Source organism: Triturus cristatus, chromosome 10, assembly GCF_964204655.1.
Source record: "Triturus cristatus chromosome 10, aTriCri1.1, whole genome shotgun sequence".
In the NCBI taxonomy this organism is placed as follows: domain Eukaryota; kingdom Metazoa; phylum Chordata; class Amphibia; order Caudata; family Salamandridae; genus Triturus; species Triturus cristatus.
This window is the reverse complement of record NC_140593.1, coordinates 104257271-104328998: the sequence shown is the minus strand read 5'-3', so window position 1 is coordinate 104328998 and position 71728 is coordinate 104257271. Positions and strand designations below refer to the sequence as shown.

Here is a 71728-nt window from a genome sequence, read left to right as displayed (position 1 = left end):
AGCACATGGAGTCCCAGGGAATTGGGACATCGATACGGCAGCGTATGACTTCTTGGCGAGAATTTACATTGAGGAACACACAAATTGCCCTCTGATTGTGCTCGAGGCTCCAATTATCGAGGAACATGTATGTTCATTTACTTTGTTAGACTGAATAGCGGACACTTTTACCGAACATTATAATGACTTCCTCTTGGAGGCTGTCGCTACTTATTGTGCTTACACGTTGATGAATTAACTTGGAATTCGACCCACTTCCGTTATTTAAACTGCACTTTTTGAGGTTTTTTTTTCTTTTCTTTCTCTTTTTTGACTCGCTGTTTAGGCTGTGCTGAGCCTTTGCGAGATATTACATCACTCGTTTTTTCCTTTATTCTTTTTTCCATTTTTACGCTGATTTTTCAAATTTTCACTGCCATTTATATGGATTTACAATACAGGCACTTGGTTCTGTCACTGTCGAACTTGAACTCTGTGTTCCTAAATTATATCCTTATTTGTTCGTGGTCCGATCAAGGGGGGGTGTAGTGGAGACGGAGGTCCAGGTACACACATTGCTATGTTAGCATAAGCGTCTTAGAAGTTAAAACGCCATCTTGCCGCCTTTGCTGCTTTTGCACACGACACTGCAGATAGATGTTATAATATGAAAACTGCTTGCTTGCCTTTCATGCCACTGGAGTCAAGCTATCCTGGCTGACGAGGGCTGAAAGCCCGAAACCGGTCCTAGGATGCTTGTTTCCAGTCCAGGGAGGACCTGGCTTGGCAGTTCGGGCTGGACTGTTCCCATGGGGCACAGGGTCAAGACTGATTTGCATATGGCTGGGTTCAAACTGGAATGGCATGGTGAGCAAAAAAACGATGGATTTAGGCCCAGATCTCTGTACTGGGGTGAATGTATGACATTGTTCTGCATTCTGTCCATCAATTGTTATTTTTGCATTTGTCACCCCGAGTGGGAAGGGTATGCTCAGACGTGAGTCCCTTGCTCTCCATGCCACTGGAGTCAAGCTATCCTGGCTGACGAGGGCTGAAAGCCCGAAACCGGTCCTAGGATGCTTGTTTCCAGTCCAGGGAGGACCTGGCTTGGCAGTTCGGGCTGGACTGTTCCCATGGGGCACAGGGTCAAGACTGATTTGCATATGGCTGGGTTCAAACTGGAATGGCATGGTGAGCAAAAAAACGATGGATTTAGGCCCAGATCTCTGTACTGGGGTGAATGTATGACATTGTTCTGCATTCTGTCCATCAATTGTTATTTTTGCTTTTGCACACGACACTGCAGATTGATGTTATGATATGAAAACTGCTTGCTTGCCTTTTCTTCACATGGGAACGGTCTATTGTTCACATCCCTAGATGTGCACCGCGACATTGGTCTGAACATTGTGTGCAGACACAGTCAGGGCCAACAAACAATGTATGCTTTTGAATTCAGGTTGATCGGCCCACGTTCTAGGCATAACACGCACACAGATGCAAATATCTGAAATTCGAGCGCCTTGAATAATGCAGTTTGTATGCATGAGACACTCACTTTGGAGAAGATTTTTTCCAGACACAGAGCAAAGCTGATCCTGTGATGTGATTCACCTAAGCTGATATTTATGGTATGGGGTTCCCCATTCAAACCTAGAGACCTTCTATTAGTTTAATAATACTAGCTTACTAGCGAAGGGAGGGTGGTTGTATTCCACTATCATTTGTAACATGATTTCTCCCTTCATTTTCTGTGGTATTGTAACAATGCTGATGGTTTTATTTTCAATCATTTGTCTGCTTATGTTAGCCAAAGTACTGCATCTTAGGACACGTAGTTTATAAAATAAGCATTTTAAACTTTACTGTGTCTCTGATTACTCTTGTTGTGGACTGATATGAGAATAATAACGAACAGGTATTTCTGATTCCCACCATTCCTGAGAGTACTCTAAGTCGCATGTTCTGGGTTGTCTTATCATTGGTAGCTTCGAGATGATACGGAGCGTGAATGAGACACTGATGCTAGTCGGATAGGGGTTCTGGGTACTGAGGTGAGTTTTTGGTACACCGCAATTCACTGAGGTCCTGGTTTCCTGCGCATAGTTCTGTGCATGAGCAGAATCCCTGCAACAATGGTGGTGGAAATAATTGGCATTTTTTAAACGTTCCTTTCATATGATAGCGATAGCTATTCAAGACAGAATCTGTCTATGTGTGAAATATTAATATTTTGGGATCAAGTTTTTATTTAGAAAATAAAAAAACAGTCTTTCAGAGCAAAATAGTGTTTTTCCATAAAAATGGCATGCTGTTTTAGATATGTGAGTTTATTCATTCCAAATACAAACTTACATTGATAGCCAGGTGTACGCACTTCCAGAAACAGACAAGCTGATGATTGAGGGCAAAAATATTTCAATGTATTTCTGAGTGTTGGGTACTAAGTTCTGATGTTATTTCCTCCATGTTATCCCTTTTATTTCATGGATTGTGGAAGTATTTGTTTAAATATGGTGGTTACGTTTTAATAGTATTATGACTATTGCTGCTCGAGTCCGGAGCCTGTCTGATTTGTGCTGCTAGCTCTTCTATGTGACTCTTCAAGACCAGTCTATGTTTGCTATCTTTTCTGTAACTTTTAATTTTTCCACACCGTCATTACAATGCTGATTGTTCGTCACAGTATTTGACTGACTAACTGCTTCTATGGTGCAGGATAAAAACATTTGAAGGAAGCGGAATTTAGAACTACAAGAGCCTTTTGCCTCTTTACTTCTGTGTATAAAACATGACACTTAATAGATAGGCTTCCCTAACGCCCTGAAGAAAGCTGATGACCTGTATGAGCAAAGAAGACAGCCGAAACATGTCGACAAGAGATTAATGGATAGGAGCAAACAATGGGGAATAGAGCACCCAACTATTAATGAGTCCGTAATCATGAATATCTTGAGATTTTATTTTATTGAATTCTTTATTTCATCAGAACAGCCAGACAACACGTTTCGTTCAAAACACCTGAACTTCCTCAGGGCTCTTTGTGATAACATGTAAGTATTTTTATATAATAATTTAATGCAACGATCCAATTGTCTCGTAAGTCATGATCAGGTGGTATAATCTTCCCAAATTCCAAAGGAGGGGATTCTACCCCATTAGAGACATGTAAATTCGTGTCAATCACCACCAGTTGTACGAAAGGTAAAGGTAAAGATCAAAAAAGATGTATGAAAAATGATTGCTCACCAAACAACCTAGATTGTATGTATTTTAATGATATCCAGGGTACCTCTTCAACAATAGAGACATCTTAGTGGCATACCCTGAGGTATTTTACCTAACTGTATCCCTGTTTCTATTCAAATGGCAATATTTTATAGCAAACATCCAGTATTGGTTTAGACTATCCTTGTGGTATTTCCTCCTCTCATGTGGCAAGGTCACCAGTTATGGAGCACACCACTGTGAAATCGTGGGTGAGTGTCTTCTCCGATATCTTTTGATATCTGTGATGCACTAGGAGTCCTGGGAAAAGTTAGAACCTTTTATCCAAACCCATGCACGTCTTTGTAGATGTGACTGTGTGTTTTATCCCATATATATTTCCTAATCAATATGTACTTATTTTTATGTACTTTGAACAGGTGAAATGCGAAGTCAGCTTAGTGTATTTGAACTTGGATCTCAATGAAGGGACACAGAGACTCAATTAGCTATTTCATCAGCAGTATGTCAGAAAATGATGTTGCTTTTCACTGGATGCTATAGTTGAACTGCACTCATTTAAGTAAATGCCATCCCCGAATAATGTGAGAGATTACAATTTATGGGGGGAAATTGGAAAACATTACTTTTTGTATTTTTTGTATTAAACATCCAGTTTAAGATGAATATTTTAAAAATAACTCCTTTTAATTTAGCTAATTTGCATGAGTAATTTGTTAGGAACGTAATATAGTGCATACTGCGCCTATGACCAGCGCGAACCTCGGTGAGCGCGCCCTTAGGGCCCGGCCCCCCAGGCCCCAAGCCACAACCCCCCCCTTTGTCCGCGCCAGTAGACCGATGGGCTACTGCACGAAGGAAGTACTTCCGGATCAGGCCGTGACGAATGTCCAGCGGGTGCCTGGCCCGGAAGGGGTGGAGCCGGGGTGGGGGCTATTTAGGCCCCGGGCTCTCCTTAGAGCCTTCTCTTTCACCTGCAACCTTGGGATCTCGGACGTCTTCTATCTCCCACCCACCCGTCCCTAAGATTAGTGGTTTAGGGACAGGATAGGGGAAGGGCTTGGCGGAAAAGAGACCACACAACATTGATTTCCAGAGTTAACGGGAGGCCTGCTTACATACTCCCGAGGCCAGCACTGAGGGCAGAGACGGTAAGCTACCCACAGAGAGAATGGGGACACCGGCTGGGGAGGCAAAGGCGCCAGGTCACAAGCGCCTCCTTGGCAGCCTGGTGATAGAGGGGTGGGCCCCGGAAAGGACGGACAAGGACCGAGGGCTGGGGGCTCACCGCTCAAGGACGCAGGTGGATTGCGCCTTGCGTGGTTCTCAGATAGGAGGGGCGAGCCAGAGGGCCCCTTGGTGCTGGAGTAAGTAGATAGTTCATAACCGGTGGTTATGATCAATGATAACACTTGTAAATATTAAAAATGTAAATATTGAACTTATAAATGTGAATTTAAAATGTTTTGTCATGTTTATGAATATGTGATAGTTATTAAACATGGCCAATTTTCTACCTACACCCATGGACTGTCAAATATTGATTGTGGGAGTACATGGGTTGGGGGCGGGGGACTACTTGGGGGGTCCGGGCTCTAAACGCCTCTATGGACTTGGACTTGGTAAATATTAATTGTTGTTAATCACTAGCTCAATGGCACTCCATTTAGTGCCCTCAGAAGGATGGGTGGCTGGCTGGCCCCTCCTGGCCTTTGAGCCTGTGGCGTGCATGTTACACATATGCATAGATCTCTGCAGCAGGCGCTCAACCCCCTGATTTGTAATAGCTTATTTGTGCTCGTAAACATTATGTATGTAACTGACTACATTCTCATATCCGTTACAATTACAGATTACAATCAGGGGGTCTGTATTTTTCAGAGTAGTGCATTTACTTTCTCAAAGTAAACTCGAACATTCTGCCAGGCTTCACAGTGAGGGGGTCTCAAGAATGCACACTTTTCTCTCACACAGCTGCGTCTGGTTCAAATGTGTAGGTCACTTAATTTGTGCTGTTTCCAAGGCCAGTCTGCAGTGGTCGTGGAACATGTCTGCTTCCTCCTTCACATTGCAGGTGCTTGTGTATTGGGAACACGTGAAGTACATCTCGTTTCAGAAAACATTTGTACGGGGCGGGGTATCAGATTTATTTCCCAAAATGAGGTGTAAAGGGACTCCGCATGAGGTGTGAAGTTGTGAACTCTATGTGTAGCCCTTACACGGGGAAACTCCGCAGGTCTTGAAATTCATTTTCAATGTGCGTTGAGTTTCCTCACAGTCACTTTCACTCTCTGCCTCTGCACCGCCCAAGGGGCGCCTGCTGTGAGGAAGGGCGGCCCCTAGCGGGCATTAGGTGTCATTGCAGTGCGCAAAGACTGCTGAAAAAACATTAAAACAAACTGCTGGGGTCCCCTCCCCCTCCTCCTCCCCCCCCCCCCCCCCCCGCACACACACACATGCCAGCTGATCCCCAGAGCGGTGCACTAGTTAGTAGTGAATGTGATATCTTCACGAGTGTTCGAGAACAGGTCTGTAGATGCGCGCGTCTATTCTGGGATAGGCGGCGTGTCCTATTAATATCTGGATTGTGACCACGTGGTTGTAAAGGGAAGTTTGCGCGCTCCCCTCTTCCTGTCCACGTCATCTTCCAGTTATCTCTCAAATGAGTAGAACGAGCGAGAAAACTTAGAATATGTGTTTTTTTCACCTCCTGGGTTGCTCTCTGAGCGGGAAGTTGTGCTGTTAGTGTACCTGTGGATGCCTGCTGTGTCTCGAGCCTGTCCATAGGACACATGTAGGGTACCCTGGAGGGTTTCCCCCTTTCCCAGAGAAAAATACCGCCATCGGTCCACATTTTAAAGATTCTGCAAAGGCCCAGGGACCTGCTTCCTAGGTACGGCTTTATATGAAATCATCTGTATTCATTTTTAACATGTCTTTTCTCGGTTTACTTTCATTATCACCCAGGGGTCACGAAGGTGGCTGTAGATCACACTTAAAGTGTTTTGTGTAACATTTACTGTTCAAAGTATGTCCTGATAAGTGGAAACAAAATACTAGATTTAAGTGACATTTCTCATTTTCGTACCGGTAGGGACATTAAAATACTGGTTGTGGTGGTATATAATATAACTGGCCAGGTAGCTCGCTAACACCGGGTAAGGGAGGGGAAGCCCAAAGGGCAGCGCTTTTTTTTTCAACATCTACCACCCGTCTGGCCCCCCAAAAATCAGCCCAAATCTGGTGGATTTGAGAATAACAGATCTCAGGCCCTATTTAAGAACATTCTGCATATACATATCATTTTCATCATTAGGCAAAGTCAATTACAAAATCTAGACTAGCTGTTCTTGACCTGTGGTCCTTGGACCCCCGAGGGACTGCAAATCCTACTCAGGGGGTCTACATCTGCTTAGAAAATGAACTAATATTAACAGAAAAATAAAGTGCATGTAAATAGAGAAGCAAAATGTAAAATCGAAAAATGTAAACGTTCTGTAAATATGAAGGAATTGAAAAATGAATTTGGACTCCTCCGGGTGGTCTGTGGGACTGTCCAAGACTCTCAAACGGCATCTGCTGTGGACCATGAGCTGCTTCAGTGGGATTTAGAAAAACTCCAAACTTCCCATTGAAATCAAATTTGTGATTTCAAAAAAAGAAATCGTGAGAAAAATACTATATTTCATCATGTATGTTTTGTTTTGTAGTTCAACTCATCGAAATTGCTTAGGCCGGATTCCCCAGCTTCCAGTAATGACTCAGTGGGGGTCCACGGATTCCAATAATTATTCATTGGGGGTCGCTGAATTCTAGTAATTATTAAGTGTGGGTACACCGAAGTTAGGAACCGCTGATCTAGACATTGTATCTCCAAACCACCAGTTTCCTAGAGTCTTGGGCGACCTTCCCGCTGGCCCTCTAGCTTTAGATAATTGAATTGGGACCACCAAGACAGGGCCAGACTGGCCGTACCTGGCAGCCGGCATTTCCCTGGGAGGCTGGAAGGGTGGGGGCCGGTTTTGCAGCGGTGTTGCAATAATGGGCCCCGTAAAAAAAGCAGCAAGCAAGCATTTCCAGCCTCCCGGAGCCATGCCGTGCTTCCCCAGGAGCTGGCCCACGGAAATTGCCGAAGCTGCTTTGGGTTCCCAGTCGGACACTGCACTAGGCCTTCTCTTGAGGCCCCTGGGGGTGTCTTCTCATATAACAAGCTCACCTGCTTCCTAATACCAAGAGAGCCTGGGCTCTCTGGCAGGCTAGGTCCTCCATAAAACCATGCCAGAGCCATCCAAAAGAGGGATCCTCACTGGCGCCATTTGGGCTGTGAGCCTAGTCAATCGGGCATAACCTGCTCTACCAGTGCAGTCACCATCTCCCCAGCTTCCCCATGGCAGTGTTTTTGAGCACCCACAAAGGGCTAGGGGCAGTTGTTGTGGTGTCCACTCTCACCCCTTGTTTGTGGTGCCCTTGCTTGGAGTAAAATTTCCTACCCACCCGCAAAACTTTTCAAACAATAATGAGGACAGCGGCCGCTGAGAATCCCCCTCTCCCCCATGTTGTCCAAAGTGATGTATAATCTGTAGCACGCGTGGGACGGGTATGCCCAGATGTGGGTCCTGGTCTCACCGTGCCACTGGAATCAAGCTATCCTGGCTGAAGAGGAGTGAAACCCTGAAACCGGTCGTAGGATGCTTGTTTCCAGTCCAGAGAGGACCTGGCCTGGCAGTTCGGGCTGCACTGTTCCCATTGGGCACAGGGTCAAGACTGATTTGCATGTGGCTGGGTTCAAACTGGAATGGCATGGGGGCAAAAAAACGATGGATTTAGGCCCAGATCTCTGTACTGGTGTGAATGTTTGACATTGTTCTGCATTCTGTCCATCACCTGTTGTTTTTGCATTAATCTGCAGCAAGAGCATAAGATATCTGCAGAAAAAAACAGTGAAAAATCATATTAATGTGTCTCAGATCAGTGGCAAAAAATTACAAGAATAGCTGTTCACACTACACTCACCCCATTTATTTCAGCTTTCATTGACAGTTTGGAAAAACTAGATCATTTAAATATGTTGTGCATCTGTCCTTCCAGCACGGGGGGCCACGCGCTCATGGCAGGCAGTGCCGGCATCAACGGCGGCCATTGCTCTGGGGGTCACAGGGTTTGCAACCCAAAGCAGAGGCCATTTTGGCTTCCCTGATCCTCACCTTCCCCAGCCACCACTGCCATTGGGCACCTTGGAAGCGCCCTCTCTCTCTCCCTTGTGGGGTTCTACTCACAGCGGGCAAGCTGCTTTTTCCACCCGCCCTTCCCAGTTTTAGATAGTAAAGATTGGGCATATTTTTAAGATTAGGTTGATTCAGTGGTGTCGTAACCATAGCAGCTTAAGCGGGGGTGCTGTTGACATTAGAAGCATGGATTAGGTACTTATGAGCTTGTTCTGTTTGCACCTCTGCAGGTAAGGTCTTAAAAACAGAGTAAGATGCAAGGGTAAAGTGTTTGATGGATGGAAGGGTAAGACAGAATTTGCATGGCTGGGTGAAAGCGGGAACGTATGGAATGATGAAAGGCTGAATGAGTGGGTGGAAGGATGAATTGAAACCTGGACTGAAGAGTCAAAGGATGGATTGATGTACTGATAAACAGAAGGTGAAATGCTGGGTGGATGAAACAGAATGGAAGGAAGGTTGGAAGAATGGGTGGAGGACTGCAATGATGAAAGGTTGGGCATATAGACTGGTAGAAGAAGGATGCAATGGTGAAAGGATGTTTGGAAGTGTGAAAAATGGATGAATGGATGGATAAAAGGCTTAAATGATAAAGAGGGGTATGGACAGAAGGATGAATGAATGGAGCTCTTCTAGGGTGGGTCGGGCTTACTCGCTCTTTCTCACCTGATGACATTTGAGGTGTAGATCAAAGTGGGGGCGGTATTTTAATATTCTGGCTACTCCCCTCGGTTGCTTTGTGTCCATAGTTGCGGGTGTTTCTAGTTTACTCTTGTAGCTGGTGTTATCTGTTTCCCACACAGGTTAGACAGTTCTCGGTCTAGTTTTGGTCACACCATGCATTGGCACAGTGTAGGCTCATGATTGGCACTGGTCCGGATGTCTATCGCCACTTGCATTCTGATTCACACTCGCTTCATTGTCTTCCCTGGGTTGGAGAGGGGGGATGAATGCAGTTGGTCACAAGCTACACACAATGTTCCATCCACAGCCATCAGGGCTGGGGGAGATGGGTCTGGGCCAGAGGTCAGACACTGGCCCATTTGCCCAGGTTCATGCCCAAGTTCATCGCCCAAAAGGTTGGCAGGAAGTGGGACTCCCGTGGGCACCTGTGCCACCGTTTGATGGCCCATGGTTATCCGCGGACTGTGTGTCCCAGTTTTGGATTGCAATATTATAGATTTGGTTGTTTCTCCTAAACGAAATTTGATTTGGGTAGTTCCAGTGGCATTATAGGTGATGGCGAGGCAGTCCAAATGAGTGTGAAATAATGCCTCATTTTGACTCAAAAGTTATTATATAATTTTACAGTGAAAGCTCACAATGTTTCTGTTGACAACTGTATTCAAATTAAAAAATGTTTTTATAATGAATCTGACCCTGTGATGTTTATCTGGTTGTGTGCTGGGACAGTTCGTGCTTGCACTGTCCTCTTGTGCTCGGGTCTGCTCCTAAGGGTGAGTCAGATATGGCCAAGGTGGCTGGAGAGGCCGGTCATTGAGGCCAAGAGGATGGAGGAGGGAGGGACCCCACACATTCTCAGCCATTGGCAGCATTATCACCCATGGTCATCACTGCCGCCCACTGCTTTGGTCTGCAGTCTTGCATGTGTTGTCGCCTCGTGCTAGCACCGTCTTCCAGTAGTAGCATTGCCATTCGTTGCCTCTGGCCCACATTAACATCTATTGCCAGCATAATCCCTCATTGCCAGGGTTGCTACCTGCACTTTTGCGCCTGCATTTTCAAGTATTTGCAGTACGGACATTGTTGCTTTTTAGGCTTCACCTCCACAGCGCTTGCGCTGTGCTTATGAAATATTTTGTTGTTAACATAAACTTAAAAGGGGCTTACATCCCGCCTCCTCTCTCTCCAGGCTTTTCATTGGTTCCTGTGCATGCCACATACTTTTTCTCCATTTCAACTGGCTGTAGCATACTTTCCTGCATTTACCAATGCTTGTTCCTCATCTGCTTCTCTTATCAGTATTCCGTAGCCAAAATACTGTTAATATCCGCTTTGATGGAACTATTTTTAATAAAGTTTTGCCTGTTTTTGCTTTAGCGTCTTGCAGCAGATTTATATAACAATTTATGGCGAGATTAAGTGATTTGCTCAGAATCACAAGATGTTGCACCACCGAGACTCAAACCAGGCTCCTCAGTGCTTGAGTCAGCAGCTCTGGCCACTGCACCACACCCTCTTATTTATTTATTTATTTTATAGTTTTATAGAGCGCGAACCAGACCCGTGAGGGTATCAGAGCGCTTTACCGGATTGAGGGGGAGGAATATAAGGCGTAAGGATGGGAGGGATCAAATTGGGAGAGATAGGGATACATTATACGAGAGGAGCACGCAGTCCAAAGTCTAAGCTACATGTGGGATAGAAATGAAGGCAGGTAGATATAATATACAAAAAAGCTACATTATACAGGAGGAGCACGCCGCCTGAGGTCCAAGCTACTACATGTGGGATAAAAATTAAAAGCAGGTAGGTATAATATACAAGAAGGCACGCAGTCTCAGCTCTTGGGGGGTGCCCAGGAGTGCAGAAAAATGTATCATCCGTGGAGGCCGTGGATAATGCCGCGGTGTCGATGAGGTGATTGTAAAGTATTCATTAGATTTGGTATTTTCCCATTAAGAACGTTTTGGTCTCCTTCTTAAAGTGTGCCAAGGATGGAAGTCTTCTGATGGAGGGTGGGAGAGAGTTCCAGATTCTTGGTGCGGCCCCAGAGAAGGCCCGATTGTAGTTTTTTTTCTTCCGGAAGCGTGCTGGTTGCAGCAGCAGGTCTTTAGCAGATCGGGAGTTTCTGGCTCCTCCGGATATCACGAGTTTTTGTGCGAGAAATGTAGGGGAATTCGAGTACAGAGCTTTGTGAGTAATGCAGGCCAGTTTAAATTGTATTCTGGCCTCTAGGGGAAGCCAGTTCAGAGCTTTGAGGTGGGGAGAGATGTGGTCAAATTTGTTTGAACCCGTTAGGAGTCTGGCGGCGGTGTTGAGGCAGGCTTTCAATGGGGCCAGAGAGTTCTTGGGTAGCCCTGCAAGAGTAGAGCATCCATATTCAAGTCTGGAGATGACTAGAGCTTGGGTTGCCGTTTTAAGGATGGACACATCGAGGAAGGGTTTTAGGTTTCTTAGGTAGCTCAGGTGGAAGCTAGCCATTTTGGCTATCGAGTTTATATGGCCACGCATATTCAGGCTGCCGTCAAGGGTTATTCCAAGGGATTTCGCAGAGTCAACAACGGTAGGAGGGCAGTTTAGTGCAGTGATGGTCTTGATCCATTCCTGGATGTCTGGATTGGGTTTGGGTGGGGAGATCAGAAGAAATTCAGTTTTATTTGCGTTGAGTTTAAGCTGGTTGGCGGTGAGCCAATGGACTGTCAGCTTCAGGGCCTCGTTTAAGGAGAGAATGTCCTCGGGGGAAGAGATTTTTATGTAGACCTGTGTATCTTCGGCGTACATAAGGTAGGAGATTTTGGCGGCACGAAGCACCTCGGTGAGAGGTTCGAGGTAAAGGTTGAAGAGGGTGGGCGAGAGGGTTGATCCTTGGGGGACTCCAATAGAGACCAGAGAGGGGGCGGATAGATCACCGTTGATGAGGACTCTCTGTGAGCGGTTTTGGAGGAAGGATCTAAACCATTCAAGGACGGCGCCATCCAACCCCATCCTGAGTTTGAGACGTTCTAGGAGAATTTCGTGGTTAACCGTATCAAAGACGGAGGAAAGGTCTAGAAGGATTAGGAGACAGGTTTTGCCTAGCTCTAGGGCTTGGAGGGTGTCATCCACAATGTAGAGAAGGGTGGTTTCCGTGCTGTGTCCAGGTCTGAAATCTGATTGGAAGTCATCTAGCAGGTGAAAGTTGTTGATGTGTAGGCTTAGCTGCTGTTGCACACATTTTTCCAGAACTTTGGCAAGGAGTGGGATGTTGGATAAGGGTCTATAGTTCTCAGCGGAGGCAGGGTCTAGCGTGTTTTTTTTTAGGATGGGGACAACTGGCCAGCCTTGAGCGAATCGGGAATTAAGCCCTGTAGGAGGGAGGCGTTGGTTATTGAGGTCCAGGAAGGGATGATAGCCTGAGAGGCCGCAGCTAGGCAGTTAGAGGGGAGAGGATCATTAAAGTGATTGTTCGGTTTTAAGGAGGCATGAATTCTCGAGATAGAGTGATCGTCATAGATTTTAAAGTTGGACCAGTGCGCTAGGTTCTTGGGTGAGGTTTGGGAGGACAACGCGGAGAGAAGAGGTGGAGCTGGCTGATTTTGATTTTGGTGGTGGGTTGCAACCCTTCTGATTGGCACAGAAAATGAATATCAGTGACTTGGGTAGAACCAACAGGGGTGATATAAGTGCCATTTAAATGCTCAAGCTGGTTGTTCTGATCACTTCTCACTTGGCAAGCTCCTACCTCTTCGCCGAAGTGCTGGAAACCCTTTTTGGGTAGATATGCGCTATGGAAGATCTTATAATAATAAGCTGTGAGTCACGCTGCTTAATGCAATTATTGCTGTGAATGTGTCCATTTCCTCATTTTACACCTATAATACACCCACCACGGAGTTGAGATTGTGGGGAGCCCTATACAATTGATCAATAGCATTAAAGCATTATTTTTGATGCCAATGTGTTTAGTCATTTCACTTTTCTAGCAGCCACAGGCATGTTTTGTCAAATCAAATCAATTGTGATTTGTATATTGTGGCTAATCATCAGTGGGGGTATCCAGGAGCTGGAAATCCTGCTTCGGTCAGTTGAAAAGCCAAGCCTTGAGTCCCTTTCTGAATTCCGTGAGAGAGGAAGCTGTTCGGAGGTGGATGGGAAGGTCGTTCCAAGACTTGGCGGCGACGTAGGAGAAGGAGTGACCTCCGATTTATCTTCAACGGTTGTGGAGAGTGTGTGCATGGGGGAGGTGGAGTGCACTTGTCTGGGGGGTTAGTGGTGGTTCAGAAGGCGGTTGAGGTATGCAGATCCTATGTTGTGGAGGGTTTTGTAGGCATGTATCAGCCTCTTGAATTGGCATCTTTTCTGGACAGGGAGCCAGTGGAGGCTGCTGAGTTGGGGGGTGATGTGGGTCCATTTGGAAAGGTTATGGATGAGTCTGGCCACTGAGTTCTGAACCATCTGGAGTCTCTACAGAAGTTGGGTAGTGATTCTTACATAAAGTGTGTTGCCGTAGTCGAGTCAGCTGGTGACTAGGGCTCGGGTGACAGTTTTCCTGGTGCCGATTGGGAGCCATCTGAAGATCTTTTTAGAACATGCGAAGGGTGTGGAAGCGGGTGGAGATGACTGTGTTGATCTGGCGTTTCATGATGAGTGTGCTGTCCAGGAAGATGCCATGGTTGTGGGTGTGGTATGTCGATATGGGTGTGGGTCAGAGTACGGAGGGCCAGCAGGTGTCGCTCCATGGGGAGGTGTTGTTTCCGAAGATCAGCACTTCAGTCTTGTCCATGTTGAACTTTAAACAGTTGGTCTTCATCCAGTCGACGATGCTCATCCTGCAGTTGTGGAAGTTGGTCCTGGTGGTGGAGGGGGTCTTCTGAGAGCAAGTGGATGAGCTGGGTGTCGTTTGCATAGGAAATGATGTTGATGCCGTGGGTTCGGACAATTTTGGCCAGGGGAATCATGTAGGTGTTGAACAGGTTAGGGCTGAGGGATGAACCTTACGCAATGCTGCAGATGATGGTCTTGGGTTCCGACGTGAAGGGAGGTAGGCTTATTCTCTGGGTACATCTCGTGAGTAAAGATGAAATCCATTTGAGGGCATCTCCCTGGATCCCTGGATGTGGCGAAGTCTTGTGATGAGGGTGAGGTGGGATACCATGTCAAACGCTGCGGAGAAGTCAAGGAGCATCAGGGCCACTGTATCTCCCCGGTCAAGGAGGGTTATTATGTCATCAGTTGCAGTGATCAGGGAAGTCACGGTGCTGTGGTCAGCGTAGAAGCCAGTCTGGAAGGTGGCAAGCAGGTTGTTGTCTCCAGGTGTTCGGTAAGTTGTCGGTTGATAGCTTTCTTGAGGACTTTGGCAGGGAAGGGGAGAAGAGAGATGAGTCAGTAGTTCTTGAGGTCACTGGGGTCGGCAGGGGGTTTCTTGAGGAGGGATCTGACCTCTGTGTGTTGCCATTGATTGGGGAAGGTTGCCGGATGATGGATGCTTTGAGGATGGAAGTGAGTTGAATGCTGATTTCCTTGCTCCCGAGGTTGAAGAAGTGGTGGGGGCAGGGGTCCGTGGGTGCTCCAGACTGGATGGAGTTCATGATGACTGCGGTGCTCTGTGAGGTGAGCTATTCCCATGCGGTGAGTGAAGTGTTGTGGATGGCCTCAGTAGGTGTGAGGAGGCCTGTAGAGGTCTGTGGGTTTGAAGTTACGGTAGATGGTGGATATCTTGTGGTAGAAGTAGTCTGCCAGGGTATTTCAGACTTGACTTCCTGGGATGGGAGGGATGTGTTTTCGGTGGCTGATGAGAAGGCGAACTCTCCAACCATGTTGAAGAGTTCCTTGCTGTAGTTGGAGCTGGCTTCGATGTGGTCTGCCACGATCTGCATTTCAAGGTGACTGAATGCACGACAATGCTTTATGTTTCTAGCTTCTGGCATGCCGCGTTTTATGTTGCGTTGCGATATGTCTTGTCCAGGGCCACCAGAATTATACAGCAAGAGAGGACCAAGTTGTATGATGGAACGACTAAACTATGCAGCAATAATAAACTCATTGTGAGGCAAAGTTTGCCACATTAAGTGGCAGAATTATTTCACTGTTTTTTTGTTTTAACGCACATTAATTCTTTCTGGGCAAAGGCTTCACCTCGTTAATACCAATTGTGCAGAATACACCATCGTCACAGAATTTCATAATACCAGAAGCCCTGACTAGGCTGTGCTATGTTCATTTTAGGTCATTGCTATGTTATGCTTTTTGTAGAAAGGACAGCAGACCAAATGTACTATAACCTATTTTGCCGTTGCTAACGCTCCGATTCACAAAACCTAAGCTTTAAAACCACAAAATAGTATTTTTCTATCTACAAATCCAATTTTTGTAGTTGGTAATCTTTAACTGACTCCAAAATAGAATTAGTATTATATTTATCAATAGCTTGCAATCAGAATTCCACCCACAAACCATTCAAAAGGTGCCAACTCATTTGCAAAAGAAAAGGAGTCCCCTTTGGAGCCCTCCTCCTTTGTGAATCAGGAAAAATAAAATTTCAGGGTAGGAGGCAGTTCTCCAGGCACCACCGCCAATTCTCAAAGAAACTTTTAAAGAAAGAACACAAAAAAAGGCCCAGTTTGCTTTATGGTAAACTTGCTGCTTTAAAAACCATAATGTTTCTTTATTTAAAAACAATCACAGACATGGTGGTCTGCTGACCATTGCATGCTACCATCCTTGTGTTGTGGGCAATTGGATGGAGTCTCAACTTTCAACCCACCCAATGAATATTAATTTGGGAGGTTGGATTGTGACTGAATTGGATTCTGAATTTTGTTTATCTACCTATTGGTGCATAGGTTGGCACACTAAATTCCATAGGACCCGGACCCCCCAGGTTGCTCCTGGCTCCGCCCCCATCCGAACCCTCAAATTAATACTTGACGACCAGAGTTGTGGGTAAAAGAGGCCATGTTTATTACAAACCATCACACAAACATGACAATATATAGTTAATACAATTCAAATTCAATACAATATGGATTTATCAATTTCAATATCTAAACGATATTTACATTTAAGTTGATTATAAAATCATAATCCATCAGCAAATATGACAGAACTCAATTTATATACAAAGAATGTTCTCTATCACTCCAGCACTAAGGGGCCTTCCGGCTCGCGCCCCTTAACTGAGAACCACGCAAGGCGCAAGGCGCAACCCACCTGCATCCTTGAGAGGTGAGCCCCTGACATCTGGACCTTGTCCGCCACCCTAGGGGCCCACCCCTCCACCACCAGGCTGCCAAAGGGGGCTCGTAGGGAATAACCAGGGGCTGCTGCCCCATGCCCTAGTTTGTAAACTGGCGCCCTTGCCCCCAGCCGGTGTCTCCATTCTCTCTGGGGTGAGCTTACCGTCTCTCCCCCTCAGTGCTGGCCTAGGGAGTATGCAGGAGGACTCCCCTTAGCAATGTAAGTCACTTTATGTGGCCTCCTTGCTGCCACTCTTAGTTCACAATCCTACACCTCCCAAGCTCTAACTTCAAGAGCTGGGTGGGTGGGAGATTCACACGAGTCCCCTGACCACGGGTCGGCGCCATAAGGAAGAGAGGACGAGGACCTGGGCAAGGTGCCCTAAATAGGCCCCCGCCCTCTCCTCCCCCCCTCATTGCCTGCCCCGGCCGGAAGTGACATCACGTCGTTGCCCCAGAAGTAATTCTTAACTTATTCTCGCCCAATCCCTCGATGAGGAGCCACGCGAGCGTGGCCGGGTTCCCGGGGGGCCGTGTCCTAATGGCGCGCTTCCCTATAGCACGCGCTTTTCCATACTGATTCAAATTGCGACCATTTTTTGCGAGCAGTATATTAGTACATATGACCCTGTATGAGGACTGTGTTGTTACCGCATCACTCAATGCGTGCGCTGATATCACGACCTGGCAGTTTCTAAGGCCCCGTCGCTGTGTCAGTGTCACTTTGGAAGGTGGCTTGTCAGCGTCCCAGGGTTATGCTGAGTCATGCTCACCTGTGTTGTATTACTTTGGGCGACCTTTATTGTGATCCCACTGATCGCTGTCAGTGTGTTCTGGTGTCATTGTCACTGGACAGAGACCTTCTGCCTGTCCAGTGTGTTCTTCAGCAGAGGTTCACATGTGAAACTGGCCAAAGGGATATAGCATGTCATGCATTTGGACCTTTGTGCCACAGAAAGGGCTATACATCCTTGAATGGGCCTGGGTGGGGTGATGGACAGGCCTCTGCTCAGCTTGAGGACGATGTCCCGTTGAGAGGCACACTGTGCTATAGGCAGAGCCACTGGAATTATGCGGTTGTGCGGCAGTGACGATTTTTGCATGATCATACATTTGCCACATAATCCATCCACTGCTGTATAAGATGCAGATTTTGAACACAAAAAAAAGAATTTAGTTTCTAGCTCAAACGGTTCAAAAGTTACTAAAAACACTGCAACACAACACATCTTGCTGGGCAGTGGAAGGCATTCTGCAAACTTTTACTGGCTACCTATCTGTAGCTTATTGCTATATTTGGGTGTTAAACTGATACTAAAGGGATGCAACTAATGCCCAGACAGTGTTAAAAAGTTTAACAATTACAAAATAATGAAGTTCTAGTATCAAAAAAACAGGCTGCATAATGCCGCATAACTTCCATTTTCTTGCAACAAATGTACTCTGCTGCATAATTTTGCCCTCTCCTGTCGCATAATTCCAGTGCCCCTGGCTATAGGACTGGGGGTTGTGTAGCGCCCACCTCCCTGGGGTATGCTTCTTAGCACTGCAGGCTGCCTCGATGGCGCGCTGTGGGCGTGAATGGCTATGTATTTAAGATGTATGAGCACAAACCGCACGTGAATGTGCGCTGGGATCGCGCGCTGGTGTCCCCTTCCGCTCTGTGTTGGTGTTTCGGTTTCCTCTGTGTGTTGCTGCTCCTGTTCTGATTGGCAGGCGGCTGGCAGCTCCTCCGGAGCACTCACTCGAAGCACCTCTGTCTGTGATGGGCCGGGGGTAGCTCGGACGGAAGTGATGACGTGACGCTGTATCCGCTCGCAGTGCTTTACCAGTCTCCCCACCCGCCGCCTTCGCCCACAGAGCCCTTGGGCGCACTGGCTGAAACCTCAGTACAGCAATTTGGTCCCGGTGCCCTTCCCATAAAGACAAGCTCAGCAGCGCAGCCTGCAGCTCCGTGTCACCCTGGGCACGTCTCATTTCAAAGCTCAGCTCTGCCAGCCTGCACTCGTCATGCCAGTATGTATCCTGCCCACTGTGTGTTGTTGGGCGGTGCCTGGTGGATGAATGAGTAAAATGGTGGCCCTTGCTGAAAGCCCAGGGACCAACGGCAGGGCCGGCTTTAGGGCGATGGGACAAGTGCACCCGCCCAGGGCGCTGAGCTGGGGAGGGGTGTGATTAGAAATAATTTACGATTCAAACACACGTTCTGCAGAGTTCCTTGTGGGCCCAGCAGTAATAAGTCAAGAAAACTCGTGATTAATGTTCCTGTGGGAGTGAAACCAGAGTTGTGCCTAGGGGCAGTTTTGATTCATCGAGTAGCACAGAGGGTTAATGTGCCTGCTGCAAAGTACGTACACTATGCAGATTACAGAACTGGATTCCCGCTTTTGTGGCAGAGGCCCTTGTTTTACCTGTAGTCCATAAATTACAATCATAATCAGGCTCAGTGACCTTTGAACTGCCATCAAAGAACTGCATGCCCTAAAGAAAGAGGTCATGGGGGGTGGGGGGGGGGGGGGGGGTGTTGGAGAGGAGGGCAAAGAGACTGTGGCACCAGGTCCGCCAGCGCTAAATCCGCCCCTGGCCATCGGTTCGCCTCTGCATGGCACTGGAAACGACACCAGGGATGATTTGAAGTCAACCCACCCACCGAATTTAAATCTGGTGTGAAGGCTTCGACCTACACAGAGGTGTCACACCAACCACAGAAAATACAAGCAAGCGTAAGCACAACATGAAGTACAGCGAAATATTCTTAGTGAAGCGCCTACAGGCTATGAGGTTGGCACTATTTGTTGTATATATTGGTTTGTAGATATAAGGCAGTGGTGAGATGTGGAAGAAAGCGCTGTACAACGACAGAGGAAGTTTAGGCGCAAAGTGCCAAAATGGTGATTTTTAACCTGTTTTTTTCTGCGTGCATAGAGATGCTTAAAGCTCTTCGAAGCAGCATGTTGACGCTCTGCAGGACACCCATTATTGCTATATGTGCGCAAATGGATCCTGCCGCACAGTTTGTTCAGTAAGATAGCTTTCAGGGCTGAGCGCTCACTGCAGAGATCTGCGAGTCCGAAACGTATACAGTTTGGGGCCTGATAAAAGGAGTACCGCTGAGTTAGGCAATAATGACGGGTGTGGTGTAAAGCGCCAAGATACACTTCTGCTTGAAGACTGAGATATGCTCGAAGCAGAAGGGGTGGATGCATTTTAAGAGAGGATGCAAGCCCTGCTTGTGGGGGTGAAAGGAGAGAGCCTCCTTCTGTTTGTGTTGGGCGGAGGGGAGTGCAGGCAGGTCCGGACTGGCGATAGCGGGCACCGGGCGTTTCCCCGGTAGGCCGCTATCCTTTCTCCTTGCACTTTGGCTCGTAATGTTGCAGACGTGACACCACTACGGCCTCTGTGAATAGGGTGCACAGCCTTACACCACAACAACACACTGGGACGCTTGGTCAACTTGACACCTATGGATAGAGTGAATCTGAGTTCTAATCCCAGCTTCCATCCCATCTATCACCTCGTGTGATCGTGGGCAAATCACCCAATCTGCCTAATAGCGTCTTCGTATGCCAGAAGTTAAAATGTTTCGAACATCACCTATGCTGATGTTCCGCTATAAAGACATCGCATTATCACCGATGCCAACTGAAAGATGGCTTCAGCTGCTGTTCATGGCAGCTGTGCCAGCCTGGCGGAAGTCAGTGGGCACTTACTGGCAAGGACGGGAAGTACATAGGATGCTTGCTCATATGTACAAGATCCCTTGCATGCCGAGGAGAGCTAAGCATGGCTGCTAGGATCGGCACCCATGCTGGAGTGACTTTTATTGCACGTTTTTAGGGTGACTGGCACGTGCACACGGGGGTGGGTGGGGAGTACCCGGGCATGCCGTATACCGCACCCAGCTCCTTCAGAGCACCCCCTCCACTTGCCTCCCCAGCACCGAGAGTCGCAGGTGAACTGCCCCAATTAGGACATGTCTAATTAAATTAGAGTCAGATGCTGCAGTCAATGGGGGCCGGGAGAGGAGGGGGCTCGCTTTGGTCTGCTTTCCTCCATCTCTCGCCAAGACAGGCAGCCCCAGCGCCCCTCCCCGGCCCCATTAGCCCCGCGCGAGGTGTGAATGAGGCGATGCTATATAAGGGTGCAGCGCGGCTGCGCGCCTGACACTTCGTGTGAGCTGCGCTTGAGGGGGCACGCGGAGCCGGTCGCTGCTGGTCCTGGGGGCGCTTTCTTTTCATCCCCTCTTTTTCTCTCCCGGTAGGCAAGGGAAAGGCGAACACTTATTTTTAAGGCACATTGATTGATAGTGTTAGGTTACGGATTTTGGTTTTTCTCACCGAGTTCTGCACGGTGCTATCGAGGTGGTGGGTAATTCGATGTTCATGGTTTTTAACAGTAGATCTAGGAAGGAACGAGCCTGTGTTTTTATAAATGGCTCTCTGAAAGTAGTTTAGATTCTCCCTCCTTTTTTTTTTGTTTCTTCTACCCGTTCCCCAAGCCCTTTGCACCCACTTGGCCGGAGGAGGGGTCGGTCGGTTTGTGTTTCATTTTGTTTCCTTTGCACTTTGCCCACCTCCTCTGCATGTTGCTGTTATTTGTAACTTTGTAGCCTTTCCCTTGAAGGATGCAGTTGGGGGAGCAGATGCTGGCCGGTGCGGCCCCCAGTTTACCCAGTCCTTTCTACCCGCTGCATGTACCCTCTGAGGGAGGAAGCAGCCCCGGTATGGGGGCCCCCCAGCACCAGCAGTTTGGGGCTCAGGACAAGGGGCTCACGCTGAAGAAGTACCCCAGGAACGCCCCTCTGAGCGGCGAGGCCGGCCCTGGTTCGGGAAGGGAAGGCGCCCCACTGGCACCCCCCGAGGAGGGCTTCCCAGGCACCCCCAACGGCAAGACACTACAGGACACTGGGCGCAAGGGGTCCCCCTCAGGGGATGAGAGCCTGGGCTCCCCCACCGGAGCCCCCCGCTACGCCCTGGACGGCCTCAGCGGGGCCGACAGATACTACCTGCCCCAGGCGGCGGGGCAGCAGCAGCAGGCCGGGGGCGACCCTCCATGCTCCCTCTTCTATGGGCCGGGCACACAGCAGGTCTACCCCGGGGCCCCCGCCTCCAGGTACCCCCACTACGGCAGCATGCTGCCCCCCACTGCTTTCTCGCCCTCCGTCTGCCCCGCCCGGGGGCAGTTCAGTCCCAGCTACCAGTATGGGCAGGGCCCGGCGGCGCTCTACAGCCCTTACCCCGGGATGGGCTCCACCACAGGCGGACTGGGGGGCTCCGGACAGGGGCTGCGGGCTCAGGTCTTCCTCTGCAACCGGCCCCTGTGGCTGAAGTTTCACCGGCACCAGACGGAGATGATCATCACGAAGCAGGGCAGGTAAGGAGCCGCTCTCATTTTGAGGGGCATCATTTTGAATGCAAGGATTAAAATTAATGTAAGACCGTCAAAATACGGTTCAAACTTTAGTTCATGCGCCTAATGCCATTTAAAATCACCCTTTAATTGGAGTAAACGAACGGGCCGTTATTTGTTACTAATGCACGTGCAGATGGTTATTGACGGCTGTTAGTAACTTTGTCTACGAGATAGCCTTTTAACAACCTCGGGTAGCAGCTTAATTTGGTTTTCGTGACCCTCCAGAGTTCTCTACAACCTATTAATTAATCTATAATTCTCCTTCTCTTAGTTGCCCCCCCCCCCTTGCCCTGTATGCCAGCATGGTTGAATAAGCAAGCTATTGCCCAGAGTTACATCGTGTTGGGCTCACCTGCCGCCGGGGCTCGCACCGTGATGCCCAGAGTCAGTCGCCCTGGCCGCGGCGCAACACCTCTTCCTCCGTGCCGTGTACCCCCCCCCCCCCCCCCCCCATAACTCAATTAAGATCTCAATCTGTTACTTCGTATTAATGCCCTAGTGTCGTACATCGCACCCACATGACCAGTTCTGACTTGTATCTCAGTACGTTTGTGTATATCTGCTATATGGCAGTGGGACGGTGTGCGCTAATAGCGCCTCGAATCCGAAAAAAAAACGTTAGTGGTGTGGAGCGCTGTAATTCAATGTAAAAGAACCCTTCTTTTTGCCACGCGTTCTATGTAAACGTCCGTCCTCGGTCTGTGTGCCTGCTATGCTGTCCTCTCTGTGTGCCTGCTATGCTGTCCTCTCTGTGTGCCTGCTATGGTGTCCTCTCTGTGTGCCTGCTATGGTGTCCGGTCTGTGTGCCTGCTATGGTGTCCGGTCTGTGTGCCTGCTATGGTGTCCGGTCTGTGTGCCTGCTATGGTGTCCGGTCTGTGTGCCTGCTATGGTGTCCGGTCTGTGTGCCTGCTATGGTGTCCGGTCTGTGTGCCTGCTATGGTGTCCGGTCTGTGTGCCTGCTATGGTGTCCGGTCTGTGTGCCTGCTATGGTGTCCGGTCTGTGTGCCTGCTATGGTGTCCGGTCTGTGTGCCTGCTATGGTGTCCGGTCTGTGTGCCTGCTATGGTGTCCGGTCTGTGTGCCTGCTATGGTGTCCTCTCTGTGTGCCTGCTATGGTGTCCTCTCTGTGTGCCTGCTATGGTGTCCTCTCTGTGTGCCTGCTATGGTGTCCTCTCTGTGTGCCTGCTATGGTGTCCTCTCTGTGTGCCTGCTATGGTGTCCTCTGTGTGCCTGCTATGGTGCAGCTCTCCACTGACGAACAGTAACAAACCGTGACTGCCACTTAACCCCAGCGGTCCCTTCGTGTTTACCTGTGCCGGCGGTGAGGTCACTAATTAATAAAGCAATTCAGTTGCGAAAGAAGTTTCAAATGTAGCTTGAAATCTAAAATCGCTTAAAACTGACACAAACTCTATATTATAAACGAACGTATTTAAAGTAATAACTCTAAAAATGCTGATTAAACTGAACCATTATACGGGGCTCCGTAACTTGGAAGGTAATACTGGCGAATAATATATTTTCCAAACGCCCCGTTACGTTTACCTGTGTAAAGTGTTTTCTTTGACCCCTCACAAGTTGTTTAAGTTTGCAGACAATCACCATCCCGGCTTTCCGTCTTTGGTGGCGCTAACGCGCGCGGGGTGTTTACCTCGCTCGTGGGCGGCTTCCTGTTTGTTCGTTGTCTCGCTGCTCGTGTTTGACAAACCATGTGTGACAAATGGTTTGGTTTGTCAAACTCGAGCCCCACCTTTTTTATTCGTTGTACTATAAATTGTCGCATGTGAACGTGTTCTCGTCCCTGACCAAGAAAACCATTCTTTCAGCCTTTAAGGTCGTTTTGTTTAGATACCACCCTTTGAGTCGTTTTTTCATTGCAAACTTTGCATGCCCCTTTAGTTTTATAAACCACCACAAAACAGGGTCTCCGACCCAGCTCGGCCGTTTTTCGAGCTTTTATTTGTCACCTTGCTGAGTTTAGAACTCGAAATCGTTTGTTAATCGGAGCATTAATCGAATATATTTAGCACTGAAAATATATCCAGTGTCTCGGCGCTTCACTGTGATTTTTACAACCAGTTTTTCACATGACTCGGATTTAATTTATTCGTCTTTTTTATATATCTATCAGAATCGCCAATGTAAAAGGGGCTTGCAAACTTCTATGGGAAAAGCAAAAAAACTGCAAAAACTTTTCTTTTCTAGTTCCCAATTTATAAACCGAGTATAAGAGTAACAAATTCCACCGCCCATATTTAAGCCCTTAATCTGTCATTTTAAAATAGCAACGGGGGGTTAAAAAACGGAATAATTTGACTCAAAAGCAAATATTAGTGCGCAGCGAGATGCACGCTGGGCGACGCATGCTGTTAACAAGCGCCCGCTTGGATTCGATTAAAAATCGATATCCTCGCGGCAGGGGGTATACCGGGGTAAAATGTGTGCGCACCTCCAGGACTAAAGCGGATTATAAACCGCTTCATCACCGGGCTAACCCACCCCAGGTGTTCACAGTGGGCCCCCGCAAACATGACCTCCCGACACCTTAAAAGGTGCGCGGCAGCAGAGGGCGCCGCATAAACCGTTTAAAGGAGAGCGCTTTAAGACCTAACTTTATAACTCCCGGTGCCTTTTATTCTCTACTATTCAAAGTTAGTCCGCCGTCTGTGTTTTTCCCCCCACTATTCATTGGATCACACAAATCTTGCACACTAGTTTGAAAAAGAACCGCTGCAGAGAGTGGCTCTTACAAAACTAACTTTCGTATTTGGGGTGTACGCCCTTTAAAGTGCCAGTCCGCTCTTTCAAGCAGTGGCGTGTTTACACACGCGGCGGCGGGCGCTTCCGTGTTTGAAAGTTTACAAATTGTTAAAATGGGTTTAAAATTAGATGTAGCTGTCAAAACTGATGCATCTTTAATCTTAACATTGTAAAATGTTGACTGTTTGGGGCGGGTGTTTGAGTGTCACATTGAAAGTGATCTAAACTAGCGCCTTTCTCCCCTTCCAGGCGCATGTTTCCCTTCCTGAGCTTCAACATGACGGGCCTGAACCCCACTTCCCACTACAACGTGTTCGTGGAGGTGGTGCTGGCGGACCCCAACCACTGGCGCTTCCAGGGGGGCAAGTGGGTGACGTGCGGCAAGGCCGACAACAACATGCAGGGTGAGTGCGGGGCGCCGGGTCACGGGAGAGGTTCACAGCAGGGTCTGGGGGAGGGTGAAGACGGGGCATATCTGCAAGGGTATGTGCTTGGGGGTAACAAGTGCTCAGGGCGGTGGGCAGCAGGGCAGGTGTATGTTGCGGGGTATGTGCGTGTGGGCAGTTGCCGGGATACATGTGCGAGTGTCATGAGGGTATATGTTTGGGGTAACCATGTAGGTGCACATGGGGGGTGTGAAGGTGGGGTGAGCGGCAGGGATAGGGGCGCAAAGGGAGCAGTAGGATGTATGCCTGGGGCTAACTACATTGCTGCTCATGAGGGTGGGCAGGTGCGTGTGAACGGCTGCAGGGATGTGCGCGAGATACAGCAGGCTGTGGGTTTATGGGGTACATACATTGGGCTCGTGGAGGGGGCAGGTGCGTGAGCGGAGCTGCAGGGATGGGTGTGCGAGGGGACAGCGGGTGTGTGCTTGGGGCTTAAATACATTGGGCTCAAGCAGCGCACCTGCGCGCGTGGGGGGGCAGCGGGGTGAACATGTGCGGGTAGCAACGGACGTGTATGGGGTGAGCATGGTGAGGCGGAAGTGCTGATGAGCGGCACCAGCTGTAACTGCCTGACGTGCACATGTAAGATTTGAACCCGCCGCAGAATGTAACTCTGCCCCTCTGCCCGCAGGTAACAAGGTGTACGTGCACCCCGAGTCCCCCAACACCGGGGCCCACTGGATGCGGCAGGAGATCTCCTTCGGGAAACTGAAACTCACCAACAACAAGGGGGCCAACAACAACAGCACTCAGGTGAGCCTCCGTGCACGAACCCGACAGGCCGTGCGTCATCAGGGGCAAAGGTCACACGGGGGACACCTTGGGGCAGATTTATGTTGCCTGGCGCATCCCTGCAAATCAGCAAGGATGCGCCAGGAATGATGCGTCACGCAAGTTTACCCTTGCGCCACACATGATGCACCGCATTTATAATGCGGCGCATCATGGCGCAGGAATAAACAGATGCGTGACGCATCCAATGGCGTAAGGTTGGCGCAGTGCTTCAAGCGCGACGCAACTCCAGCACTGTTCCAACCAACCCTATCCCTAACATGGTGCGTCAAGCCTTACGCCTGCTTCAAGCAGGCGCAGGGTTTTGGCGCATCAGCGTTGGGAAAGTGACTCAGTCAAATCTTATAGATTTGACTGAGTCCCTTTTCAGGGGCGTTCCTGCAACGGAACGCCCCCCCCCCCCCTATGTCGACACGCCCACGTGAAACCTGACGCAGGTTTTGCGTGGCGCAGGGCTTTACATCGTGACGCATCTCCATAGATGCGTCACGATGTAAATATGGCGCAACGTGGCGCAGGGTTTACACCGCCGCTGCATCACAAAAGTGACGCAACGGCGGCGTAAAAGTGGCGCATCTCCGACATAGATCTGCCCCCTTGTATTTAAGTGAACTTCTAGCCGTGCTCCCTGAATCCACCAGTCTTTTCTGTCACTTCCAATTCTTGGCCGACACCGTAGTAGAGATTGAAGGGTTTGCAGAAGATCAGTGTAGTCAAGTGATTTGTTCCTAAATTCCCAACTATCGGTGTATTGGTATGTTCCAGTCCACGCGGCCGGTGATGTGCTCCGACAGTCTTAGGGTGGGTGGAAAGGCGGGCGAGTTTAAGGGGTGTCTATAGAAACCCTGGTTGTAGGCGAGGGCCACGCTTCAATAGTGGCATATATTGCCTTTCTATGATGTCGACTCAGCCCAATCTTACACCACTTTGAGTTACTGACCTGCCGAGGGGGGGAGGGCGTCAACCGACCCGTGGAGTGAGTGACTTTCAACCAGTAACTGTGCTTTCAGTCAGCAGCGCAAAGGATGATGGGACACGCAGTGGGCTTCGCATCCCAGCTTGACACAACTGGCTACAAATCGCCTTCATGAAACTGTGCTAGTTGGCGCTATGTATATAGCGCTGCGTCCCCCTCTCACCTCCCAGCGCTACCAAGCTCATTGGAGGTACTAAGGGGCAGATTTACACTCCCCTTGCGCCATTTTGCGTCACGTTTAACATGGGGAAAAGACGCACATGTGGCGCAAGGGGCTTGTAAATCTGCCCCCAAGTGTCCCTGCTAAGAAGAGGAAGCGGGTCTGCGTAATGTTTCGGGAATGCCCCGACCCACTCGGGTTCCTGCTATTCGGCCACAGACCCACACATTGAGCACTTCACACGAGGTGGGCCGTCGTAAACAACTGTTGCACGGTCTGCGCGTGGGAGGCTGGAGGGAGGGGGCAGATGAAGTATGCTGGAGGGGAGTGGCACATAGCTGGTCTGTGTGAATAGACGTGCACGTGGGCTGGATATCCTGCTGTGGGTGGTGATGGGGGCTGTGGGTGGTGAATGATTCAGGGTGGATACAGAGGCGCGCGTGTGAAGGTAGTCCGTTAACAGAGGTGCGCCGATGATCCGGGTACGTGTCCCTAAACTGCAGTGTGCACCTCCATATATCGGCAGATTCATCCATCTGTACCCCCAATTATTAATGACATAAGTGGAGCGAACTGTACCCCTTGTGGCCTACAGATCTCTTCAAAGATGAGCGGTGACCCCAAAGTAGGCAATGGTGGTCTGTACTTGTGGGTGGGGCGGAAGCACGGGCTGGCTCACCCCAATCTGGCCAAGACCAGTAGGGGCTGGACACAGCGGGGGCCTTGGCCGGCCCAAGAAACCGTCGGAACTCGCACTTGTTACAGCTGACGGCTAGAAGTTCCGAAATATAGGACAGTGGCGTTTCAAACACTTGTTAAAGGCTATTTACAGAAACCTAGAAGTAAATACTGCAGTGTCCTAATTAATGCGCAGCCGTCAGGGCTACGGCTACCTGTCCAGCACACTGATACCTGTTGGTTGAAAACCAAAGTAGATATTTGTGACTGTGGGTCGTCAAGGCCTTAGACATGCACCAGGGGCCTTCCCCTGGAACAATCCGACTCCACCTTGTGGGCTTTCTGTGGGGTTCCCTAGCTGGACCCCCAACTACTGCGGGCGCGCCTGGGTAGTAGTTTTGGTACCGTCATTGGCAATGGTGGCAGGGGCAATGGGGGGTGCAAGCTGCAGTGGCCTCCTGACCAGGGCCCTGGCACTTCTTATTTTACAAAGGAAGGCAAGCTCTGGTTGACGGTTGTGGATTCGTCAGGTGAAAGCGGCCCTTGCTCGTTGTATTTATTTTTGTGATGTGTGTAGCATGCCCTGATCTGTGGCACCCCTCCTTGCAGATGATCGTGCTCCAGTCCTTGCACAAGTACCAGCCCCGCCTGCACATCGTGGAGGTCAGCGAAGATGGCGTCGAGGACCTCCAGGACTCCACCAAGACGCAGACCTTCGTCTTCCCGGAGAACCAGTTCATCGCGGTGACTGCCTACCAGAACACTGACGTAAGTGCTCGACCGGAAGCGCCGCTTGCAGCTTCCGGTCTGAGGGGGCGAGCTGTCGCCAGGGTCCACCAGGTCGCTCTCCAGTATCTGCTGGGACCGCGGGCATTGGGGTGAAGGGAACTGATGGAAATGGTGGTTTGGCATCAAAGTAGCTGGTAAAATGGCGGTTGCCCTTTAGCTAGCCATTATTGGGCTAGACCTCCGTCCTAAAATCCATAGGGATGTGGCACGTCTGGTTTGATTCGTGTATTTTTTTTTTAGCTGATTCACCCCCACGTTTGTCTTTTCCTTAGCACAGTGTTTGGCGAGACCCCTGTCCAAGCGCTTTATTAAACAGATCTTTACATTTAAACAAGTTAAACATGATTACTAGGCTTACTGCATGAGTCCGTTGTTTCGTGACCTGTTCAGACCCTCTAGGGTGGGGTTAGGCGGAGTGTTCAGAATGTCTAGTGGGGGTAGGTGGTGGGGTACCCCGGTAGTACTGTTTGTTGCAGGAGGGTCTTAGTAACTGTGAGGTCTTTCCAGCTGTGGGTGGAATGCTACATATCCTGAAGTGGGGGTGAGGGGTCAGCCTGATGGGGTACCTAGCTTGCAGGTTGCTTCCCCAGACCGATTGGCAGTCTGTTATGCCAGCGTTGGGTTTGTGGACATTGGTGGTCGGTGGATTGAATTTAGGAAGGCAATAGGGTCAGTAGAGTTCAGTGTCGCTGGGATAGTCACATTGCACTACTGGGCTCTCATTGAACAAAGTGACGTGTTAACCAATGAGGAGTCTTGGCTCATGTCAGTTGGTTTGAAGTGCTTTGACAGCTGTGAACTAACTCTGAACTGGTGACATGGGGTCCTCGGGTCCCCATAGAGGGTTGCCATATCAACAAGTATTGGTGTTAAAAGATGGGGCGGGGCTGGGCTATCGTCATGGGTGTAGTACACTAGTCGTATTACAAAGAGGAAGTCACTGGTGTAGTACACCAGTATTGATATCACAAGGGGACAGGAGTGACGTCATGGGTATAGTACACCAGTATTGATATCACAAGGGGACAGGAGTGACGTCATGGGTATAGTACACCAGTATTGAGATCACAAGGGGACAGGAGTGACGTCATGGGTGTAGTACACCAGTATTGATATCACAAGGGGACAGGAGTGACGTCATGGGTATAGTACACCAGTATTGAGATCACAAGGGGACAGGAGTGACGTCATGGGTGTAGTACACCAGTATTGATATCACAAGGGGACAGGAGTGACGTCATGGGTATAGTACACCAGTATTGAGCTCACAAGGGGACAGGAGTGACGTCATGGGTGTAGTACACCAGTATTGAGGGGACAGGAGTGACGTCATGGGTATAGTACACCAATACTGAGATCACAAGGACAGGAGTGAAGTCATGGGTGTAGTACACCAGTACGGAGATGTCGAGGGTACGCAAGTTAAGTTGTGCATGTAGTACACTTGTATTGAGATCACAAGGTGGAACGGGAGGGAAGTCGTGGGTGTAGTACACCAGTATTGAGATCTCAAGTGGACGGCAGTGATGTTACGGGTGTGTAATACACCAGTATTGAGATCTCAAGTGGACGGCAGTGATGTTACGGGTGTGTAATACACCAGTATTGAGATCTCAAGTGGACGGCAGTGATGTTACGGGTGTGTAATGCACCAGTATTGAGATCTCAAGTGGACGGCAGTGATGTTACGGGCATAGTACACCTGTACTAGGATTGCAGGGGATGGAAGAGGGTAGCCGACCAGAAGCAGTGATGGCTGTTAACCTAGACTTGGTGACATCCTTAAATGTCTTGTATGGATCCAACTCCGTGCTTAATTTGAGCTGGGAGGGGCCACCGGTTCTTATTTTTCTGCAGCAGACATTTACCAAGAGCAAGATGGGGGGGGGGTCAAAGGGGAAAGGAGGGAGTGCGAGAACGCCACAAAATGAGAAAGCAGGAACCTACAAGAGATAAAGGGGGATTAAAGAGGCCTCGGGTGGATTCAAGATTACGTAGCTTTGATATGGGGCGCGCTGACGTGCTAGCTCTGGTCGCGAGCTCTTGAGCAGAGCTTTGGGCACCAGCACTTGTTACAATGTGAGCTCTGATGCAACTGATGCTGTTTACGTAGCATCTGGTGCCGCAGCTTCCATTCCTTGCGCCTGCAGGTTAGTGCCAGGGATGGCATCCATGGACCAATCATCTAAGACCCTCTGTGTTCATAAGAAATGTAGTGTTGTGCAGCAGCGCTGCATAGCAATGTATGTAAATGTGTGGGGATGATTATTAATCAGTGGCGTGAAACTGCACTCGTACGTTTTTATGCCAGAGAATGGCTTTCGCCTCGGTGACTTCATTCACTCCTTTCTGCACTGACATTGACTTTACTCCACTGACATTGACTTGACTCCAGTGTTGCTGTTCTTTCTTGTAGATCACACAGCTGAAAATTGACCACAATCCCTTTGCCAAAGGATTCCGAGACAACTATGACTCGTAAGTAACAGTTTCTCTCTGCCCTGCAGCTCCTGGTTGGGCAGGGAGCCCCCCCCCCCCCCATTTTGGCAACACGGTTTCCAGTCTTGGGTTTACTTTTCCAAATATTTTAGTCTAATTGCCTCGATTTTAAGTGGATTAAGACTACAACTCTAGCGTTCAGGCCATTGTGATAATCCCCTATTTAACCGTGCTCAGCCGAGATGGAAAGGGGCTCTTTCTCTGCAGAATTACCTTTCCCTGTGTTTTCTTTGCCCAATGGTAAGCTAATTCACCATATAAATGGTTGCAAAAGTCACAAATTTCATGGACATTGAAAAATGTTCCAAAGACTTTGCATATCCTTATAGGTTGTTCGTGAGTGTACAGCTTGAGATAGAGGCCGGGGCTGGAAAAGTGTTTCGACCTGCATAAATCGATCCAGCAAAATTGTGGTGTAAACCCAGCTGGGGATGTGATTGGTTAAAAATGGCGAAATGCATCCCTGTGCCACCCTAGAGGGAGGTGTCTAGCGCTGCTTTCAATCGATGAGGCTTCTACTGGCTGTGGTCGAGCCACCGTAAGGAGGTTGAAAGCAGTTTATAAAAACAAATAAAATATAACCTTTTGATGACCTTTTGAAATTGGGTGCGTCTCCCCTGCTCTAATTCTGAGCCGATGTTTTGAACTCCTTAAAATCTGTAGTTTCTTTGCAAATAATTCAACCTAAAAAACGTTTTTGTCTATTGGGCTTCCCTTAGTTTCCGAGTTACCCCTGAGGCAGATGGTGACCTGGCACAAATGTTATTTTTAGTTGGGACTACTTGAATATGTGGTGGAGAAATCACATGGGGAAATGGTTAAATACTTGTATTTATGGTCCAATGCCTCTGTTGGCTCACCCTAGGATCCTTTGAGCACGCTGGGTCTACATATTTTGGGTAAATGTATTTTTCAGCAGAACATTTTGATTAATTTACCCGAGTTACATAAAGTCGGAGTTGAGAGCATTTCAGCCGCCATTTAAGTAGCTACTGTCCATATGGCGTATCCATCCTGGCACGTGTGTACTTGGGTGTTCAGAATTAGCGGGTGGCTGCTTCAGGGGTTGGTTATGCTGCTCTGGACTTGCTTAGCGGGGGTGGTGTATATGATTCCAGGTATGTCTAGGTGGGTTTTTAATTTCAACATAATGGAAGGTAAACTGGGGGAAAGGATTAAGGCAATGCAGGTGTGAATCTGGGGCAATCCTTGGTGTTGAGTTTGCACTAGGGTGGGAGACTTCAAGCTGCAGTGGAATTTGGGCCATGTTTTTGTGCGGTTCAGATGTTCGCCAGTGTCGGTGTTCACAGCGCAATCACTCAGCTTTCTTTTCCATTGTAGCATGTACACGGCCTCAGAGAGTGACCGACTAACTCCATCTCCTGCGGATTCCCCTAGATCCCACCAGATCGTGCCCGGCGCCAGGTACAGCGTGCAGCCATTCTTCCAAGAACAGTTTGTCAACAACCTTCCTCCAGCCCGCTTCTACAACGGGGAGCGGACTGTACCACAGGCCAGTGGCCTCCTGTCCCCGCAGCAGGGTGAGGAGATGGTCAACCCTTCACCCCAGCGGTGGTTTGTCACACCTGTCCAGCAGGCTGCAGCAGCGGCGGCCGCGGCGGCCAACAAGCTGGACCTTGGCTCCTACGAGTCGGACTACTCCACCAACCCTCTGCTGACCTACGGCCTCAAGTCTTTACCTCTGCAGACGCCTTTGGGCTACTACCCAGACTCCGCCTTTGCGTCCATGGCTAGCTGGGGTGGCAGAGGCTCGCCCTACCAGAGGAAGATGCTCGCGGGCTCTCCGTGGCCTCCAAGGAGCAGCCCTCCCAGCTTCGGGGATGACCAGCACGCCCCCAAGGAGAAACTGAAGGACGACCTCGCCTCTTCCTGGGTGGAGACTCCACCCTCCATCAAATCCATGGACTCCAATGACTCTGGGGTCTACACAGGGGCGTGCAAGAGGCGACGCCTCTCCCCTAGCACTTCGAGCAACGAGAACTCTCCAACCATAAAATGCGAAGACCTGGGCTCCCCAGAAGACTACAAAGACGCCTCCAAGGCCATGGGCTACTACTCTTTCTACACTGGCTCCTAAGTTATTTGCTGCCTGGACTCTTGCAGGCTGCAGCACCATCCTACACTCCTGATGAGTGGCTGAATGAACTTCAAGACTTGTATAAGCTCAGCGCCTTGAACTCATGGCTTCTAGGCTCTTCTGGTTGACATGGTCGCACCCAGGTGGGAAGAGGTGCTCCTCCAGTCTTCCAGGATTTGGGAAATGTGGCAATCCAATTGCCCAAAAAACTTTACCATTCCTCGTCAGACTCTTGTGCAATGTAAGGTGCCAAAGGTGGGGTGGCAGTGCCAAATTCCTTATACTCGGTTCTCCTTTTTGGAAGGGTCGTTCAGGGGGCTTGAAGTAAAGCCCTTTTACAAATGCTATCTATTTATTGAAATCTGTGTACATATTTTGTATAGGTTCCCGGTGAAGCATATTGTACAAAAAAAATCGTCTGTATATGTAGTCTAGAACAATGTAAAAGTTGGTGCTTTTTTGGGCGTTGTAAATGTTCTAAATTGTCAAAATGCAAGGTTCGTGATGCACTAGGCCGGGCCCTGGGTGGCACATGGAACTTTCGAAGTTTACATTTCCGGTTCAGTTGTGCCTCCCCCACCCCTATATTCTGCCAACTTTGAAAGTTTCATTTTTATCTTGCTCTGTGTAAATACTCGCTAAAATGTAAAAATGTAAATCTGAGTCGATGTGGTGCACACGAACTTTTTTGTACAGGCTGCAATAATTTTTAATAAATGTGGTGCCCCTGGGTAAAATGTGAAAGACGGACCTTCGGTGTTTTTCCCTGATGGCTTTTGGGATCAGCTGAGTTTGGCGCGTGCGCACTCGGCCCTTGCAGCTTCCCAGCTCATTGGCAGACATGCTGCGAACTCAAGGTCGAGGCGCTATGAAATCTCGCGAATGGAACTTGCTTGCGGGCTTAATGTGTCCCCAGTTTGTGTGGTATTATCTTCCAACTTGTGGTTCAAGCTTGGCATTGCTTGTAAGTGCTGCAGCCCATGAACAGATGTCAGCGGTATTTTAATATAATGGCGTTAAAAGCTTTAGTCGTTCATTTAATTGTGGTACGTTTTTGATGCACTACTGGCAACAATGAAATGTACATTGTGGGGAAAATGTGCACTGCCGTTTTGGGATGACCAGTTAAAGCGCAGATGAATTTACTGCTAACATTCAAATCCCACTAGCGCCTCGCCGGTGTTCTAACTACCTACATTGATATAGCGCCTGACATCTGCAAAAAGGCATGTCGTCAATGAACCAGAAGCGTTCACTGGGTCCTGCAGTGGTGTGAAATCCTTTTCGGACGATGTTTGTGAACCCCTCTAGCGACAAGAAGCTTAATCCATAAACGTATTTCAAAAATGCCGTTGGAAGGTCCCAGGGGCCGCTTCGTAGCACCTCCTCGCCATTGGTAACTATGACGTATATGGACAACATGAGGCAAACGTGTGATGACATTGACTCGGGAGAGGGGGGTTGAATCCCTGCTGTTTTCTAGCTGTGTGGTCTTGGTAGCATATAGGAATTGACCTTAGTGTAAAGAAATCAATGCCTCTCGGCGTCTGTTAGGGCGTCCACTAAAACCGGAAGTGCTTTAGAAACGTTACGCCCTTGTAGTAGGCGCTAGAAGTGGCATTGACGAGTGACATGAGTGGCAGCTGATCACGACAATATTCAGACAAATCATTGGTCGTGTGCTTGATGTAAACGCGCGATTACCCGTTTTGGTAATTAAGGTTCCGTGTAGTAGACATTTGGAACGTCCCTGGAAACGTTTCAATTCATAATGCATGGTGCCACGATTGCGGCGCTTAGCGCTGTACGGGTTTTGCTAGCGCCGCCATGGGGTTCGTGGTATGACGCCATTGAATGCGTCTGCACCCCGTTAGTTTCCAGCCGCATCCTTTAACATGTAGTACAATTTAATGGAATCTGCGTTTTTATTGTCTGTTGTGAGTAGTTCAACAGCGGCCAGAGGCGCGGCCCCTCCAGATATAGAACCTCTGCAAAATAAAGGGCATGGAAAATTCTGGGACATGGGAGGGCAGTAGGAGGGTGGTGGTCTTATGCAGTGACCCTGAAACTGCCCTTTAGTTTATTTTTAGCTGAGAATTTACGTGCCATACTTGTGTTTAAAAAACAAAATAAAAGTTGCACAGAGAACCAGCTCAGTCGGTTAAATCTTATACCGAATTGTGCTCCTCAATTGTGTCTTTTGAATTGTGCTCCTCAATTGTGTCTTTTGAATTGTGCTCCTCGGCAAGTTTCTCATCCCCCCCCCCCCCCACACCCCCCTATTTATTTCCTTTAACTGCGAAAACCTGAAGCGCTCAGACGCATAAAGAACTATATTAAAGCTGCAAACTTGAACCCAATGACTGGATTAGCTCAAAAGTGAAGACCGATCTCCAAAAAGTTACAATTTTAGAATCGAGTCTCTTGAAATAGAGCCCCCCTCCCCCCCCCCCCCCCCCCCCCCCCACGTTCGAGTCCAAAGGAGGGACAAAATAGGATTATAGGATTTACTCTAGAGGGCAAACAGACCGCAGTCCCACTCAGGGCTTCCGGCCAAGGCCAAAGCCCTGTGCGCCCCCCCCCCCCACACACACTCCTGATGGTCGGAGCTGAATCCACGCTTTTCGTCAGACCTGCCCATTTTATCCCAATAGGGCGGGGGCGGGGGGCGGTTTGTTTTCCAAGACTCCTAAGGTTTCAGGAAACCGAATGTGCTGCTGAAACGGGGCTGCACGATTGGGTTTCCAAAGTAGGACCTGCCCCCACCCGGGGAAAAAATCTAAACGACTATGCCCCCACCCGGGGAAAAAATCTAAACGACTATGCCTGATCGGGGAGAATGGTAGCCTCCTAAAACTTCGGGGGGCGGCTACTTGGGCAGAAAAAAAGTTAAAATATGACCCTTAACTTTGACCTGGGTATGGGGGCACAGAAGCCAAACGAGGCGACGGAGATTAAGACGACAATGGAAAACGGTTATTGACAAATTGAGCGAGGGTGCAAAGGAGGGAAAGGCGTGCAGGGGGGGGGGGGGGGGGCATGAAATACAGAAAAGAAGGAAGCCGAAGGAAAGAGGACACCATGAGATGGGGACACATTGACGGTACAGTGACAAGGACTTCCAGAAAAAATAATGGAAGAAGGGGAAGAGAAGGAAGCGTTCATACATCAGTGCGTCTCCGTGGGAACTCGGGATCGGTCACTCGCGCAGTGGAAGTTCAAACTGGGGGCGGACTATCTGTCGGGGCGCAATGAATTAAAGATTGCATCCCTTCTAGTTTATGAAACACTGGGGGGGGGGGGGGGGCTGGAAAGATCTATTGAAAGCTTGTAATCGCTTATGTGACGGTTACTGCTAAAGATTTACTCGTCCACCTTGGAAGCGCCTGGTCTCCTCCAAGCGCTATGAAGAATGCCAGCACATGGATTGCGGTTTACTTTCGCGTCCGATTCCAATCACGCCAGCGCAATACGTGTTTAATGTACACACTGCCCGCCACCTACCTCGTTCGCACTCCCCTAAAGCGAATACTAAACCAATCTACCGGAAGAGTGTTAAAGTGCACGAAAACCCTTACAAAGAGTCTATCTCCAACGCAATGTGTTAAAGTGGTACGCCCCCCCCCTTTGCTTTCAGTGGTTGGTTGGTTGGTGGGGGGGGGGGGGGGGATGAGCTTACAAATTGTGGCGTGCACCAAAAGCAGGACATGGCTCTTAAAGGACCCGTTTTTTTTGGTTTTTTTTGGAGGAGCTGCATTTTTCCACGAACAAGAGTCATCAAAACCATGTTGAACACTCGGTGAAAATACTGGCTGTGTTTAGTCTTTTTATGCCACATTTGTCAAAATCTAATTATACAACATGACCCCTCGTTAGCCATTCGGTTTCCTGACAAAAACGCGTGAAATGTGTATTTCTTTGTCAGTTTCTGACAAGGTGCACCCCTCCTGCACATCTTCCGCGGACCCCCCCCCCCATAACTGTTATTTATCTGTCTTTAAACCCCCACAACCTGCTCCCTGCAGAAAGTGCTGGCGGTGTTTAATGGAAAGCCAAGTGTCTGGCTGGCCCCAATTAACACCCTGTGATTAGCTGGCATTCCTCCGCAGCGTGTCAGACACCGAAAAGAGAATAAATTGCATTTAATTAATGCTTCTCGGTGACACTGATCGGGGGCTGGGTTTGACGGCCGTGTGGAAGGGGGCGCCCTCCCCCCAATGTTTGTTTTTTCCATTTCGATTGCAGGACTACCGTGATGGGATTGCGGGGCGGGGCGGGGCGGGGGTGCTCGGTGAGGGATCGGCTGTGCCTAATTCATCACCACAGAATTTAATTTCAAGTGAGCCGTCCTGTGCCGCTATTACCTAAAAGTGGTTTCGGTATCGGATGCATGTACCTGAGCTGGTTTAATTTGAAGCTGTACACAGCTCCGCTTTCCCAGGTGAGGGCATCCAGGCGCTGTAGATGGGCAGGAGGCGGTTAAGTGATTTGCCCAGATTCTCGGGATGTTGCGAGATTCGAACCGGGCCCCCGGGCTCCCTAGTCAGCAGCTCTGGCCGCTGCGCCACAGCCTTTCCTTTCTGCAGTACTACCCGAAATATATTTGTTTTAAAGTTGAGCGAAATGCCCTATCTTAAAGGGTGCGAGCGTCGGTCCAGGGTTTGGAAAAGCCACTGCGCATAAAATGCATAATTTGCGGGTACCGTTTAATGTTTGTTTTGGGGGGTGCGCTACAAACACTTTCTTCTTTAAATCACTTATCTTTTTTTTTTTTAATATGCACAATGTCTTTCCGTTCATTTTTCTACCGATTTCGCGATAATAATGCTCTGCACTGGCTGGGAAGAGTGCTCAGTGGAAAGGCGCTTTCTTTTTCAAAAACCCAACTGCCTCATCTGATGGTTTTACTTTTAGCAGAAATGCCAATTTGACACGAAACTATAGATATTTTCAATCTGCTGTGGTACGCCTTTCTTCAACCCCTAGCAGGATGAATAGCGGCGTCGGCCCTGCTGGGCCACGATTCTGTGCTGAGGGTTGACCTCCGTAGCACGTTCTCAACCCACTGAGCCTCTGTAGGGGACCACACTTGGTGGAAAATCGGGTCACATCGTCTTTTTGCTGCTACGACCCGTTCTCCAGGGATTATGCACGAGTTGTGAAGTGTAATGAAAGGTAAACGATAATCCGTTACCTGATAGACTCAAAGAACTAATGTTTTATTCACAGACTGGGTGGAAAATTAAGATTAAATTATATTGAGTGCAATTTACCAAATTTGAACCTCTGACCGCAGTTGGTGATATTAAGCAGACCTTTTGCTGATCGACGACGCAGAGAGAATATTGTGCGCTATACATCGAGGATGACCATAATTTTAAAGCCAAAACCCGGGACTTTCCCCTAAAATAAGAATACAATTTTAATTCAACCCAGCACTCGGAATGACTGCTCCTGAGCAGAGAATTCCAGAAGAGGCAGACCGGAAGAACCCATAAATGCCTTTTATAAAGCCAGTCGCATGCATGTTCATTAAATTGCTTTCTTATAACAACTGCGAACTATACCTGTTTTGCAAAACCTGAAAAAGATACCTCACTAAAAACCGGGGCAGGAGCTTGATTTCCTGAAATCGGCCGGATAGCTGGCGAAAAACCGGGACTGTCCGGGCAAACCCAGGACGCCAGGTCACCCGATGAATGCACCGCACCTGCGAGGGGCCGAAAACAGGACCCTTGTGCGGAATCGGACGGCGGCTTGTGGAGCCGGAGTACCGCACGGCAGAAAGGAACAAAATCAAGCCATACTCTTGCTAAAATCACAGTGGCACACACTCTAAAATGTGTTTTCTTCGTTACAAACATAATAAATTCGAAAGATAACCCTCCGTTGGTAAGGAAGAGTCACCTCAACGTTTTTTTTTCTGCTGTAAAAACATTTGAAAAAATATTGTTTTCCTCCCACGACACTTGAGATGCCACCCACGCCTTCAAAAGGCTCCTCAGTGTGCGCGACCACCTTGTTTTTTTATGGGGGGGGGGGGGGGGGGGCGTGTCCTAGGGCTTCCGGGGTTCGAACTGGTGGTTTAAACACCATTGCAGCAGGCACCGGAGCCGTGGAGCTATCCAGCCGCCGTTTGAACCCTGAAGTGTCCCCGTGCGTGATGCTAGGAAGGGGGCGGGGCTGTGAGGGGCAGTGTCGGCGGTGCTAGGTAATCCACTTCTACTTTTCATTCTGTTATTTGCTTCCCACGTTATAAATCGTGGCTTACACGTTTTCCAATACAAATAAAACCAAACCTTGTCAAAGCCAGTTGGTCTCGCCTATGCCAGCGCTATTAGCTTTGTGCTTTACTCTTTTCATCCTGTTGGACAGCAGTGTGGCTAAAAGTAAAGTTAGAAAAAAAGGGCTATGACGCGGCCAGCTTCTGTTATGGCAGGTGGAGGAGGGGCAACACAAGGGAAGGGACTAATGCAGCAGCACAATGGCTCCCGGGTGGGGGGGGGGGGGGTCCGAGGGTGAAGAAGCAAAAAGAGCAGGGGGGGTGGAGGAGTAGAAGCAACAGGACAACTGGGGTGGACAGGGAGGAAGCAACCCAGAAACAGGTGGGAGGGGATGCAAATGATGAAACTGGTACCTGAATCTCGGCGTGAGCAGTGGCTGGACAGCGGAAGGACACTCGTCAAACAAAATCACTCCGTAGTTGGTCCATGCTCTACAGGAAAGATGAGGAAATAGAGCCGGCATGCGCTATCCAATTAGGAGACAGCAAAGAATGACAAAGTCAAAAACTGTGTAGCAATCGGCGGGCTCCAAGCCCCTTATAGTAAACAGTACCCCTGCACTGACAGCAGTAAAAGACCTAACCACCACTGGCAAATTTAATTGGTCGAACATTGACTGAGTGTTTTGGCTTTGTCAATGCTTGTTTTACCCTACCAGGGTGTTTGCAAAATGTTATAGATGGAGAAGCTGTCGGGCCCTCGTCAATCTGCAAAACAAGATTGGCTAAAAGGAAATATTTTTTTCTCAAAATGAACACACAGCGATAGGAGTCCCTTCAACTGACAGGAACTACTTTGTGTGAGGATGTTGTTCTTGTGAAAGGGCAGAAAGCAGCCATTCACATTGAAGTTAGCCCCTACCTGGAGTGGGCTGACTCACTGGGTGAGACCATTGCTCTCTGATGAAGTGGGTAGAAGAAAAATGTGAATGACAAACCAATGGATGGAGAGGGCTGGATGAATGCCTTATAACTAAGTAGAATGTAAAGGACTTGGTCTAAGTCAGACCTGAAATAAAATGCAGCCTGATTTCTCCTCCCTCACCTTATTTCTGGCATTTAGTGCTATTTTCATAGAGCAAAATACAGCCTAGCGTCCAAAACGGATGCAAGCATGCATTTTGCGCTAAGGAAATGACGCTAATTGCAAAACAACATGATCGGCAGCCCATGCAACCACTCACAAAATTTGATTTTGAGCACCCCCCCCCCCCCCCCTTATTCTTAATTACGCAAAGAGGCATAATTACTGGTAACATACCAGAAGTCACAGAGGAGGCCTCAGCCAGGGGGGTAAGGCATGCCAGCTGCTCCGCCCAGTGACTTACACTGTGTGCAAAGCATAGATGAAAATGCCATTTGCCCGCAGATAACTGAAGGCAGAACCATCGGAGCTCCTGGCCCCGATGGAATTTCGCAGGATATCTACAAGACTGATCCGGCAAAATGGGCAGGGCACAAGTTCCCTTTATTCAATCACATCCTAACAGGACCTTTTGATCCCAGCTTCCTGACAGGCTCCATCATAGCAGCCTTTTCCAAAGGAGGCGACAAATCAAAAGCAGAGAACTACAGACTGATCGCCCTTATTGACGTTGAGGCAAAATACTGCGCAGGCATTCTGCTGGAGCTGCTCCTTGATTGGGTCAATACAAATTCAATCATCCCGATCAACCAGACGGGGTTCAGAAAAACAAAAACGGGACCTCAACAAACATCATGACATTGTCACTACTGCTGGACTCCTTCGAAGCTGCCAAACTGCATCTTTATCTCTGCTATGTTGGTTATAAAGTCTCCTTCGATTGTGTAAACCGAAACAGGCTTTGGAGCAAACTAAAAAATAGTTCTGTACTACCGACGCTCTTAACAGCCATCGAAAATCAAAACCAACACCTGGGTCAGAATTAAGTTGGGCAGTGGGGCCAGTCTACCCACGGCCATTCCAACATCCTGTGGACTCAAACAAGGGTGTGTCTTGTCCCTCATCGTTTTCAGTCTATTCCTGGCAGACAGTGCTCCTGTCCTGGTTTCCGTCAACTCCTATGCCCCGAAGCTTGGATCCATACTCCTTTCAAATGTCCTCTACGCCGACGACCTGTTGCTGATTCACCAGACGAAGGTCGGCCTGCAACGTCTTCTGAATGCCACTCAAGAATACTCTTCAAAAAACGGCCTGACCATCAACACCAAGAAGACCAAAATCACGAACTGCTCCGAAGAACATACGTCAAAGTCAGCAGGTTCTTTGACTCTGCCAAGTCGGAGTATACAAATGCCCGGGCCTCGTATTCAATAACAGGGAGACTTTCAAGCCCCCAAAGGTGGAAATTAAAAGAAAAGGGATTGCACTGGCAGCAGGGCTAAGGGCCCTGTTTAAAATTGTGAACGAGATGTTGCATAGCCTCATCTTAGTAATAGCCAGGTCAAAGGTGGTGCCCATTCTGGCATATGGAAATGAAGATCTTCGGGGCAGGAACTCAAAAATCCTGGGCACAACCATCATAAGAATCTACAGGAAAATCTTACCACTCCCCAGATAGACTTTACCCACCCAAATTAGGCTAGAATTTGTTCTAATCAGTCAGTCGCCAGGCAAGCCGCACTCGCCAACATCTGTTACAGGTTCAAGTGTTCCAAGACAAACACCATAAACAACAATTTTTGGCTGGAAATTACCAACAAATCCTACTCTGCAGCCAGAAGAGAGTACCTTAAAAAATCAACCAGCTTGTTTGGACTAGCACAAATGTGGTCTGCATCACCCAGCCACAAAATATTCAAAATAGCCGTCAATAAAACATCAAAACTAATATCATCCTTGGAAGACAGGACAACCCTTGAGAAACACGCCTTGATGGTATTAAACAGCTACACCTCTTTGATGCTGCAGCAATATTTGGGTGAGGCCTTTAGCAGCAGGATGAAAGGCAACTTCTTGAAACACCTGCTAGGGGTCATGCCGTCAAGGAAACATGCCACTCTATGGTCGAGGGGCAATGGAAAGGTGGCCAACCAAAGGAGGATGCAATTCATACCATCTTCCTCCACAGGTATACTCTAAACCTTTGACGCCTCTGGCTGCAGCCCTTTTGGAATCAGGCGGGGTGTGTTCCTGCAGACAAACTATATTAGCCTGCCTAACCTCAGTAGACCTGCAAGTAATCTCCCAATCAACAAAGTACTTCCAGGGGGTTGACAGGGCTTTAAGGAAGGCACAGGGGCTGCCAAAATAAAATTGCTTTTCTTGAATATCTGTCCCGTCTGAGGAAGGAGGCGATGCAATCCCCTACAATTCAGTGTCCAAATTCAAACAACTTCCTCTGGCACCTTGGGGCAGATTGGAATTAAACTCTGCATACAACTCCCCCCCCCCCCCCCCCCCAATCAATGCATATGGGATGAGTAAAGGATAGATGGAGGAGGGAGAGTCTCTAGAAATGGATTCGGGAGAGCATAGTAGTAAAATGAGGTGTCGGATGAGTCTAAAGAGGGATACATGTGGGAAGAATTTAGAAAGAGTTGTTTGGGTGATCTTAGTAGTAAAATGAGGTTTGGGGTGATGTAAGGAGGGATAGAGGCGGGGAGAGTCTAGAAAGGGTTATTTTGGGGATCATAGTAGTGGGATGGGGATGAGTCAGAGAGTAGAGGTAGAGGATCTATTGAGAAGTGAAACATAGGATAGTGGTTTGGAGAGGCTTAAATATGTGTTTTGTTTTTACAGTACGAGTAAAGTAATAAATATATAGATTTATAAGTACATAGAATGTATACACGTATAAGGAAGGTAATATATCAGTATTTAAGTTGTATTTAATAAACTCAGACTTTGAAGAATTTCTGTACTTTAAGTTAATTTATTTGACTGTTTGTTTTCTTTCCTTTCCAACAATTCAATAGTGAAGGAATTGTAGATAAATAGTTATTTAAAAACGTTCATTTTGGGATAGATAAATCAACGAAAAACCATAAACATCTAACCAAATAACATATGAAATCTATGCAGTGACCTATAGACATGTTAAGCATATAATATTATAACAATAAGTAATATATACATTTGTTAAATAGACCTAAAGTATATCCATATATTTATAAAAATGATGATATATTTATACAAAGAAAGGCACATATCTAGATATATACATATACCCAAATGAAATGCCTATATACAAGGGATATGCTGTCCATTTGTGTTTGAGTATGGTGGTCATGTAGGGGAGAGCCAACTCTTGAGAAGCCTTCTGAAGATAAGAAAGTTATCCATGAATCTTATGTTTGTGGGCGGTAGTGAGTTCCTTAGTTTGGCTGCTTGAACAGAGAAGGATGTGCCACCTATGGTTTTTTTTCTTGTGTGCTGTGGTTTGAGGTGAGTTGCCAATCTGGAGCAGAGGACCCTTGGTGAATTCATTTGGTGATTTTACTCCTGATGAAGAGAAGGCCTGTTCCATGTGTTGCTTTGTGAATGATACAAAGCAGCTTGAAACTGCATCTTCTTGCAACCGGTAATCAATGTAGGGCCCTCCAGGCAGGGGAGATATGGCTTGTGGCTTTACATGTAGGAGTAGTCTGGCAGCAGAGTTCTGAATCAGTTATAGTCTTTTCATAGTTGATAAAGATGATCTGTGGTTGAGGCCTTTGGCGTATACAAGATTAGACGGTACAGGAGAGATAGAGGCTTGGACCTTGTGTGGAAATCCCAAGTGGGGGATGGTGCAGTGCAGAGTTTTCATAGCAATGAAGCTTGATCTTGCTAATACTAGCACCTTGCTAGGATGCCACACGGTGGAGGACCTGGTCCTGGTTTTCTTTGCCCAATAAGTACACCAGTCCCATGCTGATAACACCCTGGCTGACTTCCCAGAACTGTTCAGAGGTCTTGGATGCCTAAAAGGAGGGAAGATCAAACTCCACATAGATGAAGCAATACTACCAGTGGCACTGAGACACTGAAGAGTACCTTTTCACCAATGCCTGCTCTTTGAAAAAGAACTAAAACAGTTAGGGCAGCTAGGCATCGAAAAAGGAACCAGACCACCGCCAAGGGTGTCACCCGTCATAATAGCCCCTAAACCTAAGCAACCTGGGGCTATAAGACTTTGTGTAGACATGAGGATAGTTAACAAAGCAATTTGCTGTGAGCAGCACATCACCCCAATGGTTGATGACATTGTGGCAGACTTGAACGGGGTCCGCTGGTTCTCTAAGATTGACTTGAACGCTGGATACCACAAGCTCCTGCTCCATGAAGCAAGAAGTTATATCACTACCTTTTCAACCCACATAGGTCTTCGGTGATATCGGCACCTCAATTTTGGGATATTTTCAGCCTCTGAAGTCTTTCTTGACGTCATTCATGAAACACTCTCCAGGCTGGTAGGAGTGATCAATATGACTGATATCCTCATCTTCTCAAACACCTTGGAGGAACATCCTATGAGACTGAGAGCCACTCTCAAACACCTGGCAAACTGTGAACTAACCTTGCATCGCCAAAAGTGTTCCTTTTTATACCAAAGCAGTGGAATCTTCAGCTTCCACTTTTCATGCAAAGGTCTACAAGTCGACCCAAAGAAAGTTGAGGCCATCAAGTCAACAGCAGTTCCTCATAATTATTCCGAAGTATGCAGTTTCCTCGAAATGGCCAACTACTGCGGGTATTTTAGACCAAATTTGGCCACTTTGTCAGAACCGCTATCTGTTCTGAAAAAACATGATTGGCTGTGGGAATGGGACAACAAAGCAGCGCAGGAATTCAGAAAAGTGAAGGGAGCATTCCTGAGTGATGCCACGTTGAAATATTTCAGCCCCAAACATAGGACTGTAATGGTGGATGACACAAGTCCAATAGGCCTAGGAGCTCTCCTGCTCTGAGAGAAACGTGAAGGGTCATGGGTCCCAATTGCATATGCACGTCGAGCGCTCACCAACGTCGAGACCTGCTATGCACAGATTGAGTATGATGCCCTAGTGATCAGGTGGGCATGCTGGCACTTCCACCTAAACCTCTGGTCAAAACTTTGTCATGGTGGCTGACCACAAGCCACTGGTCCCCTTGTTTGCTGGCACTGCAAGAAATGGGCCACCACGGAATGAGCTGTGGGCAGTCCAACTTCAACTGTACTCGCTTGAGGTGGTGTATTGGCCCGGGGCGATTAAACTTGCAGATTACCTCTCCTGGCACCCCCTTGTGCCTAATGCGACTCAACATGCAGAGGAAGATGAAGGCATGGATGGCTTTCGTTAGAATAATTGTTGAGGGTATTTGTCCACGTGCACTATCCCTGGCTGAAATCCAAGAAGCTACAACAACTGACAAGTATATATCGAAAGTCAAAGAAGTGCTCCAGAAGCTACAATTTATTTGAAAGGTTTTATATAGCGCTGGCTGGACCCGTGGGTATCAGAGCGCTTTACATGAGCATTGATTGTTACAGTAAAAACAGTTCTTCAACAGGATAAAACCATAGACATCAGGATAAAAACATTATTAAATTGACAAATAGTTTAGTTTAGTTTGTTTATTGTACAATTAATAAAAACTCACAATATTAAAACTTCCATTGTTAAAAGACGTTTAAACCTTATTTACATTTATTGTGTAAGAAAAGAAAATGTTTATACTCTATAAAATTGTAAAAGTCTCAATTGCATTTTGGTATTGACAATTTGTAAATTTATAAAGTCAATGTGCCTCAGTTTGCCAGGCGTAGTTGTAACTTGGCAAGTGACTAAACGGGCTGTCCTTTGTTGGTTGTTGAGGTGCTGTTGCTTGCTGTTCTTTAGATGAATCGTGTGGCTAACTCAGGAGTCTTCTAGCCACTATATCAAAATACTTTGTCAGTCTATAATTTAGCTGAGTCTCATCAGGATTAAATCACAGCCTGCCTGCAACTTGTTATGCCCTTTTGATTCCATAAAGCTCGAAATAAAGAGTACCTTGTGTCTGTCAAGATTGGGCAGATGCAGATTATATGTATAAGGTGCTCTTTCCCTGCTCTACAAAGTCGGCAAAGGTATTCTTCTGTTCCCCTTTTCCAAGGTGCCAAGTGGGGTAATATTGGTAGGATACCAAGGCGCAAATTTAAAAATGTGTTTTTTGTCATCTGCGTGAGGGCCATTTTCAGGTATTCCTGCGGTTTCAGAGCGTTATAATCTTTCAGCACTGTCCATCCATGAGCCCTCATGGCCAGAATTTCTTTGTCGTCTATGGATGATATCATTTTGGTTACTTTTTTAACCACTTTTTTGAAACTTTTGATGTCTCTAGATGACTCCCAGAGGTTTGTTAATCCCAGGGTCTCCAGAGATTCATTTAGATACGTCCTGGCGGGGGAGTTCTCTCGGATAGAGAGTTCGGTCCAGAGGTGGGCGTTTAAGGATCCTTGCTCGGCGCCTCTGGTTTTTCGCCAGCTATTTATATAGACGCCTCTTCTCTCCACCGTTTGTCTCTGGAGACCAAATTCGAGGCGAATTTGGGAAGGGGAGACCTAATTAGGCAGATGGAAAAATGCCCTGTATGCTTGACTGATAGTTTTGTCTAGAGCCGTGGCGTCTTTCCCTTGCATAGATTCGCTGCCGTATATGAGCATGGGCTGTAAACGTGCTCTAATCACCTGTAGAAGGGGATCCAGTGACCGGTCAGGGAGAACTTTCTTCAGGGGCTTCATTGAGAGATGGAATATTGTGCCCTTCCGACGAATAGCCTTTAGTTGGTGTTTAAATGAACCTCTACTGTCTAAAAATACGCCTAGATATTTGTAAGTGGCTACACGGTCTAGCCTCTGGCCGTCTTTATTTTGTTATAATTTACTGACATGACTTTTAATTTGGTTAGGTTAATCTTTAATGCATTGTTTATTGAGAATTTGTTAGTGGTGTCCAGAAGATGTTGAAGTCCAATGGGGGACCGACTAATAAGGACCAGGTCATCTGCGTATTAGAGATTTGAAAGCGTGATATCTCCCAGCCACGGGGCATGTGATTTGGTTTTCTCCAATTCTCCTGGGAGGTCTGCGAGAAAAAGATTAAACAACATAGGGGCTAGGACACATCCTTGTTTTAAAACTTTGGTGGTATTGATTTGCCTTGAAAGGTGCGTTCCAGAGCCCAGTTTAATCTTGACCCAAGTATTGGTATGTAGTAATATCAGCTGTTGTAGGAGTGGCCCGGGAATCCCCCATTTTTCCAGCTTCTGCCAGAGTTTACTGCGGTCTACGTGGTCAAACGCAGCGCTATAGTCTATAAAACATAGAAATAGCGAGCTCTTGGCTGCTTTTGCCGTGTCTGTCAGAAGGGTTAGCGCCATGATGTTATTTGTTGTACCCTGGCCTCTACAGAATCCGGTTTGGTTGATTGGGATGATATGCTTGAGGGTTGCCCAGGATGTTAGTTCCTCCAAGATAAGTCCCGCATAGTACTTTGCTTCTGTGTCGATTAGGGCAATAAGTCGATAGTTGCTTGGATTGCTCCGTCCGCCCTGTATGTAAATCGGACTTATTATTGATCCTCTCCAGGATGATGGACTTACTGCTGTTTCCCTGATTTCCTGGAAGGCTGGCGCCAGTGTGTCATTTCAAAAGTCGGCGTCTTGCTTGTACATTATTGGCGGGATTCCACTGGGGCCGGGAGCACCCTCTAATCTCCCTTTCAAAATTTGTGGCTTGATCCTGGCCGCTGTTACTGCGTAATTTTTTTCCTTTCTGTTTAGGATTGGTTTGAGGCTTGTTGTTGCTACCTCACCCGGATTTGCAGTATTACGCGGGGCGCTGTCATAGTGTGGTCATCATATACTTTGTGGTTGTGTGTTCCAATTTTGCAGGTGCTTGGGTTCGTTTCGATTATCCAAGTTCTACTGCTGGGTGGATCCCCCTTTGGGTTTTTATCGTTAAAATTATTCAATAGGTAGTGTGCCCATTCGGGTTCTGATGTGTGAGTTGATTCCTTGTGGCCTGGTCTTTGGAGGCTATGGATTGTTTTCCAGAATCTAGCACTGTTCTGTTTCGAGTCGTGCACGATTTTTACCCAGAGTTCCTCGTTCAATTGACTTTTCCTTTCTCATATCTTCTTCTTTAGCTGTGCCTTTAGGGTTCGCAGCTCTTGTTGCAGGGCTTCGTTGTTTGATTGTTTACGGAGCTGTCTAAGGATCTGGCTTATTTGCCGTTTTAGATTTTTTTATCACTGGTGTGGTTATCTTACCGAGTATGTTACACGGCGTATTCCCTTTTCGGGTTTTTTGCTCTGTGGCGTGTGTTGTTCCGAGTACTGTTACGAATTCTTCCCAAACCTCTAATAGGTTCTTTGTCAAGCTTGTTATCTGGTGGAGGATTGTTTTTGCATTAGTTGTTAATTCTTCTGCTTTGTCAGTCTTGCACTTAATTCGTCTATAGTTGGTGGTATATTCTGTGCCAATACTTCTCCTTGCTTCCGTTTCGTTCCCGCTGGTGACGCCCAGTTTCACTTATAGTGGCAGGTGGTCACTTTGGCCATTCTCTTCAACCTTGAATGAGCTTATTTTTTCAAACAATGGTAGTGTTGCGAGGTTGAAATCGAGATGAGAAGAAGTGGTTGAGGAAAAATATGTTGATGCTGGCGGTGTATCCTCCTTAAATCGTCCGTTTATTACTCTCAGATTTAACTGCTCAAGGTCTTTCAGTAATTGATTTGAGCATCTTGTTTGCTTGTTTGGAGAGGCTGTGGATTGGTTTGGTATTCCCCATGCGATGTCCATATCCAGTGATATTTCATCATCTGATTTCTCTCCAAAGAGGTGAAGGTTAAAATCACCTGCTAGAACTATGTTCTCCATTTCTCTTTCCTCCATGAGTCTTGCTAATTCGCTAACTAGTTCTCTTGCCCCGTTTGTCTATGCTTGGGGTGTATGTATATGTTTATGATGTAAATTGGTTGAGCCACCTGATTTTTTTCAATTGTTATTGCTAGTGCCTGTATCGCACTAGGAGGAGTGATTTTTACATAGATTTCTTCCATTGTTCCGATTGTTAGTATTGAGGCGAATGACACCAGGCCTCCTGAGCTGTGACCATAGGAGGAACCTCTGGTTGCTGGGTGGATTTGAGTTGTGTGTCCTTGTAGGGGTATCTCTTTCTCTTTCCAGGTTTCTTGGAGTAAGATCAAATCAAATGATTTTAAGTAATTTGATGTTTCTGGGTCTCCCAATTTGTCAGAAAGACCATTAATGTTCCAAATACATATTTTAATATTGGGGATGTCAGCTTCCATAAGGGTCTGGCCTGATACCCTATGTCACTTTGTGTCTTCTTTAATTATTGTCTGTCGTATGGTTACCCTGTTTAAATCTGATTGCTGAGTTGTTAAGTGTTCTAGATGTAGTGGGTTGCTGTTTGGTCCTTGGGAGTGGCTGTGTGCTCCGTTTAAGATTGATTTGACTATTTGTAAGCGTTCTTTTTTGCTTTCCTCTAGGAGCGGGGTGGGGTAGGCTGGTCTTTTTCCTGCTTCAAGCTTTATTCCCCATTGAGAAAATCTGAGCGTTTGCCCCAGGATTTGATCTGCTAAGTCAGTAGTTTTCCATATTGTCTTTGTCGTTTCGTGACCTTGTGAGTCTGGAGAAGGGAGAAATAAAAATTGCAAGCAGGTCTGTTGTGTTGATGTGTTTTATTTGTTCAATTGAGTGGATAAGCCTTAATATATTACCCCTGTTTAGGGTATCCACTCTTCCTCTGGATTTGAATTCTGGAATAAATAGAATAATGTCTGACTCTATTTTTCCGGGGGACAATATTCGGGGGTGAGTTAATACCTCATTTTGTTTGACCCCGCGTTGGGACTGGGTTTTATGTGTTATGTCATTGCTTTCTATGCTGACTCCGTAAGGGTCCTCTATTGCCTGTTCGATGGCTGACTTATTCGTGCTATGTGAACTTGCCTTCGTCTTTTGTCCCTGGATGGTAATTTCCTCGCAGTGGTTAGTGCTGTTTATAAGTAGGTCGGTATTTGGGATTTCCGTATTGATTTAAGAGGGCTCACCAAGGGCTTGCTCTGTGACCGCCTTGCCAGGTTGTGTTTTTGCTACTGGCCGATTTTCTACGATGGTCCCTCTTTTACTTTGTATATCGTTCGCCTGTTCAGATAGGTTGCTAGGTTGGTTGTTTTTGGCTTGGCCGAAGTGCTTCTGCTCTATCTGTATGCTTATTTTCTCTTTAATGAGTGTCGATGTGGCGGTCTCTGCTGCGTTTAAAGTCTTTGTGTCTAATGATTTTTTGTCTAGAGGTAATGTTTTTGTACCATCGGTGTGCTTTGTGGTGTCTCCTGTTTGCTCCTTTCCCCAAGATGTGGTCAGTTGCTGGTTCTCGTCAGTGCAATCTGCTCCTGTAGACTTTCTGTTCCTGCCCTTTCTTTTTTGTTTACGGCGGGCTCGCGCGTTCGTAGATGTCTCTGGGCCAGCCCTTTCTTTGGTAGAAGTGTTTGGAGGGGATGCTTCTAATGTGCTTTTAGATTTTAGAGATGAGTCCCCTTGCTTGATAGCTATGCGATTATAGTTGCTGGTTCCGAATGGTTTGTCGCAGAAAGTTATACTGCCGGGCTTGTTCTCCATTGTGGGGTGCGTTAATATATTTTGTTTTAGGTCCCCTAGGAGGTTCCCCAGCATCGTAGGTAGTGTAGATAGTTTGTCAACTATTGGGGAGCAGACGCAGTCTGTTCTTTCTATTTGGAATAATTTTGCTGCTTCTTGTCCTCTTTTTATGAGGCCGTTAAGGTCCGCGAGCTTTCTTTCTATCCCAGAGGTAGCTTCTGCTAACGTTTGGAGGACAGTCAGCTGTAGGTCTAATTTTTCAGATTGGTACTGTAGTGCTGTTGATGACAGCTGGATTGTGTTGAGTAAGGTTGCCCAAAAAGTTTCAGTGGGACCTCTATTCCCCTCGGTGTACTGATAGGAGTGCTCTTCGGTGATGCTGTTGAGGGTTGATTTAACGTTGTAGGATACCACTAGGTCTTCCCAGTCTTGTGACACCAGGAAGGTCATATCACTATCTGTAGTGCACAAGTCCTCGTGTGGCGAGTGTGGGGGAGGTTTACGGGGTCAATTTTCATTTGATGATTCTCAACTATTGGAGTGTCGCCTTGTGTTGTCTGTTGCACATATGGAGGGCTATTGTTTACATGAGCTATTGCGATCTCTTCATCATATTTGAACAGTGTGTGCTGATAAGATGGTGGGGTGTAGATGAGGGATGGCTGGCCACTTAAAATATTGGGACTCTGATGCTCCGGGAGGCCTTCTGGTTTTGCGGCCAGTTTGCTCACGTTCTCCTTCTAGGGCACAAGCCCCCTGAGATTTTTTACCTGGCCGCCTAAGCCATTTTGTGAGTTGTTTTGGCTAATGTCTCCCTCTGTTGCTCCTATGGTGTTGTCAGCTTGCGCCCGTTGGGCTCCGTCCCCCATTGTGCTTTTTGAGGAGACCGTGGTCTCCTTATGGTTTGAGAACGTATGTATTTCTGCGATTGTTATGCTTGGTTTTTGAAACAGTGAGCTTGCTGCACCAACGGCTCGTAGTAGGGATTGTAAACCAATTGTGGTGTCGTTTGAATAGATTGCTTTGCCAGGGTCTTTTAGAAATGTAAATTTCGTATCAATTTTTGGCTGATAGTAGTTTGTAGTCTTCCTTGGAGGTTGTCCTTCTATGTTTATAAGTTCGTTCGGGTTTTTTCTTTTGTCACTATTGAACATTTCATTTAACTGAGTTACATTATTTTGTTCTATTGTCGATGTTGGGCTATTTCCTTTGTTGGTTATCGGACGTTCAATTGAGCTCGTTTTTTTGTCCTTGAACTCCCCTTCACTTGTGTTAGTTCTTTTGCTGTCTTTAATGTCCTTATTGCTGTTTTCTCTCAAGTTATCATTTTCTGGGATCACTTTGCATCCGCCGACGTCCTTTCCTTTTCGTTTGGGTGATGGCCTTATTATAGGTTTTCTTACTCTTCCAGACCTCATGACGATCCCACTTACCCCTTTCCTGTGTCGCTCCGGGGTGATAGGGGCCATGAGAGTGAGGAGAGGAGTTAGTGATTGAGTAATTGAATGTGCTGACCACCGTTCCCTTTAAGGCACGCGTGCGCACACGCAGCTTCCCTGACGTCAGCGCGCACAACGCAACCAGGATGCCCCGCAGGAGAGAGGCAGAGGCGCTGCCGCTTTAAGAAGCGGGCGGCACGAAAAGCAGGCACTTTTGCACTGGTGCCGGAGAGAAGTCGTCAAGAGTGCAGGTAAGGGGGCTTGTGGGGGCTTGTGGGCTTGTGGCGGCTTGGGAGGGCTTGGGGCGTGTGGCTGCAGAGCGCGGGGCTGATTGTGGCCTTTTGTTTACGTATTGATGGTAATCACAGCTCGTGAAGGGGCTCTGATTACCATCAATACTTAAACAAAAAGCCACAATCGTCCCCGCACGGCGCTTTACTAACAAAAGAGTAAAGCCAGTTTAAAAACACAGCGTGTACTTTCAGAAATTACACGCTGTATTTTGAAACTGGCTCTACTCTTTTTGTTAGTAAAGCGCAGTGCGGGGACTATTTCAGGCATGAACTTTGGGCTGAACTTTGGGGCCACAGTTCGAGCCTTGAGGTCGCTCCACATCCTGTGATTGTGGGCAAATCACTTAATCTCCCTGTGCCTGAATATGTAATGTAAAGACGGTGCTCATTTAAAGCGCTCCAATACCTTCGGGTCGAGTTCGCGCTAACTAAAAGATGCACAAAAAAAACCAGTGGGACAGTAACAGAAAGTAAGTGGGGGCGGAGGGGTAGACGGACAAATGGGGAGGTATAGGGCAGGTTTCAATTATCTAATGTAGCACAGAGGGTTAATATGCCTGCTGCAAAGAACGCATACCATGTATTTTACAAAAACAGTATTTTATGTGCATAGGTCAGTTGGTTACTGCTTTTGTCACATAGATTCTTTTGTTACTCTGCAGCTCATAAGAGACAATCATAATCTAGCACAGTGACCTATAAACTGTCATCAAAGATCTGCTTACACATTGCATGGTACAAATTAGTAACATATGTTTTTTCCTGTCTTTCATTATCCTGATGCTGCTAAAGGGGTTTATTTGGGTGGAAATACATATTTATTGTGAAAGTCAATACTAACCACTGTGTTATGTTACGCATCCTGAATTTGTGCTTTTCCAGACCAAGCACTCTTTAAAAATGCCTACCAGTATGAATGACATGTGACTCCTACACCTTGTAGTCCCCTTTGTATGTAGCATTTTCGCTACACTGATTTACACACATGATTCATTGTCTCTGTGTGTGTGATGTAAAGTGCTCTGACATCCTACAATAGTATGAGACAGCGGTTCCCAAACTGGGGTCCACGGACCCCCAGGGGTCCGTGACACATTCCCAGGGGGGTCCGCAGGCAGCAGTTTTAAAAGCAATGCAAAGTTCCTTGTATAAACAGCAGTTTTTGAGCAGCAATAAAAGGGTCAAGATAACTCCAGTGATTAATGTACCTGCTGCAGAGAGATAGGGGGTTTGTCCAGTGGCAGCTTTGAGTCATCTCAGGAAGCCCAGATGGTTAATATGCCTTCTGCAAAAAAATTCTACCACGCATATAAAAAAAACAGTATTTTGTTTTGTGCATAGCTCAGTCAGTTCCTGCTTTTGCTACAGAGACTCTTTTGTTATTATGCAGTTCACAAGTTCCAATTGGATTTAGCACAGTGTGCTATGAACTGACATCAAAGAGCAGCAAGCAAACTGCATGGTACAAGTTAGTAAGTTATGCTTTTTCCCAGTCTTTCATTAACCCGATGCTGCTAAAAAGGTTTGTTTGGGTAAAAATAAATCCTTATTATTAAAGTCAATGCTAACCCCTGTGTTATGTTCTGAATCCTGAGTTTGTGCTCTCCAGACCAAGCACGCTTAAAAAATGCCTACCTGTATGGATGACTTGTGAATCCTACACCTTGTAGTCCCCTTTGCCTTATGTAACATTTTCTAGTCACTGATTTACAGACGTATGATTCATTGTCTTTGTATGTGTGTGATGTAAAGTGCTCTGACACCCTACAGTGGTATGAAAGGTGCTATAAAACAAATTAAATACATGTGACAGTGGGGCTTTGGAGAGATGAGAAGCACTGTTGGAGGGTAGTAGTGAGGGAATCAATGAAAATTGACAAAAGATTGTTGTATGCTGGTGCATAGTAAGGTCATTATTTCAATTCAATATATAATGACAAATGTGTTGTAAAATGCACAATTTCCTAAACTTGAAGTGTACTTGCCTGTGTAACCAATTCATGTCATGGCGTGTTTATCCAATTTGGAAACTGGCCTTAAGACACTTATTGTGGCACTGTATGTGTGAAAATGCACCATCTTTTCACTTTTTAAAGTAAACGTTCTGAGTGACATTTGGCGCCGCGCACACGTGCGGTCTGGTTCCTGGCGCACATAGCCATGGTTGCAGCGCACAGAGACCCTCCACTGCCGCACACAGAGGAAAGAAATTAGAGGGAACATTGGTGCTGACTGTTGACTGCTGATTGCTGCTTACTTGTCAACCGTTGGTTGCTTGCCTGTGCTGCCTGACTTGGGTTCTAGGGTGCCGGGGTGGGTAGAATCAGGGTCAGCGAAGGGGTGTACGCAGCTATAGGGACCCAGTTTGTCCCTTAATGGAAGGATGGTAGAAAGATGCTGATGTCTGGGAAGTAGGACCGACTCGTTTTGGAGAGGCTGTTGTGCAGCTCCAGCTGCTTTATCCTGTGTTTTGCACCGGCTCAGTTGTGTGGCTAGGTGCCTGTGGGGGAGGCCAGGAGGGATTTGGGGGGGTCAGGAGAGAAGAGACCAGGCTGGGGACCAGGCCGGGCTAGACCCCAATGTTACTATTCTTAGGTTGCTGGCCTCTGGCAGCCCTCTCTCCCGGCCCCCCCCACTCCTCTCCCCTGCTCAACGCTGCTTGCAAGTAGGCAGACGTGTATGTATGCCCTAGGAGGGCCAAGGGCTTATCACTGCTGCGGGGTCTGGAGATAAGGGAGGCCCGATCCCTTACTCTCCGGTGTTGCTGTTATCCTTGTGCTGCGGGCAGGTGTGTGGCTGCGCTGCGCGGCAAGGGAACGGTGGCCTCGGGCAGCTTCCAGGCGGTTTACACACTGATCGCTCACCTCACTCCTTCGAAGGTTTCTACGGCTTTTGCTTCGGGTTCGGCAAGGTTCGACAAGGTGGACGCTCCGGTCGGGTAACAGCAGCGCTGCCACTCACCTCCTCCGCCTCACCTCACTACACCTTGCTGCCAGTGCTACTGCTTGGCCAGGAAAACGTGGACTAGAGCTGTTGTCGGATCAGTCTAGTCAGTCTGTCTTGTCTCCCGTCTTCCTTGGGCGACTACGCAGGAGATGGTCCGTGAGGAGTCACACCTTTCCTCTTGCAGTCAGAAGACACAGCATGACAAGAAGAGACCCGGAGCCACTGACTGGTACTGCCGGCTCCAGGCGCCCACCACAATGGAGAGGTGAAGATCACTGGCGGCTCCTGCTGCGTCTTAAGGGTAGCGCTCGTGGCTCCAGCCGCGCCCGGAATCACTCGCGGCACGGCCGCGTTCAGGAGATCTCTCGCAGCCCCTGCCTCGTCCACGAATAATCGCGGCGTAGCACAGCACCCGCCGCGCTAGCAAGCGCCCGCGGCCCAGCCGCATCCTGAAGGTCTCCTGTAAGTCTCCTGCGGCTCCCGCCGCATTAGCAAGCACTCGAGGCTCAGCCGCGTTCAGGAGATCGCTCCTCTTTCACCGCTGTTTCTCCAAAGCCAGGTTGCACTCTGGCGCCGGAGGACTAACCAGAAGCGGAACTCGTCTAACACATGGGTGGACGAAAAGCAAAAAGCTATATACATGGGGAGGGGTTATCAAGAAAGACTAATTGACATAAAAAACAATATTGAACTAAAAAAAAGGCAATTTACATGAGTAGAGGCTATCAAGAGAAGCTGTTTTAGTACGATGTCAAAAACAGCATACAGCTCGTAGTTGAGTGCAGGGGGTAACCAAAGTTCGAGGCTGGTTGGCGGGAAGAAGAAAAGAAATTGATAAATATAGATGGGGAGAACAGTTTGGGGGAAAGGAAGTAACATCAGAGGGAGATTCAAGGAGGGGCTGGGGTAGTGGTCATAGAAGGGGATGAGGGGATTAGAGGGTGCATATTCGAAGGAAAGTAGGGGGGAGGGAGAGAGTCAGGAGGACGGAGGAGTGGAACCGGATTGGAGGAGGCTTGAATGAGGGGTCAAAGGCGAGGTTAAGGACCCCAATATTTGCTAAGCAGGTGAAATTTGAGGTCTTTTTTAAAGCTGAGGTAGGAGGGGTTACAGCGCAAGTCCCTAGGGTGAGTATTCCAGATAATCAGGGCATTTCTGGAGAAGGAACGAGATTGTGTGGTTTTCTTTTTTAACAGGGGTGGACAAGGAGTAGGGCATTAGTGCTTCTCATCGGTCGGGAGCAGTCTGCTTTTTTGAGTTTGTTAGTAAGGTACAACGGGGTTTGTTGGTGAAGGGCTTTGTGTGTTATGCATGCAGTCTTATGGGAGGATCTTCCTTCAACGGGTAGCCAATTGAGGGCTGGGGAGACGTGGTCAAAACGTTTACAGTCCGTGATTAGCCTGGAAGCTAGGTTGAGCACAGATCTAAGGGGGGCAAGGTGTACTTTGGGGGTTCCAGAGAGGTTAGCGTTACCGTAGTCAATTTTGGAGAGAACTAGTGATTGGACAATCCCTTTAAAGTCGTCAGCTGGAGTGAAGGGTTTGATTTTTTAAAGATGTCAGATAGTGAAGAGAGCTCCTTAAGTCAAGTTTTTATGTCGCCATTAAGAGTAAGTTTGTTGTCAATCGTGAAACCAGGTGATTTCACTGAGTTTGATAAGGATATCGAGCAGTTAAGAGCATTAAGGTCAGAGATCCAGCTTTGGATCGGGAGCTGGTTGTTGTTAGGAGAGCAGAGAATGATTTCATTTTTTTTAGGGTTATGTTTGAGGTGGTTGGAGAAGAACCAGGATTGGATCTTATTCAAGGAATTGTTAAGATGGAGAACATCCGAGTGGGATCTAATCTTGTAGTAAAGTTGGGTGTCCTCAGCATAGAGGTGGTAGTTGATTCCTGCTTTTTTCAGAATAAGGGTAAGGGGTTCCATAAAGAGGTTAAAGAGAGAGAGGGGGAGAGAATAGAGCCCTGAGGGATGCCTAGGGAGACTGGTGTAGGGTCCGAGAGGCAGTAATGGATTTTGATTTGTTGTGTTCTATGTTGGAGATAAGAGGAGAACCATTTGAGGACCAGACCATTAAGGCCAAACCGAGCTTTAAGTGAGTTAAGTAAGGAAGAATGGTTAACTGTATCAAAGGCAGCAGAGAGGTCAAGGAGAATAAGTAGGTAGGACTCACCATTGTCGATAGACCAGTGGAGGTCATCGACAATATTAAGCATTGCGGTTTCTGTGCTGCATCCTTTTCTGAAGCTGGATTGCAAGGAGTCAAGTAGGCTGAAATTGCAGATGTGATTATCCAATTGTCGGAGAGCACATTTTTCAATGACTTTAGATAGAAGTGGGAGGTTTGAGAAAGGGCGGTGATTATTGAGGTCATTTGGGTCAGCAGAGGGGTTTTTAAGAATGGGAGTGAATTGTCCGAGTTGGAGAGAGTTGGAGACACAACCCGTGGCTTAGGAGGTGTTAATGATAGTAGTCTAGTAAGGGGCAATGATGTGTTTTAGATCTTGAACAAGGTTTGAGGGGAGAGGATCTTTGGTGTGTGAGGTCGGTTTGAGTTCGGAAATGATGTTAAGGACATCGTATTCAGTCACGGGGTGGAAGTTATGCCAGGAGGCAATGTTTTACAGCTGTACGTTGGAAATGCTGAACTCAGGAAAAGTCGGTCGGTGAGTTGAAGGATTAGGAGTAAGGGGCGTGGTCAACAGGGTAGGTACATCAATGGAAACGTCAACAGCCAGTCTGGGGGAGGGTGGGGCTTGAGTTAGATGGAAGGACTGATCAATTTTGGAAATTTTATCTAAGAGGAAGTTAGCAATTTCCTCGCATCTCTCTGTTGAGGCCATCAGCTCAGGGGGAGTGGACAATGTTTGTTTTCTTACAGTGTTTAAACAGTTCTCTGGGCCTATTTTTGGCATGCTCAAGTTGTGCTCGAAAGAAGGTTGCCTTTTAATTGAATAGGTGTTTCTTGTAAGTTGATCTGGCAGATTTGAGGAGGGCAAGATGGGAGGGAGAGGGGTGTTGTCTCCATGTTCTTTCGGTCAGTCTAAGAGAACGTCTTTCGTTGTTAAGATCTGAGTTGAACCAAGATTTGGATGACATATTTCTTTGTTTTTTTAGTTTTGGAGGGGCTAATTTGTCCAAGACATCCTTGACGGTCTTGTTGAAATGTTCAGTGAGCTCATTGGCATTTTGTGAGAGGGGGTGAGAAGGAGTTGGGCTTGGAGTTTAGACTCAAGTACATCCGGTGAGATTTGACTAAAATTTCTGGTCCATTTCAAGGGTTTGGTGATTTGTGTAGAGGGGGAGGGAAATTGGTTAAGATCTTAAACAGAATGAGGTGATGGTCAGACCAGTCAATGGGGATGATGTGAGACAGGGAGGTCGAGTCATGACTGGAAATGATGGCGTCGAGAGTGGCTCCTATGATATTGGTTGGATTTTGACATATTTGTTTAAGGTCGTTAATCTCAAGGAGGTTAATGAGGCGCATGACTGTGGGATCCTCAACATTATTCCAATAAATATAAAAATCTCCTAAAAAGCGATTTTTTGAGTCAGAAAGTGAGGATTGTGAAAGAAAGTCCGAAACTTTGTCGGCGAAGAGAAGAGGTTCACCGAGAGAGTGGTAGATATTATGTAGTCAGACCGGGGGAGAGCCCTGAGCAGTGAGTTCGGCGCCAAGGTGTTCAAAGGTTAGGTGGTCTGAGTCCTTTAATAGGGAGATGTTGAAGTTTGTTTTTATACATTATAGCTAGACCACCCCCTTTTCTGACAGGTCTGTCTTTCCTAATGATAGAAAAGTCGGAGGTGGGGTAAGTAGGTCAAGAAAAGCCGTTGAGTGGTCATTGAGCCAGGTTTCCGTAAGGAAGGCGATGTCAATAGCTTCGCTTAGGATGGTTTCAGATATTTTAGTCGCATGTCGGACAGCCGAATGGCAATTAACAAGCATGCAACAGAGGGGTTTAGGGTTATCATTGGTAGGATTACAAGGGTGAATGGTGGTAAATTGAGCTGGGGGTCTAGGGGAGATGGGTGCAGAGGGATTATGTTAGTTCCTACAATCACTGGGATATTGGCGTGAGAGAGGTAGGAGTTGCAAAGGTCAATGAGGTCAGAAGTGGATAGGTAGCTCACTGCGCGGAGAGGCCTATGTGATCTGTTGCATAGGGGTGTAGTTCTCCATCGGTGATATCTAGAGATGTTTTGGGAGCAAGAACAGAGGGAATCAGTGTGGTTCAGGAAGGACATCTCTTTAAGTGAGTTGTAATCCTCTGACATGACGCCGACACTTCGAGCAAGCACTTTTCTGACAAAATGCAGATGGGTTTGACTTGCCTGACAGCCCATAGCGGATAAAATTGCGCATTTTATGCTTCAAATTTGGCGCACCTCTTGGTGGCTCAATTTTCAACATTGTGTACGATACGTTAGTTCTAATACAGTTTGTATTACTAAGTCCATCTATATATATCTTGAAAGGTCAACCATTTTTTAATAGTCCTGAAGATGGTCTGGTGGACAAAAGCCTTATTTAGACCGATACGCCGACAATTACACCTCTTTCTTTTTTATTGTTGTTAATCATTTAAGAAAAGGTGCTCACAATTGTTACTAGGAAGGACATTTATCTGTATATGACTGTAACTTTTGGTTTCATTGTGATATATATAATGATTGTGTACCCTTTATATATTTAACCTCTTCAGTGCCCATGACGAGATAGTCTCGTCATGGAGCACGGTTGCGCTGTGCCCATGACGAGACTATCTCGTCATGAACCCCACCCACTAGTGCAACGCCCGGCACAGGAGGGGGAAAGGGCGTGGCACTGAAGGGGTTAAGAAACAAAAATCAACAATATCAAACTTTTGAATATACACACCGTGTTCCCACACTATTTTCAATGTTTATATAAGATTTATGCATGTGAAAATAATTGCAATTGGTTTTTGGACATAAACCATTTACAGACAAGCAAATCAAGATAGCCTGTCAAGACTGAGTTTATGAATTGATCTAAGTGTCTCGTTTAGCAAATCCCTTGTAGGCGTATTTACCTGCTAATACTGCTTGCCCAAGCCGTCATGGGTAGATTGGGTTGCCCATTGTTGTTGATACCTTTTATACCAAAGCAGTGAAATTCTTCAGCTTCCATTTTTCATGCAAAGGTTTACAAGTCGACCCAAAGAAAGTTGAGGCCATCAAGGTGACAACAGTTTCTCAGAATGATTCCCAAGTACGCAGTTTCCTAGGAATGGCCAACTACTGTGATCGTTTTATCCCAAGTTTGGCCACTTTGTTAAAACCACTGTGTGTTCTGAAGGAACATGAGTGCCCGTGGGAATGGGACAACAAAGCAGCGCAGGAATTCAGAAAAGTGATGGGAGCATTTGTGCATGATGCCACTATGGAATATTTCAGCCCCAAGCATAGGTCTGAAATGGTGGTCGACGCAAGCCCTGTGGGCCTAGGAGCTGTCCTGCTCAAGACAAGCGTGAAGGGTCATGGGTCCCAATTGCCTATGCAAGTCGAGCGCTCACCGACGTCTAGACCCGCTATGCACAGATTGAGCCCTAGTGATCAGAAGGGCATGCTGGCACTTCTACCTCTACCTCTGTGGTCAAAAGTTTGTCATGGTGACCGACCACAAGCCGCTGTTCCCCTTATTTGCTGGCACTGCAAGAAATGGGCCACCACAGATTGAGCGGTGGGCAGTACAACTTCAACCGTACTCGCTTGAGGTGGTGGATTGGCCCGGGGTGATCAATCCTGCAGATTACCTCTCCCAGCAACCCCTTGCGCCTAAAGCGACTCGACATGCAGAGGAAGTTGAAGGCATGGAGGGCTTTGTGAGAATAATTGTTGAGGGTGTTTGTCCACGTGCACTTTCCCTGGCTGAAATCAAAGAAGTGTCAACAACTGACAAGTGTATATCGAAAGCCAAAGAAGTGCTCCAGAGGCTACAATGGCACAACTTCCTAGATGAAGCCCAAGCACTCACTGCAGAAGAACAAGCAGCCATGAGCCACACACGGCAAATTTTTGATGAGCTCAGTATGAGTGAAGGCGGACTGCTACTGCAAGGCCACATATTGTGATCCCTCAAACTATATGGGCTCAAGTCATCGAACTGGCCCACCAGGGGCACAAAGGCATTTCCAAAACCAAAGCCCGTCTCAGAGATATGGTGTGGTTCACGGGGATGGATAAGTGGGTCGAGGAAAAGTGAGAGACGCCACTCATGTGCCATCACTAGTGGAGAACCACTAACTGCACCTGTGTTTACTGAAGAGACAAGCCTACACACGTGGTCATCTGTCAGCATGGACTTCGTACATTTTCCAGATGGGCGACTCACTGTCATCATCATCAACAGCCACACCAAGTATCCCGCGTTTGAACTTGTGAGGTCAACAGCTTTTGGAAATGTCAGACCGGCATTGGAGACAATTTTTGCACTATTGCGTATCCCTGATGAGATCAAAACTGACAATGGTCTGCCCTTCTAATGGCAGGAGATTCAGGCCTAACTACCCAACTTTAATATCAAACACTGGAAGATAACTCCTCAATTGCCCCAGGCCAACGGCAAAGTAGAGTGCTTCATGCGAACACTCAACTGTGTGCTCAGGTTGGAGTTGAAAGGGGTGAGGATCCAGAATGTTGTCTGCACCAGTTTCTGAGGGCGTACCATCAAACACCCCATAGCACAACAGGGTGTGCCCCGAGTGACTTGCTAATGCGGAGAGTTGCCCGAGACATCATTCTAGCAGGGCCAAGCTGGAAACCAGCAGTTATTGGCATGCAAGCGACCCAAGAAAAGCACTGACCCATGAATGAAAGGGCCATCGAAGATTGCAGAGCAGTGGACCCCGAAATCAGTGTAGGTGACAAAGTGATAATACAAGACCACAATCTAGGATAGAACTTTCACACCCCATTTGAAAGAGAGGTGTGGGAGGTCACCATAGTGCAAGTAACGATGTTGACTCTTCAAAGAGGGAAATCCGCAGTGTCAGGGCACAGCTCATGGTTCAAAAAGGCCAGATCAGCGGGGCCTGAACTGTCTCAAAGTCATAACCAGGCGAGCAATGATACATTAGCCGAGGAGGCACTACTCCAGCAAGGACCCCGCCAGGAGATGGAGAATCCACAACAACCCCCAGCCAGCTGCCGACAGTGCAAGCAAGCAACGGCAAAGAACATCCTGGCAGCCAATGCTTATGGTCGTAGCCAGAGTTATGGACTCCGGCCTAACCCGGCACCCAGCCAAAGACTCAAATACTTTGTCTGTAGCACAACGATGCCATAGTCGTTTGGTTATTCCTGTCATTTTTGATTTGTCATTTTAATTTATTATTTCTGCATCACTAAAGATTAGAAGGGATGGAGAGTGCCACCCGGCCTCCACCATACAATGTAATGAGCAAGCAGCCAGAGGGCCGGGCGAGGCCCGATGGTATAAATAAATGCTAGGTGATTGCTCCTGGTCACCCTGCGATACCAGCATCCAGTGTCTACGACCTTCATTACTGTCCATGTATGTGCGGCAATGAGTGCCCATCCATGCCCAGGTGTGCCCTGCATACACCCCAATACATTCACTCCTGCATGCAAGATTTAAGTAGTACTGTCCCTCCCATCAACTAAGATCAGTGAACCGAAAACTACTAAGGGTGCCTCAATCCCAAAGTAAGACTGTGGGAGGCAGGGCATTCTCTGTGGCAGCTGCCAGCCACTGGAATGCTCTCCCCTTGCATCTAACGTTGGAGTTCAACCTACTCAAACTCCGGAAATAACTAAAAACATGGCTGCTTCCTGTCACATAGCTTTTTATCAGTATAGTAATTCGCCTGCACAGTCTTTGTAGGGTTTTCTACAATGCCAAGAAATCCAGGTGTAGGGTGTATATGGCCCTTAATAAATATCTAGAATAAAATATGTGCAGTGCCTGTATGGTCTCTTCCACATACCCTCCTCTCAGCCGCCTCCTGTGCTGGATGGTATGCAGTGCCTGTACTGTCTCTTCCAGATACAATCACTCAAACACTTGCTGTGCTGGGTGATATCCGGTGCCTGTATGGTCTCTTCCTCATACCGTCCTCTCAGCCACTTCCTGTGCTGGGTGATATGCAGTGCCTGCATGGTCTCTTCCACATACCGTCCTCTCAGCCACTTCCTGTGCTGGGTGATATGCAGTGCCTGCATGGTCTCTTCCACATACCGTCCTCTCAGCCACTTACTTTGCTGGGTGATGTGCAGTGCCTGCATGGTTTCTCTCCGACACTATCCTTGAGTATTTCCTGCAGCACCTGTTTAGGGTCTCCCACATATCGGCAGGCACTTTCTTCACAAAGGATTTGCGCCATGATGTAGTGTTCATTAAAGGGGTGCATCTTCAACCCTTTTATACATGGCTGCAGGTTTGGGAGGTCCTAATGCATGCAAGGGTGTTGTTCCAGATCCTGGTTGCATAGATGGAAAATACTTGTTGCCTTGTTTTTTCTTCCTTACACTTCTTTGTCTCCAGTTTGATGGTGTGCTCAATGTGGGTGTGCTGAGTCACCGGAGATGTAGAGCTTGTGCAGGTCATGATGGTTTGTAAATGATTCAGCTGGTTTTGAAGATGGTGCCACCCGGCAAAGGGAGCCAGTGGAATTCTCCGTTATAGTTAGTTCAGATAACTATAACTCGCGCGCCCGCAATCCACTGCTCATGACGTCACATATTACATCACTCATGACATGGTCAGTGGCATCACTCATGACATCACTGATGACATCATCCTTGTGATAGAGTGGCGGTCGCGCGAGTTATAGTTATCTGAACTAACTATAATGGGGGAATTTCAATGTTTTTTTACGAGTCCAGCTAACTATAACATGTGTGAAACCTATGGTTTTTTAAGTGAATTTGCAAGGTTTTTTAAATGCTAATTCCTAACTATAACGTGTGTGAAACCTATGGTTTTTTAAGTGAATTTGTACGGTTTTTTAAATGCTATGTTATGTATGTTTTATTATATTTTTTATATATTTATTTTACAATAAGCTACCTTTGTATATAGTTATAGATTGACTGTATCCTGTAATATGGAATGGCTCGTTTAAAATGTTTTTTTTTTTTTAGGTTTTTCACCGTGCGCGCACCCCGCGATTTTTCGAAAAATAAAATAAAACGTTTTTTTCACCTTTCTGGGTCCTTCAGGGACCCCCTGACAAAGGCTAGTGGGTCAGGAACTCTCTACCCAGCCCCCTTTTCACGTTCTCCACCTTTCTTTTTCACTGTCACACACAAAATGGCGGCCGACACTTCCTGATTTCGACCGATTCGAATGTTGACTGACATGTAACCACCAATCAGAACTACGCTCGCGCATGTTATGGTGCGCGCACGGTGCGCGCTTATAGATATTTATGTACTTTTAACTGCAATTTTCTCAGGAACTACTGAACAGATTGACACCATATATGCAAAAGGCACATGCCTGACCTGAGGACTACCTCTTTGACAAATTTCAAGTATTTCTGTTCAGCCGTTCGGGCTGTACCTTCGACTAAAGGTCCTATGGGAAAATGCATGGGGAAAACGCATTTTGGTACCCCCCTTTTTTCTCAGCCGCCGCTTGACGAATCACCCCGAGACTTTCAGGGTAGGAGCTGAGCGAGCGCCCCATTAGTTTTGAAAATTTCGCGAGGATTCGTCAACCGGCGCCAAAGTTATTCAAAATAGAATTTTCAGATTTCCTATGGAAACTCGGTCCTAACTATAACTATCTACTGGCGACCGCCAGTAGATAATATACACACACACACATATATATACACATACACACGTGTTAGAATGGCAGTTGTAGTTAAGTAGGCAAAAAACATTAGACGTTTACTGGAAAAACAAAGGTTGAAGGGATCTTATAGCTATGTGAAAATCTCAATTAAAACATACTGTATTTAACTAACAGAACCAGTGAAATTCACCACTATTAGTTATCTCAAGTAACTATAGCTCATGCGCTTAAGAAAATATACCTCGTGCCCCACCATGCACAGTTTTGTCCTCCATGATGTCATTTCAGCTGTTGCAGTGAGGTCGTCAATGGCGTCACAGAACAATGAGTGATGTAACATGTTGGGTAATTAGCAGTGCATGACAAGGGCACGAGTTACAGTTATTTTACCCTGGATGTTGCTCAACGTGCAACATTTTTTACTTCCTTTCCCCAGAGAAGAATTTGTAACTTGTATTCATCATACAGCTTTTAAAAGTGTTAGATTTAATTTTCAAACACTCTTTTCAAATGATCTCTCGCGCACGCTGTTTGGACTGCATGTGCTGCAAAGCAGCTCGGCCCCGCTCTCTAGCGGTCACTTTTCATATCAAAATGCTACATTTTCCTCTGCCGTTCTACTCAGCAATGGTCTCCCATCCTGCTTGAATCGCGTCTGTGGCTCGTCTACGCCACCTAGCGTTCAATTTTTAGATACGTTCAAATACTGCACTTGTCACTGTAAAATCCAACCTCAATACTCTCATTCTGCTTGGCTACAGCTGCAGCAGCGTGACCATGGCTCACTTGCGCCATCTAATGATCACTTTTTAGACTGTGTCGGAAGGCACGACAAAAATGATGGTCTAAACTTTTTTAAAGTAAAACAATAAAACGTTATAAAGAATTGTTTTGAGTCTCGTTGCCGTGTTGGGGCCTCTGTTGTTTAAAGTTCTTTTCAGTGAGCTGCAATTTTGTTTATTTCCTAATAACGTTTAAAGAATGGCATTAATGTACAATCGCTGTATCGCATGCGTGTTTTTCCCTCAAACATACAATCTGACCTTGATTTCACTTTCGCTCAATCTGAAGACACCCTAAGCAACCCGTTTGCCTGGAGCCTCGATCTGAAGGCAAGCAAAGACAATTTCCTGTAGTTAGCGATATCCCAGTGCCCCCAGAGCAAATGTTTCTGTTTCCCTGGCCCATGTATTTTTGCTGTTTGGGTGCTTCTTTTTGCCCAGCACTAACAACATTTTTTGGGCCATTAGTTACATACCGACACCCACGTGTGCCCTATTGAGTTTTCCCCAAAAGGCAGCTGCACCAGTAGCTTTAATATAACAGTCACCTAAACATTATGTTATAGCTTATCGTCAGACTATATGTGTTTAAGAGATATATGTGTCCTGGATACTACACTAAATAATATAGAAAAAAGGGAGGGTTTATCGAGCTCGAACCAACAAATGTCCACTTCAGTGCCTTCAGTGTCAGGTGATCGCTCCCCAGGTTGTCATTTATTGGTGACTTGTTCACCATTCTTGGTTCTATTGATTAGACACAGTTATTGATACAATTTATCGTGAGTCAACCATTACTGTTTTCTGGGGAAGGACTCAAAGATTAACACCACAAGAGACCGAAACGTCGCCGACTATCCCATGTCAATCCAATAACCAGCAGACAGTGTATTGCATATGGAATCACAAAGACTTTGCCTAGGTATAGTTGAGTGGTTGATACTCCAACAAAGGCTCTTAGATTTTGATGGACTTACTATCTCATTCAGCGTGAGTGGTGCATGCTATTGTTGTGACCCTCTACCCTATGAAATGTTATGATGATTTTGTATTGAAAAAACTAATGATGTGAACAAAATGTTTTTTTACAGTATTCTCACCTGACACAGAGTAAGCCTTCAAATAAGGTAACAAGCAGTGGCAAAGCCAATAGGTTTCGCCTACATGAGATCTATTTGGTTTGTCAATGTTTAGACATATTGCACTGCAGTGCAGGCTGCTGTGCAACATGGTATAAAGTAAATAAAAGAAAGCGCTAGTACATGGCCAACAGTGACCGTGTTCTGGCATCTTATTTTCTTTACGCCCTGTTGCACTGGAACTCACGTTGCTGTACAACATGTCTCAAAAACATTTAAGAAAGCCAAAGCCAAATAGCACTCGCATCTGTGAGAGCTTTGTTTGATGTTTTTCGTTGAGGACGAAAAGGGTTGGTGGGTGCAGGGTGTAACAATGGGGGGGTTAGAAACACAACCGACTAGGGGCAAGCAACACAAGCCATGTGTGGGGGACTCTGGTAGGCGGAGTGCAGTTTCGGTTCAACCCATATAAAGGAGTTGGGGAGGAGGGAGGGAACAGCAACACAACAGAGAGAGGCTGGGGTTGGGGGATATAGCGGGGCCAGTGGGAGGAGGAAGGGACTGGAGGCACGTGCACTTGCATAGAGAGCATATAAGAACATTTTATTAAGAAGTACCTGCCAGACAGGAAGTTTGTGTTAGCTCCATGTTCCATGGCAGGGACACAGTGGAAGCGACTGCAAGAAGCAGAAGGCGCTAGCGAATCAGAAGTAAGGCAACAAGAGTGGCCTGGAAGTCAACCAATGAAAAGTCAGTCTACTATACAGTCAAAAATACTGACTAGGTTCTGGCCGGCAGAAAAAGTATTACATGTTACCATATCCCCTTCCACTATGTCGATTGAAGGAGAGACTTCACTGAACTCCCACCTCCCCTTTTAAGTTACCCTTCCCCAATTTATGATTTAATAACTTGAAACCTATTTTTGATACAACCTAAGTTTGATGTTTTAATGGAGGCCGGTCTAGTCGGCAGGTGACATAGTGGGGCGTATTGGATGAATAGCAAAGAGTGGATGTTACATATAAAATGGTAGTATAACAACGAGCATACTTCCACTGCTTGGGAAAGTACCTTACCTGCATCTTGTGCACAAAAACAAGCCTGCAGGCCTCTTTCACTTTGGTTCCCTCAGACACTTATCATCATCTTTCTGCTTCCTCCATCTTTGGAGAATAAGGAACATTAGGAGATACTCTACTGAGGAAGCTGTTTTCCAAATCCTTATTGCTCTTGAGATCCCCCGCATCAATGATGCCAACGCACTTTATCTGGGACTTCCTGGTGGAATACACAACAGGCTGCAACCAGCTCACAATCAGGCAGCTCGGCTGGTCTTTCGTCAGCCTCGTCACTGCCGCACTAAGCATTTAATTCAAAGGCTTCTTTGGTTTCCAGTAGCTCAGAGGACTGTTTTTAAAACAGCCTGCAATATTTCTAAGGCTCTTCATGGCAAAAGCCCTGCCTGTGTGCCCTCCAGAATCCAGCGCTACCTTCCCAAGCGTCATTTAAGATCGGCTTACCATAACTTACTTATGGTGCCAAGATACAAGAGGGAAAGGCTTGGAGGGGCCAGCTGTTCTGGCTCCTCACACCTGGAACTCTCTGCCCCCCCCCACCCCCGATATAAGATCATCTTCTAAAAACATGAGTTTTAGAAAGCTTTCAAAAACCTGGTTGTTCCAATGCGCTTACGTCTAATCGGAATATTAGTTGCTGTCTTTTCTAACTCTTGCACTAAGAAACCTTAGGGTGAATGTGCACTGTATGGGTGGCCTATAACATAACATGATGTGTACACCAGGTAGATCACATGCATACATGTGCTCCGTATAGACGTGCAAGGCTTCGGGTTCACCCATAGCAGCAGGACTCTAAACAAGTAGGCCGGTCGGCCACCATTTCCGTGACACAGATAATAAGGTCCGGTCACCCAAGGAGTTCTAAAAATAGATGTTTTGCTGCCACCATCGCGCTACATGCGTGACCCCATGGCAGGGACAGGAGTCTTGTGTCTATAGGGAGGGCACACTTGGCACACTCCTCCAGGTCCAGGCCCTGACGTTCATCGACGGTCAGGCTCAGGCCTTCGCGCCATTGCCAGGTAAGCATGAGGCTGTGACCAAAAAGTCAAAAATCAGGATACTAGATACTTGCATCGGGCACTCAGGGCAGGGGACACACATGTACACCATGCAGGGGGCATTGCTTTCCCAACACACTCGCTATAGATATTGGGCTCCATGTAAGTATTTACAGGTTCTCTGGGACCACCAGACTATGTGGTAGGACCTTGAAAATCACACCCAACTCTTCTCACATTGGATATATTACAACCACGCACTCTCCGGTCAAACATGCAGGTCTGCCTGTAACCCCTGAGGACAGCTTCAGTGCTGTGCAAATGCTAGATCAGGGGTCTCCAACCTTTTGTGTGGTGAGAGCTACTTTTGGTCAGTGAAAATCGTCGTGAGCTACCAAGTGACCACCTCCGCTACGGATTCCTTCATAACCATCTTTTAACAGTGCCTCTCAAGCCTTCATAACTACTCTCTCTCAGATACATTTATTTTAATTAGTTTTATAGCGCCACTCCTACCAACCAGTGTAAGGTGTCAGAACACTTTACATGACACAGATTTACACAGAGACAATAATCAGTGAAATGTTACATAAAACAGAGGACAAGAAGGTATAGGAGTCACAATCATCCATACTGGTAGGCAGGATAGTTTAAGAGTGCTTGGTCAGGAGAGGCAGAAACATAGAATTTGTTTTTTTTTTAAACCTAACTCCGACCTAACAACATGGTTGGGGGATTCTAATAGGAATTGATGTGTACCCAAATGAACCTATTTTGCAACAACTGGGGGAAATCATAATGGTCCAGCCCGGCCAGCCAGCCTATACCTTGCAGTTTTCATGCAGCTCTTTGATAAGGTACTTGCTCACTGTTCTACATTTGGATTTTAACTCAAAGAGCTAGCTAGCAACAATCTGCACCTTCTTTGCAGCAGGCATATTAACCCTCTGTGCTATCCTACAGCGAGTAAAAACTTCCTGTGTATTGTAAGTTTACAAATTATGCAAACCATCTCTTGCTCCGTTTCCAAGAAGTACATTCATCATCCACTTGGACATTTTTATTGTTGGACAAAATTTGTTCCAGGCCAGGAACACAGTAGCAGGTGTTTTCTATATTTATATTGGCGCCCCCACATGAAGTCAGCCTTAGCACCCGGTGGCATAGTTTACGCTGCCCTACCTGCAGCACAGTACATGCAAGGACTTTTAATTTGAATGTCAGCTACTGCTGTGCTTTATTACTGTTAAGGCAAATATTAAAGCACGGTGGCAGCTGATGTTAAAATCTAAGGTCCTTGCATGGGTGCATGCTAGCCAGGCCTGCTAACAGCTGTCACAGTCATAAAAAAGCAAATATATAGCGCGGTGTAGTAATCAGTGAAAGGCTTTCACTGATTACTACACCGCGCTATATATTTGCCTTTGCATGAAATTGGAGGTGTTCAGTGCAGGCGAGCACTTAAGTTGGCTGCCACAGTGGTGGAGTGCCTGCAAGGACCTTTGATGTTAACGTAGGCTGCCACCGCACTTTATTCCTCATGCATATGTAAAGCACGGTGGCAGCAGATGTTAAAATCAAAGGTACTTGCATGCACTTTCACAGAATAATCCGCTTTCACTGACTACTACGCAAAGGCAAATGAAAGCGTGGTAAAGTCAGTGAAAGCGGATTAGTGCAGACAAGAATCTTAGAAGACTTTAACATCCACTGCCACCGCGATATTGTCCCAGTCACAGTGCCTGAAAGGACTTTTAATTTTAACGTTGCCTGCCACTGCGCTTTTTTACTGAAGTCAGATCTAAAGTGCAGTGGCAGACAACGCTAATATTGAAAGGCCTTGCAATGCACGGAGTGCTTTTTAGCCAGCGACTCGGCTCATTCAGGGTCAGGGGCCCCTCTTAGCACACAGCTGCTCCGGAAGGCCACAAAAATGAAATATGATCCGAAGCGCGGTGCCAGCCTGGAAAAAGCAGGTGGCACGTGAATCGGAGGAAAACCTTTTGTTCGTCAGGCAATAATGAATAAGAATCTTTCATTTTTTTATTTAACTTAACACAGGCATCCACTCCCACCGCAATATCGGCCCAGCCCCAGTCAGTGCCTGAAAGGACTTTTAATTTTAAACGTTGCCTGCCACTGCGCTTTTTTACTGAAGGCAGATCTAAAGTGCAGTGGCAGACAACGCTAATATTGAAAGGCCTTGCAAGCACTGAGTGCTTTTTAGCCAGCGACTCGGCTCATTCAGGGTCAGGGGCCCCTCTTAGCACACAGCTGCTCTGGGAGGCCACAAAAATGAAATATGATTCGAAGCGCGGTGGCAGCCTGGAAAAAGCAGGTGGCACGTGAATCGGAGGAAAACCTTTTGTTCGTCAGGCAATAATGAATAAGAATCTTACATTTTTTACTTAACACAAGCATCCACTGCCACCGCAATATCGGCCCAGCCCCAGTCAGTGCCTGAAAGGACTTTTCATTTAAACGTTGCCTGCCACTGCGCTTTTTTACAGAAGGCAGATCTAAAGTGCAGTGGCAGACAACA

At 47.2% G+C, this 71728-nt stretch overlaps 1 protein-coding gene across 2 annotated transcripts; it reads left to right on the top strand.

Moving 5' to 3' along the window:
• The first annotated feature begins 20492 nt into the window (after positions 1-20492).
• On the top strand, positions 20493-33684 carry EOMES (eomesodermin). Of its 2 annotated transcripts, none has more exons than XM_085630553.1 (6): positions 20493-21703; positions 24752-24906; positions 25580-25701; positions 28164-28322; positions 30760-30821; positions 32241-33684. In XM_085630553.1, the coding sequence occupies exons 1-6, from the start codon at positions 20955-20957 to the stop codon at positions 32938-32940; spliced, it is 1947 nt and encodes a 648-aa protein (XP_085486679.1). In that variant the 5' UTR covers positions 20493-20954; the 3' UTR covers positions 32941-33684. The 2 variants fall into 2 exon arrangements, with proteins under 2 accessions (XP_085486679.1, XP_085486678.1); XM_085630552.1 differs by having other exon boundaries at positions 32184-33684.
• Positions 33685-71728: the final 38044 nt, after the last annotated feature.

What these genes read in the sequence shown, in the direction of transcription:
- EOMES (XM_085630552.1), top strand. Translation starts at nt 20,955, where the DNA reads ATGCAGTTGGGGGAGCAGATGCTGGCCGGTGCGGCCCCCAGTTTACCC. An exon ending in CCAACAACAACAGCACTCAG is followed by an intron (nt 25,702 to 28,163) that starts GTGAGCCTCCGT and finishes CCCTCCTTGCAG; the next exon opens with ATGATCGTGCTCCAGTCCTT. An exon ending in TTCCGAGACAACTATGACTC is followed by an intron (nt 30,822 to 32,183) that starts GTAAGTAACAGT and finishes TTTCCATTGTAG; the next exon opens with CATGTACACGGCCTCAGAGA.